Source organism: Gossypium hirsutum, chromosome D04 (assembly GCF_007990345.1).
Source record: "Gossypium hirsutum isolate 1008001.06 chromosome D04, Gossypium_hirsutum_v2.1, whole genome shotgun sequence".
NCBI lineage: Eukaryota > Viridiplantae > Streptophyta > Magnoliopsida > Malvales > Malvaceae > Gossypium > Gossypium hirsutum.
Genome location: NC_053440.1, coordinates 76,353 through 148,441, shown reverse-complemented (window position 1 = coordinate 148,441; position 72,089 = coordinate 76,353). Strand labels below are relative to the sequence as shown.

General features: G+C 34.5%; 3 protein-coding genes and 1 non-coding gene across 6 annotated transcripts; 1 reads left to right on the top strand and 3 right to left on the bottom strand.

Moving 5' to 3' along the window:
* Positions 1-15,810: 15,810 nt before the first annotated feature.
* On the bottom strand, positions 15,811-22,164 carry LOC107904224 (subtilisin-like protease SBT3.10). Of its 2 annotated transcripts, none has more exons than XM_041091548.1 (10): positions 21,986-22,164; positions 21,796-21,887; positions 21,587-21,693; positions 18,323-18,478; positions 17,568-18,241; positions 17,410-17,489; positions 17,086-17,328; positions 16,900-17,014; positions 16,622-16,814; positions 15,811-16,534 (listed from the first exon to the last, which is right to left on the bottom strand). In XM_041091548.1, the coding sequence occupies exons 1-10, from the start codon at positions 22,106-22,108 to the stop codon at positions 15,972-15,974; spliced, it is 2,346 nt and encodes a 781-aa protein (XP_040947482.1). In that variant the 5' UTR covers positions 22,109-22,164; the 3' UTR covers positions 15,811-15,971. The 2 variants fall into 2 exon arrangements, with proteins under 2 accessions (XP_040947482.1, XP_040947483.1); XM_041091549.1 differs by having other exon boundaries at positions 21,587-21,684.
* Positions 22,165-23,849: 1,685 nt separating this feature from the next.
* On the bottom strand, positions 23,850-26,186 carry LOC107938065 (transcription termination factor MTERF8, chloroplastic). Its single transcript, XM_016871101.2, has 2 exons — positions 25,566-26,186; positions 23,850-25,466 (listed from the first exon to the last, which is right to left on the bottom strand). The coding sequence occupies exons 1-2, from the start codon at positions 25,843-25,845 to the stop codon at positions 24,196-24,198; spliced, it is 1,551 nt and encodes a 516-aa protein (XP_016726590.2). The 5' UTR covers positions 25,846-26,186; the 3' UTR covers positions 23,850-24,195.
* Positions 26,187-35,357: 9,171 nt separating this feature from the next.
* LOC121216591 (small nucleolar RNA R71) lies at positions 35,358-35,464 on the top strand. Its single transcript, XR_005912772.1, has one exon. It is a non-coding gene; the product is annotated as a small nucleolar RNA R71 (small nucleolar RNA).
* A 7,177-nt stretch (positions 35,465-42,641) lies between these two features.
* On the bottom strand, positions 42,642-45,790 carry LOC121203214 (uncharacterized). Of its 2 annotated transcripts, none has more exons than XM_041091547.1 (3): positions 44,725-45,790; positions 43,148-43,227; positions 42,642-43,032 (listed from the first exon to the last, which is right to left on the bottom strand). In XM_041091547.1, the coding sequence occupies exons 1-3, from the start codon at positions 45,541-45,543 to the stop codon at positions 42,906-42,908; spliced, it is 1,026 nt and encodes a 341-aa protein (XP_040947481.1). In that variant the 5' UTR covers positions 45,544-45,790; the 3' UTR covers positions 42,642-42,905. The 2 variants fall into 2 exon arrangements, with proteins under 2 accessions (XP_040947481.1, XP_040947480.1); XM_041091546.1 differs by having other exon boundaries at positions 42,642-43,047; positions 44,725-45,782.
* Positions 45,791-72,089: the final 26,299 nt, after the last annotated feature.

Sequence of the window (72,089 nt, the reverse complement as noted above, 5' to 3'; positions counted from 1 at the left end):
GTGTTACAGTGAGTCCCGGGTGCTGGGTGATCTAGCATGTGTTGCAGACACCTGACAGCTTGTGTGAGCAGACCCGTGGACATTTCCAGTGTTATTGATCAGTGGTAGCTTCGGCTACATTTCAGTGGTAGCTTTGGCTACATCCAGTGGTAGCTTCGGCTACATATCAGTGGTAGCTTCGGCTACATATCAGTGTGGCACTTATGTGCTAAATCTCTACGTATCCGTGTATATTCCAAGTGTTCAACGGGATTAATAATGAATTAAAGTGAATATGAAATGTTAAGTGTGAAAATGTATATGCAAGTGAATTGGTAAGATTGTGTATGTGTAAGTGATTGAAATTGCTAAGAAATATTTTGATTAGTTATATGTTAAAAGTGTTAATTATTAATTGAGTAATTATTGTTTACATGTAACTTACTAAGCTATTTATAGCTTACACATCTCTTTCTTTCCTTTGTTTTATAGTGATTTGAACTTGATCGAATAGTGGACCGTCGGAGCTCGTATCACACTATCATAACCATCTCGGTATTATGTGCTTTTCAAAATGTTTAAACTATGGCATGTATAGAGTCTTAATCATTTTGAGCATGTCCAAATGATATGGCTAATGTTAGCTATTGAAGTAGTTATTAAAGAATATGTTTTGGAGTTATGTATGTTTAAATGGTAACTAATTCAAAGAAGCAGTTTCTTTGACAGCAGCAGTGACGTGAATGTGAAAAATCACCATAAATAGTAGAAATGGAATTAGAGGGTGAATGATATATAGAATTAAAGCTTATCAAGTCTATTTTTACATGAAAGAAACGGTGTAGGCAAAGGAATTTTATATTTTGAGATATTTAAATTTTAGTGAGACAGGGTCAGAATGGTTTTTGAAGTCCCCTGTTCTAACTTTAGAAAATCATTATAAATTGTACAGAAATAATTATAGGTCATAATTTATATGTTTAGATTCCTTAGTGAGTCTATTTTCAAAATAAATTAATGGTAACCTTATATGAATTCTGTACAATTAGATATTTGATTTTTAGCGCCAAGAGGTCAGATCTGTCGAGCTGTGAAACAGGGGATACTTTAATGAATAAACTGTACTAATGTGCTAAGTCAAAAATTCTGAAACTTTTATGGTAAGTAGGAATATGAGTCTAGTTTCACGGAAAATTTACGGATTTAAATTTTGAGTTTCGTAACTCAAGTTATAATTAAATTAGTGACAGTTGCGCAGGTGGACAGTGTTGTTATGAACAGTGAATTTAATTTTAAAAGCAAATTTTTATGCTCCGAATCGGTAAGTTAAATTGGATGACATCTCGTACTCGATTCCGGAGACGGTCTCGGGTAAGGGGTGTTACATTTAGTGGTATCAGAGCTACGGTTTAATCGATTCTCGGACTAACGTAGCGAGTGTAATAGACTATCTATACATGCCATAATTGAATAATGATAGTGTGACGACTCCTGACATCTTAAAATGTTTTTTTTATAGTAATGGATTCTAACCGAGATACAGCTGATGATGCTCAAAGTAATGTGCCTGTTGAAAGTCGATTCGAGACTCAGGGTCAAGGAGATGAGGCTCGAGAAGCTTTTCTCCAAATGATGAACAATTGGTACACTGAGTTTGTTAGAACTAATCCTAATGCTCAACCTCCTCCACCCCCTCCTATTCCTCAAGCTGTTCCCATAGCTCCTCAACAAACTGAAGTGTTAAAATTGTCAAAGCCTCCAGTGGACAAAATTCGAAAGTATGGAGCCGAAGAGTTCCGAGCTAATGTAAATGATGATCCTGAAAGAGTAGAGTTCTGGCTTGATAATACTATCAGAGTGTTGGATGAATTATCTTGTACTCCAGAAGAAAGTCTCAAATGTGCTATCTCATTGCTGAGGGATTCGGCTTATAATTGGTGGAAAACTTTAGTGTCAGTGGTGCCTAAAGAGAAAGTTACATGGGACTTCTTTCAAGAAGAATTCCGGAAGAAGTATGTGAGTCAGCGTTTCATTGATCAAAAAGAAAAGAGTTTCTTGAATTGAAACAAGGGCGCATGACGGTAGCCGAATATGAGCAAGAATTTGTCAAATTAAGCAAGTATGCCCAAGAGTGTGTATCTAATGAAGCTACATTGTGTAAAAGGTTTGAAGATGGATTAAACGAGGATATCCGATTGCTAGTGGGAATTCTTGAAATTAAAGAGTTAGTGGTACTAGTTGAAAGAGCTATCAAGGCTGAAGAATTGAGCAAAGAGAAAAGAAAGGTGGAAAGTGAAGCAAGAGATGAAAGAAAAAGATCAATGGGCAAGCCATTTCAGTCTCAAGCGAAGAAGTTTAAAGAAATGAATACTCGATCGAATGTTTCTAGTGTGAATTTTCAAAGAGATCGAGGAAGACAATATTCAGGTTCTAAAGCTCAGGCAACTTCTATGGCAAGTACAGGTAGTGTTAAACCTACTAGACCGGAATGTCAACATTGTGGAAAACGACATTTGGGGGAATGTTATTTAATCAGCCGAGCTTGTTTTAAATGTGGATCTCAAGATCATTTTGTGAAAGATTGTCCGGAAAGAGAAGAGATAGAAAAGTTTCAGAATGTGAGATCGAGCAGTGTGACTACTAGAGGAAGACCACAGAGAAATGTGGGGATTGGAACTAGTGGTAGAGGCGTAACAAAAGACACGACTGTAAGATCTGAAGTGGGAGCTCCAGCAAGACCTTATGCCATCCGAGCTAGAGAGGAAGCATCTTCTCCTGATGTGATCACTGGTATATTTTCTCTTTACGACACTAATGTTCTTGCATTGATTGATCCTGGTTCTACTCACTCGTATGTATGCATGAATTTAGTGTCTGATAAGAATTTGTGTGTTGAATTGACTGAGTATGTGGTTAAAGTGTCGAATCCTTTAGGCAAGCATATGATAGTTGATAAAATATGCAAAAATTGTCCTTTGATTATACAAGGTCAGTATTTCCCTGCCAACTTAATGTTGTTGCCATTTGATGAATTTGATGTTATTTTGGGAATGGATTGGTTGACATTACATAAGGCCAAGATAGATTGCAGTCAGAAAATTCTTGAGTTGAAGTGTGGTAGTGGTACAGTTCTTCGGGTTGAAACAGATAAGTCAAATGTGATGCCAATTGTGATTTCTGCCATGTCTGCTCAAAAATGTTTGAAAAATGGTTGTGAAGCATATCTTGCTTATGTGTTGAACACAAAAGTGTCTGAAATAAAGATCGAATCAGTGCCAGTGGTATGTGAATATGTAGATGTGTTCCCAGAAGAGTTGCCAGGTTTGCCTCCGATTAGAGAAGTAGAGTTTGGTATTGAAGTAATGCCAGGTACTGCTCCAATATCGATTGCTCCCTACAGAATGGCACCAACTGAATTAAAAGAATTAAAAGTGCAATTACAAGAGCTGACAGATAAAGGATTTGTTAGACCAAGTTACTCTCCGTGGGGTGCTCCCGTGCTATTTGTGAAGAAAAAGGATGGGACATTGAGATTGTGTATTGATTATCGTCAACTTAACAAAGTGACAGTGAAGAATAAGTATCCATTAGCCCGAATAGATGACTTGTTTGATCAGTTAAAGGATGCCACAGTGTTTTCCAAAATTGATTTGAGATCCGGATATTATCAATTGAGGGTTAAAGAGTCAGATGTGCCAAAGACTGCTTTCAGAACCCGATATGGCCACTATGAATTTCTTGTAATGCCTTTTGGTCTGACTAATGCTCCAGCTATTTTTATGGATTTGATGAATCGAATTTTCCGGCCCTATTTGGATAAATTTGTTGTGGTGTTTATAGATGATATTCTTATTTATTCCCGAAGTGAAGCCGAGCATGCTGAACATTTAAGAATTGTGCTACAAACGCTGCGAGAAAAGAAATTGTTTGCTAAATTTAGCAAAAGTGAATTTTGGCTTAGTGAAGTTGGATTTTTGGGGCATATTGTCTCGGGAGATGGCATTCGAGTGGATCCGAATAAAATATCGGCAATAATTGAGTGGAAGCCTCCAAGAAATGTATCTGAAGTTAGGAGTTTTCTGGGCTTAGCCGGATATTATCGTCGATTTGTAGAAGGTTTTTCGATGATAGCTTCACCGATGACAAAATTGTTGCAAAAAGATGTTAAGTTCGAATGGACCGAGGAGTGTCAACAAAGTTTTGAGAAATTAAAGAAGTGTTTAACTGAGGCACCAGTGTTAGTGCAACCTGAGTCAGGAAAGGAATTTGTTGTTTATAGTGACGCGTCACTAAATGGGCTTGGATGTGTATTGATGCAAGAAGGAAAGGTGATAGCGTATGCTTCTCGACAATTGAAACCGCATGAACGAAATTATCCTACCCATGATTTAGAGTTGGCTGCTATTGTCTTTGCTTTGAAGATTTGGCGTCATTATTTATATGGTGAGAAATGTCGTGTTTTTACAGATCATAAAAGTTTGAAATATGTTATGACACAAAAAGATCTGAATTTGCGGCAAAGAAGATGGTTGGAATTGTTGAAAGATTATGAACTTGTGATAGATTATCATCCGGGAAAAGCTAATATAGTTGCTGATGCTTTGAGCAGAAAGTCTCTCTTTGCTTTGAGAGCTTTGAATACGAGATTAACATTGACTGAAGATGGATCATTGTTTGCAGAGTTAAAAGCTAGACCATTGTTTCTTCAAGAAATTTGTGAGGCTCAGAAAGTGGATAATGAATTGCAAAGAAGAAAGACTCAGTGTGCAGTGGACAATAATTCTGATTTTCAGATTGATTCAGATGGATGTTTAATGTTTCGTGATAGAATATGTGTTCCGAAAAATGTTGATTTAATTCAGAAAATTTTGCAAGAAGCACATGATAGTCATTTGGCAGTTCACCCCGGTAGTGTAAAAATGTACAATGATTTGAAGAAATTTTATTGGTGGTCGGGTATGAAACGGGATATCTCCGAGTATGTGACAAAGTGTTTAGTGTGCCAACAAGTAAAAGCTGAACACCAAGTACCTTCAGGATTACTTCAACCTATTTGGTGCCCGAGTGGAAATGGGATAGAATTACTATGGATTTTGTTTCTGGATTGCCATTGTCACCGAAAAAGAAAGACTCAATTTGGGTTATAGTTGATCGATTGACTAAGTCGGCTCATTTCATTCCTGTGCGAATGAGTTTTTCACTTGATAAGTTAGCTGAATTGTATATTGCTGAGATAGTCCGATTACATGGTGTACCTATGTCTATTATATCTGATAGAGATCCACGATTTACTTCAAGGTTTTGGAAGAAATTACAAGAGGCATTGGGTACTAAATTGAATTTTAGTACAGCATTCCATCCCCAAACCGATGGACAGTCTGAAAGAGTAATTCAAATACTCGAAGACATGTGGAGATGTTGTGTTTTGGAATTTGAAGGTAATTGGGAAAGATATTTACCTTTGGTGGAATTTGCTTATAATAATAGTTATCAGTCAAGCATAAAAATGGCACCTTATGAAGCGTTGTATGGACGAAAGTGTCGGACTCCATTATATTGGACTGAACTTAATGAAAATCAGTTACATGGAGTCGATTTTGTAAAAGAAACCGAAGACAAAGTGAAGATAATCCGTGATTGTTTGAAAGCTGCATCGGATCGACAGAAGTCGTATGCGGACTTGAAAAGAAAAGAGATTGAGTTTCAAGTGGGAGATAAAGTATTTTTGAAAGTGTCTCCATGGAAGAAAATTTTGAGATTTGGCCGTAAAGGCAAATTAAGTCCACGATTTATTGGTCCGTATGAAGTGATAGAAAGAATTGGTCCAGTGGCTTATCGATTGTCTTTACCACCGGAATTGGAAAGAATTCATAATGTGTTTCATGTTTCTATGTTGAGGCGATATCGATCAGACCCATCACATGTGATTTCACCGACTGAAGTGGAAATTCGATCGGATATGACATACAAAGAAGAACCGATTCGAATCTTGGCACGAGAAGTGAAACAGTTGAGAAACAAAGAAATTGCTTTAGTGAAAGTGTTATGGCAACGACATGGGGTGGAAGAGGCAACATGGGAAACCGAGGAGGCTATGAGGAAACAGTATCCCAACTTATTCACTAGTAAGATTTTCGGGGACGAAAATCCCTAAGGGGGAGAATTGTGATAGCCCGAAATAGGGCCTAATCGGAATAGTGGTTTCGTAACCACAAATCCGAAGTGAAATAGTTTAATTTTATAAATTTTTATTAGTTACTGATTGATTGAAATATTGTGTGAAAATATGGATAGGAAATTTTAATACTTTAGTGCTTAATTGAAATTTTAGGACTAAATTGAGAAAAATGCAAAGTGTGTCTAATTAGTGATTAAATGACTTAATTGAATTATTGCATGAAATTGGAAGTGTTTATGTGGCAATTAGACCATAAATTAGTGTTATGGACACAAAAGGGTATTTCTAGAAAATATCTAAGTAATGGGTCAAGGGCATTTTTGTCCAAATTGGGTAAAAGACAAAATAAAGAGAAAATAAGTGTCCATCTTCTTCAAAAAAATCAGAAGCTTGCTGCCGAAAGTTTCAGGTTACCATAGTTAAGGGTTTTGATTTTCCTAAGCTCAATTGTAAGTGATTTCTTGCCCCGTTTTTAATTATTTTCGTATTTTTATGCTTATTGAAGCTTGAATTTCATGTTTCTACCATTTAATTTAAATGAAATTAAAGTTTAAAAATTGACCCATTCATGATATAATTGTAAATTGATTAGTGATGTTAGATAATGAATGTTTGAAGTGTTAATTACAAGTTTTACTAGATGAATTTCAATGAAAAATGTTGAAAAAGGGCTAAATTGTGAAAGATGGTAAAGTGTGCATAAAGTTGTGATTTTGTGAAATTGAGGCCCGTTATGAGCATGAAATATGATTTAGTGAAGTTTGAAATTTAAGAATTTAGAGAATTTTATTTTTACGAGCTTAGGGACAAAAGTGGAATTTTTGAAAAGTTATGGGGAAAAATGTAAATGTGTCAAAATGTTGTGTATGAATTGTATTTGAATGGAATATTGATAAAATGTATTAAATTGTGTTAATATAGATCAAGAAAGAAGAAATAGTGCAAGTGATCGGGGAAAAGAGAAAGTTATCGACTAAATTACAAAAATAGTCGTTTTGCATCCGAGGTAAGTTATATGTAAATAATAGTTATATTTGTATAAATTGTGAATTATATTTGATATGTGAATTAATATTGAATGTGGAAGGAAAGTTGTTCATGAATTATTCAAGTGATAAAGTGTTGAAAATAAAGTGTTAAGTGTAAATTCCCGGTTGAACTTAGGAATAGAATTGGATACAAGTGACATGTCACTAGAGACCAGTGTTACAGTGTTACAGTGAGTCCCGGGTGCTGGGTGATCTAGCATGTGTTGCAGACACCTGACAGCTTGTGTGAGCAGACCCGTGGACATTTCCAGTGTTATTGATCAGTGGTAGCTTCGGCTACATTTCAGTGGTAGCTTTGGCTACATCCAGTGGTAGCTTCGGCTACATATCAGTGGTAGCTTCGGCTACATATCAGTGTGGCACTTATGTGCTAAATCTCTACGTATCCGTGTATATTCCAAGTGTTCAACGGGATTAATAATGAATTAAAGTGAATATGAAATGTTAAGTGTGAAAATGTATATGCAAGTGAATTGGTAAGATTGTGTATGTGTAAGTGATTGAAATTGCTAAGAAATATTTTGATTAGTTATATGTTAAAAGTGTTAATTATTAATTGAGTAATTATTGTTTACATGTAACTTACTAAGCTATTTATAGCTTACACATCTCTTTCTTTCCTTTGTTTTATAGTGATTTGAACTTGATCGAATAGTGGACCGTCGGAGCTCGTATCACACTATCATAACCATCTCGGTATTATGTGCTTTTCAAAATGTTTAAACTATGGCATGTATAGAGTCTTAATCATTTTGAGCATGTCCAAATGATATGGCTAATGTTAGCTATTGAAGTAGTTATTAAAGAATATGTTTTGGAGTTATGTATGTTTAAATGGTAACTAATTCAAAGAAGCAGTTTCTTTGACAGCAGCAGTGACGTGAATGTGAAAAATCACCATAAATAGTAGAAATGGAATTAGAGGGTGAATGATATATAGAATTAAAGCTTATCAAGTCTATTTTTACATGAAAGAAACGGTGTAGGCAAAGGAATTTTATATTTTGAGATATTTAAATTTTAGTGAGACAGGGTCAGAATGGTTTTTGAAGTCCCCTGTTCTAACTTTAGAAAATCATTATAAATTGTACAGAAATAATTATAGGTCATAATTTATATGTTTAGATTCCTTAGTGAGTCTATTTTCAAAATAAATTAATGGTAACCTTATATGAATTCTGTACAATTAGATATTTGATTTTTAGCGCCAAGAGGTCAGATCTGTCGAGCTGTGAAACAGGGGATATTTTAATGAATAAACTGTACTAATGTGCTAAGTCAAAAATTCTGAAACTTTTATGGTAAGTAGGAATATGAGTCTAGTTTCACGGAAAATTTACGGATTTAAATTTTGAGTTTCGTAACTCAAGTTATAATTAAATTAGTGACAGTTGCGCAGGTGGACAGTGTTGTTATGAACAGTGAATTTAATTTTAAAAGCAAATTTTTATGCTCCGAATCGGTAAGTTAAATTGGATGACATCTCGTACTCGATTCCGGAGACGGTCTCGGGTAAGGGGTGTTACATTTAGAGCAAATTTTCTCAACAAGTTTTCGCATGTTAGGCCAATAAAAATGCTCATGTAAAACATCATAAGTCTTAGTGACTCCAAAATGACCCATAAGACCACCACTATGAGCCTCTCGAACCAACAATTCTCGCATTGAACACTTTGGTAAGCGTAGTCTATTATTTCGAAAAAGATAGCCATCATGCTTATAAAATTTGTGAAATGCACCATGTTCACATGCGTCATAAATGCTTGCAAAATCAGAATCAGTGGCATATAAATCTCAAAACCTAATAACTCAGTATGCAAAGTACTAAGTAAAGTGTACCTCCTTGATAGAGCATCAGCCACAATATTATCTTTACCTTTCTTATACCTTATAACATAAAGAAAAGATTCAATGAATTCAACCCACCTCGCATGTCCCTTGTTCAACTTACCTTGTCCCTTTAACTGCTTAAGTGATTCATGGTTTGTGTGAATCACAAACTCCTTTAGTAAAAGGTAATGTTGCCAAACTTCTAATGCCCTTACCAAGGCATACAACTCTTTATCATAGGTCGAATAGTTCAAATGTGCTCCACCAAGTTTCTCACTAAAGTAGGCTAGTGGTTTATTATCTTGCATGAGGACGGCACCTATACCTACACCAGAAGCATCACATTCAATCTCAAAGGTCTTTTCAAAATTAGGTAAAACAAGAATAGGAGCAGTACACAATTTATCTTTAAGTTCATTAAATGCTAATTCTTGCTTATCTGTCCAATGAAAAGATACATCCTTTTTAATAAGTGCAGTCAAAGGCGAAGCAATTGTGGAAAAGTTACGAACAAACCTGCGATAGAAACCGACTAACCCAAGGAAAGACCTTACCTCAAAAACAGTTATAGGGATAGGCCATTCTTTAATTGCCTTTACCTTCTCCTCATCCACATGGATTCATGTAGAACTTATCACAAAACCCCAAAAAAAAGCTTATCCATACAAAAGGTGCATTTTTCAAGATTAGCAAAGAGTTGTTCATGCCTTAACACATCCAATACTAATTTAACATGCCCAACATGATCATTCAAAGTTTTGCTATAAATCAGTATGTCATTAAAATACACAACGACAAATTTTCCTAAAAAAGCTCTAAGTATGTGGTTCATTAATCTCATGAATGTGCTAGGAGCATTAGTTAAGCCAAATGGCATGACTAACCACTCATACAGGCCATACTTAGTCTTAAAAGCAGTTTTCCATTCATCACTTTGTTTCATTCTTATTTGATGGTAACCACTTTTTAAGTCAATTTTAGAGAAAATGCATGCACCATTAAGCTCATCCAACATATCATCTAATCGAGGAATTGGATATCGATACTTTACCGTAATCTTGTTGACAGCACGACAATCAACACACATTCTCCAAGAACCATCTTTTTTTGGGGACGAGAAGTACAAGAACCGCACAAAGACTTAGACTCTCACGAATCAACCCTTTCTCTAAGAGATCTTCAACTTGCCTTTGCAACTCCTTAGTTTCTTCATGATTGCTTCGATAGATTGGTCTATTCGGAATACTCGACCCAGGCACAAAGTCAATTTGATGTTCAATCCCTCGTAAAGGAGGTAATCCCTTAGGCATTTCAGAAAGAAATACATCCTCAAAATCCTGCAAAAGATCAACAAAACAACTAGGCAAATGTGTATTAGGGTTAGTCAAAACAAAGTTTTCCCTAAACCTAATAATTACAAATTTTTGTTTTGTACAAAGAGCAAATTTGATATCTCGAAACCTAGCGAATAAACTCACTCTCTCATCTCGTGACTTGTGTGTGCAATCACTCACCAATGTTGGGCCTTTAAGTTGGCTTTTAACACTAAGGGTCTCTTTACTCTTAGCCTTTTTCAATGATTTGACCTCACTTCCCTTACCCATCTCACTAGCAAGTTTGAGTTGATCATTGTAGACTTCTTGATGAGGAAGTGGAGCCAAAGTAAACTTCTTTCCAAGGAACAAAAAGGTATATTGGTTAAGGAAACCATCATGATTTACTTGTCGATCAAACTGCCATGGCCATCCAAGTAATATGTGCCCAGCTTGCATTGGAATAACATCATACAAAACTTTATCAGAGTATCTACCAATGGAAAATGAAACTAAGCATTGTTTAGATACTTTTATCTCCCCACTATCATTCAGCCATTGCAAGCGGTATGGCCTTGGATGCTTCACACAAGATAGGCCAAGTTTCTCAACAAGGGAAGAACTTACCACATTGGTGCAACTTCCACTATCGATGATCAATGAACTAGGTTGTCCACCAATCAAACATCTCGTGTGGAAAATGTTATCTCTTTGTTCGCGCCCTTCCTCTTTAAACTGGACATTTAAAGCCCTTCGAGCAACAAATGCTTTCTCACCATACTCCAAGTATTCTTCATACTCATCATGAGTATGCACATCATCAGCATATTCCAAAGGAGGCATCTCATCTTCGTTATCAGACTCAAAATCAACCTCGCCATCTTCTCAAATCACCAATGACTTTTTATTAGGGCATTCTCGAGCATAGTGACCCCTTCATTGGCATTTGAAGCAGGTAATATCTTTTGGCTGCTTAATGGCACTAGGAGAAGTAGAAGAAGAAGATGGAGCTCGATTAGTAGAAGTAGAACCTTTAAATGAATTAGGCATACCTCTATCTTTGGAGTAAGTTCTAGGCTCATTTGGCTTGAACCGTGCATCTCTCCCATTCCACAATCTATCATCTTGTTTTTGCCAATTTCCTCTCCAAGCAGGATTAGAAACTGAACTAGCACCCCTCGGTGTCCCTTTCTTTTGTAATTGTTTTTCAATGGTGAGTGCGGTTTGAAGCATCTCTTCAACATCCATGTAGTGTTGTAACTCAACTTGATTTGCAATCTCAGGCTTTAGGCCGGCAAGGAATCTAGCCATAGTCACCTCAGCCTCTTCAACAAGATTAGCTCTAATCTGAATAGTCTCCATCTCTTTGTAGTAGTCATCCACAGATCTATCTCATTGAACAAGATGTTGGAGTCTTTGATGGAGTTCTCGATAATAGTATGGTGGAACAAACCATTTTCGCAAGATGCGCTTCATTTCAACCCAAGTAGTAACAAGTTGATCTCTATAAAGAATCCTGCTTTTACATAATTGATTCCACCATGTTAGTGCATAATTAATGAACTCAGCGACAGCGTATGTTACCTTTTTCTCATCAGAGTAATTGTAACAAGCAAAGACTGCTTCCATCTTTTCCTCCCAATCAAGGTAAGCATCAGGATCATTCTTCTCTGAAAAAGAAGCAAATTTTGGTTTGGGGTGTCATTGTTTCACTCCAATCTTTCTCTAGGTACATACTCGGACTCAAAGTCATCATCAAAAACATGGTCCCCCTTCGTTTAAAAGTTCGATCTCGCGAATTTGATCGGCTTATAAAGGCTTCGTTCAACTTCTTGTAATTATCGGCAATGTATCTCTCTTGAGTTGTAAGTTTTATATCAAGATACTCCCTTTGCTCTTGTAACATCTGGGTCATGCGATGTTCAAATTGAGTTTGCAACTTTTTCATCTCTTTTTGTAACAACTTGACCAAAGGATCGTTCTCTCTTTTTTGCTCATCCTCTTCATTTTTACTAGTTTGGGATCTAGTGATCGGCATGGTATCTGTGAAAAAATCACACAAACAGGAACAAGAAAGAAAAAATAATAATAACCTCACTCGTTAGCTCTCAAAAGAATAACTCTCTGAATGATTCAAAACTTGTAAATATGTTTGGAGAGGGTTACTAATCAAGATCAAATAACGGAGGTGCAAACTTCAAAGAAACAATGAAGATCCTAATTGCTTTAAGAGGCCAATAAACTTGACGAGGCTATTTGTAATGGAGGCTACACGGATGAAGGAATTGTGGGTGCCTTTAATATCTGCTAACACAAGAAGAAACAAAGTGTTACAAAGCGTAAGAGAAACAAAAAACATAGACCTGCAACGATCCCTAACTCTAGATTCAAAGAAAAGCTTTAATAAGAAGAAAACTTAAGAAAACTCTACCCCATTTAAAAAAAACAAAAATCAGAAACGTTCGGTGTCTTAAGATTTTCAAAAAAAAAATTGAAGCTTTAATTATACTTGAGTCAAGAAAAGATGAAGGAAAAAAAATTCAATTTTGGGAAAAATAAAAAATAATAACAATAATAGGAAAAGAAGAAACCTACATATGAAAGGTAGGCAACTTTTTGTTTTTTTTTTCGGGTTTTTTTTGCGTTTTTTTGCACTTTTTGCTTCTTCTTTTTTCTTTTTCTTTTTCTTTTTGCTGTTTTTTTAAAGAATAAGAGGAGAATAAACACAAAATTCAAAAAAAAAAGAATCGACGAAACCGATGAAAAGTGTTTTTGGTATTTTGACTCGTTTCGGATTTGATTTTAGCTTCAAAAATAACACCGAATGGCCTGAAACTGATACCAACTGATGCGGAACCCCCGGATCTAGACACAAGAGAAACACAAATTAGGAATAAAAACGAGAATAAATAAAATTAGTTAAATAATAATAAAAAAGGATAGATTTGCCCTATGAAACCCTTGGTTAACTTGTACCAAAAAACGCCAATGATTGAACGGCTCCCTACGAAACCCCTAGAAGAAGAACCTCTAGAAACACCGATGAAGGGGAAAGAAATTTGAATAATTGTAACTCCGAAATACCCTCGAAAGTAACAAACTCCAAACTAATAGCAAGAGAAGAATCACTCTACTCTCAAAAATTTGCCTCACACAAATTTGGAAGAAAACAAATGCTCCTTTTTTTATATATTTTCCCAATGTGTAGAAAACAAGCCTATTTATAGGCAAATTACAACAGTAATTGAATCCTAATAAAAACTCTTTAAAGAGTAATTGAATCCTAATAAAACTTTTTAAAATTATCTAAGAAAATAAATAAATAATAACCTAACCAATAAAATTACTTAACTCATAAATGATGTGTCCCAACCAATGAGAATTAAGTAAATAATAATAATAAGATACATAAAAGATTAATCCACCAATTTATGGGCTTTCACTATTCCAAGATTGATCCAGTGAATTGCATTCCCGTATTTGTCAATGTCACGAACATGATGAATTAAATTTGTAGCAACAAAGTCTTGGACAAAAGCATTCATCTTTGATTTTAATTGTCGTGCCTTGCTTCGAGTGATTGGACCACTAGGAAAAACAACCCCTTGAGTGTCACCTCCTTGGCTCGTATCAGCTTGCGTAACTAATTTTGATGTTTTGAGTTTGATAGCTTGTGAATATGTTGGTGACCATGTATTTGAATGTGTTTGATAGCATGTGGTGTGCCAATTAGTGATAAGTTTATTTGATGAAAGCAATAATATAAAATTGAACTTACCACATGCTATTAAACTTATTATATCAGTGTGAGGTACACTTGGCACACCACATGCTAGTATTTGGTTCATCAGTCACATTAACACTTAACAATAGAAATAGATGGAAATTGTAAAAGGACTAATTTTCTCTTTTATCTAACAGAATGACTAATTTGCTCGTTTTTTGTGTAGAAGGGGCAAAATGCAATTTAATTCCTAATATTGAGGCATTAATGGTACTTTTACCTATTAAATGTTTACAAAATTGGTCATTTTAGTTCTAATTCTAGAAAATTTAGATTTCAACATTTACAAATTTTAATTTTTTTAAAAGAAAACCATTTTAAAAAATTCTTTTTCTTTTATATTCCTTAATGTATCTCCAAAACCTACTGAACAAGAAGAGTATTTAACATCATTAGTATTGTGCTCATTTTAAAATAATATGACATGTCATGTTTTAAATTAATATCATATTTTTTAATTAAATTCCTGCAAAAATTAATAACTTTTTAAACTATTACAAAAAATTATTTTGATTTTTTCTTATATTAAAAATATACAAAGATCTAATCTTCAAGTAGAGAAAATAATGGAATGTGAACGTCTTTCATGAAATGAAAAATCTATATATTTTTTTCTCCTTATTTTTTCCAACTTGGACATGTCATTGTTAACTAATTCCAAACTTTAGTAGTCGAAGTGTGTTGATCAAACGATCAAAGTTCCAGAAAATCTAATTTAAGGGAGATAACTTTGTCAATTCCATATCCCATGGGGATGTCCAACTTCATCTCTCTAATATTCATCAATCTATTTCGTGTTCATTTCATTTTAAATCATCTGATATATGTATTCTTTTTCTTTTCTTTTTTGTATTTTTTTTATTTTTAATACATATTTTTTGTTTTTTTATTTATACCTTTTTTAAATCATTTTTATAATTTTTATCCAAAACTGAAATTTTTAACAATTTTTTTCTTTTTTTTTGTAACTTTTAGAAATAGAGCTAAATTGATATTTTTATAATTATTGAGGGCTATATTTGAATTTTTTTTAAAAAAATTAGAATTAGAATGACAAATTTTGTAAACATTGGTGACTAAATTTGTTGAATATTTTAAATTTAATTAAGATCAAATGAGTAGAATACATAAACATTGAATGCCTAATTTTGTTATTAAAACAATAAATGAATAAATAAATCCAAGGTATTCTTTGCACGACGTCCATTTTTCGTTCATGTTTACTATAATGAACTCTCCTTTTATGGCACACAAAGCATATCGAGGAGAAGGTGGGTAAGGCAGTACAGAAACATAGCCATCTTGTTAGGGAAATTGATGTCAGGTTGTGAGTTCGAGGCGGAGAATTTCGGAAAGACCCAAAGATTAGAAGACGTGAGGTGCATCCTAAATTCGAAAATTTGATCGATTGAGACTATGTTTGTGTTTACACATTTTTCTCACTTCTCCATGATTTTTTCTTTCGAAGGTGACTGTTTACAAAGAAGCATGGAGTGGTTCATTGTTAAAGCGGATTTTAACATGCTTTATTCTACCATCCTTCTTTAGCTTCTATGTCATTTCTTTTTGTATATATGGGTCATTTCATTTAAGGATGATGCTCAGTTATTTGACTAATGCAGGTTCAGGGTACCATATATTTTGTTACAATACCATTTCAAGTAGAAAATGAACTGATGAAAGCATAAAGCACAATAGTTTACAATTGCAAGCTTATGGTTGATTATAAGGTTTTATTTTGTTCCATGATATAGATTCTTAGGGAGTACCACATACTATTCTATTATTTTTGTTCATTTCTGTAAATTGCTGTCAACTGCTGGACTGGAGTGTTTTCATCAGAAAAAGCTTTCTCCAACCTCAGTTCTCACAGATATCGGACTTCGAACCACATGCACACCATCTGTCCATTTCAAGCTTCCAAAATAGTACCCTGCATTTACGTTGTGGGCAGATGAAATCATCACAGAGAAGGAGATGGCCTTCGTCCTAGAGCTGAAGATCAATGTTTCAGGTCTCACTGCTACGTTTATGCCAGATGCAAACTCAACGCTAGCCTTGTATTTGGAGTTGACAGGTCCCACATTTGTGACTGTTCTGGTAAGAATTGTTGGCTTTTTGAGGTTCGGGATAGTTATGGATGGGAGGTTTACGTCCAGAATAGAAGGTTGTTTGGAGGGGCAAACTACTGGATGTTCAGTGAGCTGGAAGATATCAGAGTTATTGTAACCCATGGCACAAAGATAATGCACATAATTCTCTGTATTCATGTCATAAACCAGGCCAGGATCGGCCGCGCTGTTTGGGTTCACAATTCCACCTCCAAAATCGAAGGGGTCGGCAAGCTTTGGTGGTTCTCCCTCTGCAAAAATTGGTCCTCCAGATTGATGGGAAGTCAATCCTGTGTAGTTAAGAGATGAAAACAGTTCAAGAAGGTAGCCTAGGTGAATGGTATTTGCAAATATTGTGATTCAATGAATATACATACCAGTGGTGATAATTGCTGATTTAATAGCAGCAGGGGACCAATCCGGGTACAATGATTTCAGTAAAGCAACAATTCCGGACACGTGGGGAGTTGCCATTGATGTTCCTGAGAGAAAAGCAAATGCACCAGTTGTTGTTTCATCAAAAGGAGGAATTGCAGCTAGTATCTGGACGCCAGGAGCCGCTATATCTGGCTGTGTCACACAGTGATCATAGCAAGCTTTGATGAGTTTTTAACAGATTGATATCGCAAAATGGATAAGAAGTGAGGTGAGTAACCTTAAGTATAGCAGGGACATTGGAACTAGGCCCTCGAGATGAGAAGTATGCCACATTGGTTGACACTGGCTTACCGATATGCGTTCTTGATGGACTCAGTCTTACTTGGGGATTACTGCGAAGTTCGAGAGCAACAGTTAACAATGATTTGATGACAAAGAAACTGGATAGTCTCAACGATTTTACCTTGTAGATCGAATGTAATACAGGATCTGAGTTCCAGTTTCATAGGTTACTTGAAGACATGGGAAGTTCATAGCATATGGATAATAATTACTTGAACTCCTAGAAACAATCACTCCCAACCCACCCGCCGCTTTGACAGACAATATAGCATCATTTAACAAGCTCTGATTGTAGTCTGAAGCAAAGCAAAGCACTATTTTTCCGGCCATCCAATCATCATTTGACGAGAGGGATTCACAGTTACTGTAGGACCACTCAGTTAGCTTAAGTACTGAGAACAACAAGGCTGAAGAGATGGACCAGGATTGTTTTGTAAGTAATTACCGTGGAGGCATGAGGTCCGAGACTTCAGGGTACACCAACGCTGCAGACACTGTATCCTCTCCTGTGAACATTGCTTGACCCTGAAATTGATACTTATAGCTGTTAGTTCGAATACGATCAAGCCATTTTCGTTGTCCAGTTAGTGTCTTGTTGCTTACAATGATGGTTTGGTTGTTTCCTAGTGTTATAGGTGTGGGGAAGGACCGATCCACAGTGCTTGCTGCAACAGTCAAAATCCAGGGTGCTGTGTTCTGTACAGTTTCAGCTCTCGGACCTGCGTTCCCTGCTGCACAAACAACGGTAATCCCTTTTGCTACAGCATGAAATGAACCGATAGGAATTGAACCACGATGGTCAACTTCAGAATACAAGGGAATATCAGCAGCAAGAGACACTGACAACACATCCACACCATCATTTATCGCTTCATCAAAGGCTTTCAACACATCGGCATCGGCACAAACACCTCCATACAAGCGCCAACATACTTTGTAAATAGCTAGATGAGCTCCCGGTGCACCACCTCTCACCGTGCCAAGACCTAGCCCATCATAGCTGGCATTGGCAACAAACGAGCCACCAGCAATTGAAGATGTGTGGGTTCCATGCCCACTGGAATCCCTTGGGGACATGTAATCATCGTTTTCACTAGTGTTGTATGGCTGTCCATACTCAGCTTCAAGTCCACTTATGAAATAACGAGCTCCTATCAATTTTCTGTTGCAGGCTTTTGCACCATCAAAGTGTTGTCCAGATTCACAAACTCCCCTCCATCGAGAGGGGATTGGCCCCAGATTTTCATCATTGAAAACTTCTAATTCTGGCCATATCCCTGCTTATTACTTAAAAGAGATTTAATCAGTAGCTGTTTCACAGTACAAACAGGGATGAGTGGTAGAGACGAGAAGCAGACCTGTATCAAGGAGACCGATGATAACACCATTTCCCATTTTGCTTTTATTCAGAAGATTGGACAAGGAGGTGGAAGAGAGTCCAAGGTAATCCCAGCTTCTGGTTGTTTGAACCTTATAAAATCGATTGCGTGTGACATGAATCACACCTGGTAACTCTATGACCACAACACAAAATCTAGGATTAAAAGCTTTCCACTCCATCAAAGATTCAACAATCTCACCTTTTTTAGTTAAAGATGGTGTTATCTATATATGCTAAGTTATGACTTTGTGTGATCACTCATCATATATTCAAACATAAACTTCTGTTCTGTTCTTCACGTTCATGCATGTTATTTCTGAGTTTATCATGTGGTATGATTCTTTATCTTTAGCTAAACGATTGGCTTGTTAAAATAGAGTCTTTTTAATAACTTGTTAATATTTCTTTTGTTTACATTATTTTGCTATAACATTAATCTAACTTTGTTATAATAACTTGACCATTTGTATACCATTGCATGAGGATGTTTCAAATATAGATATTGTTGGTACGTGGGAATTGATGTTGACACATCTCATATAGGAATATGGTGCAATAATTGTTTGGTGGTTTTTTTACTACCAATATACTCGACATCAATTCACAACAAATTTTATTGATGGTCCTTAAATCAAATAAGTGAATATTTGAGATTAATACAAGTATTTTGGTGATCAATTCCAACTCATAATCAGTAATTTTATATACATTCATTTCCTTTGCTACCATTATTTATATTATTAAATTTTAAATAACATTTATTTTAATATTTATAATATTTTTATATGACAGAAAACAAAACAAAAGCACATTATAATTTTTAAACCTTCTCAAATATATTCCTCACAACTTCAATCTTAAACAAATTTGGTGATCACGTGAAAAAATAATTTGTCAACTTTTGAAAAAATATCCATGGAATATGAACAAGGAACTCATCCCTTCTTGACAAAATTAGAAATTCTTCCCTTTTTTTTTTACCCAAACCAATTGATTTACCTTTTAAAAAAAGTTTAACTTGTAAATTGGTATCTAAATTATATCATTTTTTTCATTTTGGTACCTAATTTTTTTGTCATAAGTGGTACTTAAACTATTTCACTTTCCAAGTTGATACCTCAGTCAAACCATTAAGTCTATTTTTTAAAAAAAAAAATAAAGGCTTAACTCACAAATTGATACCTAAACTATGCATTTTTCTCATTTTGATACCTAAACTATGACTGCGTGATGATTAGCTAAAAAGGAGGATGGTGTCGTCGATGTGTCAGACTAACAAACGACTAATTCTTGCAATTAATTCCCCCCATCCCATTTTTGTAATTAATTATTTTTTATATTATTTTTTTAAAAAAAGGCCTTTAAATGTATATCATTTAAAATTAGGCACTTTCACAAAGCACTTTTTTAAAGTAATGAGAAACTAAGCCTAAATTTATTTTTTTAAAAGATAACCAATTAAAAATTGACACATGGCAAAAAAATAGACAAAAAAATCATTTTCTATTTTATATATATATATATATATATTCTTTTTTCTTTAATTTTTTTCTTCAGAACCAAACCGATGGTCAAACCAATTAGGCCACCAATAATCAATTCTATCAATTCGTCTAATTTCATCAAATAAATGATTAAAATTCATAAAAAAATAGAGGAATCAGTTCAATAGTTGTTTTTAGCTTGATACAATCAGTCCATATCGATTTACGAGTCAACCAGTATCCCAACCGCCGTCCAATTCTGAAAATACTAGTTTTGATCGATGACATAACTTTTTTGATCCCATTAGGTCGAGCAAATAGGCAATGAAGTTCAAAAACAAAATTAATCGCCAGCATCTTAACCTCAAGAGGGAAATTTTCAAGCGTTGCTGGTATTGTCAAACATTATAAAGGAAGAAGAAACAAAAGGGGGATAAAGAGAGAAATAGTGTAAAAAGAAAAAAAGGGAAATAAAAGAGTTAATTTCAAATATAACATTTTGGTGTAAAATGAGTACTAAAAGAATAGCTTAGGTACCACTTGTGACAAAAAAAATAAAGGTTTAGGTACCAATTTGAGAAAAATGATATAGTTTAGGTACTAATTTGTGGCTTTAGCCTTTTTTAAAATAGATTTAATGATTTGACTAACTGTTGGATTAACAAATGTACCAACTTAGGAGAAAAACTAGTTTAAGTACAACATGTGACCAAAAAAAAAATCTAGATACCAAGATAGAAAAATAGTATTATTAAGTGCCAATTTGTGGATTAAACCTATAAAAAATACGTATTCAAATCCCTAGTTCAAACACAACTCTAATTTTTTTTATTGTTCAAGCTTTTTTTTTTACTTGTATATTAAATTTTTTTATTATTTCTGATAATAGGTGTAGGGAAAACTTATTCCCCAATATATAATTTTTTAGGGAGCACGTCGACACTAATAAGAGTCAAGTTTAGTATAGGATTTTTTCCTATTGAATTTTCTCGAGATTAAGAATGAGACAAGAAAAGAGAATGTCAACTAACTAGGGATCTTGACATGCATAAATGTTGAGCTTCACCTTATTTAGTCGACTCTGTATCTTGTTACCAATTCATGCCGAGTTTGGCTTAACATTTTGACTACTCTTTATATCTTCTTTCTTTCTTATTATGTATTAAGCCAACTACATAAATTGATAATGAGGTTTGGAGTCAACTAAATATAGTGGAACATGACACCCATCAATTGACATTCTTTTCTTTTCTTTTTGTTTCTTCCTATTCTCGAAAAAGTTCAATAGTTAAAAATCTTATACTAAACTCAACACCCATGAGTGCCGAAATACTCCTTCGAAAAACATATTTTAATAAATAAGTTTTCCATTGTCAGAAATTAAAAAAATTCTAATATTCCTATTCTCGAAAAAGTTCAATAGTTAAAAACTCTATATTAAACTCGACACCCATGAGTGTCGAGATACTCCTTAAAAAATATATATTTAATAAATAAGTTTTTCATTTTCAGAAATTAAAAAAAATCTAATGTTTCTGTAAAAAAAAAACCAACAAGTTCGTGGAATTTGATTTATTTAACTAAACACTTAACCTTTAATTTGTGATGCAAAACTTTAGAATAAAATTTTATTTCGATATAAATTTAAAATTATTTAAATGAAAAAAAAACATGAAAGTAGGAAACTTAAGAGCTGATAATATTTTAGTTTAGACCAAAATAAAAAGGAAAAAGGAAATGAGTTGCGGTACGCATACTTGAGAGCTTTAGAGCTTGAGCCTTTGTCATCTTTGCGGCAAAGCCAGAGAAACCATGTTTATAGCTGTATACAATGGAATCTTCGGATGTTTCTTCGCTGCCATAGCTTTAAGCTTTTAGTGAGAAAAACCCATGTATGTGTTGGCAGTACGTTTCAATATAAGAAAATATTAGTTAATTGTAAGTTTAAGTAATTTTGGTTTTGAACCTCCCAAGAACAGTTACAAGCATATCATGATGGGTTTTTGTAAGAAGCTCAACATCAAGGTGCTGCCTTTTTCCCATGTAAATAATGTAAACCTGTCCAGTTTAATTTAATCAGCGTAATCAAAAGAAAATTAAAAAAGGAAAATGAATGAGAGATCCATCATGGTATTCTCATGGCAGGATTTACTAACATTTCGCTTGGAATCTGCAAGAGCTGGTAACATATAGTAATGCATGTTTAGAATCAGCAGTAAAGGAACTAAAACAAACGACATAATCATAGTGTTCTTCTGATCATGCAAAAGAAACCCCATTTTTTTTTTTTTGGTAATGACAGAGAAACTAAGAAGAGATGGATGGGTTCTCGTGCTTGGAACCAATCGTTCTTTAAATAGAGAAAAAAGAAAAGGTGGACCTGTTCCTTGCCACAAAAGCTACTTTCTATAAAAAAAATTAAAAAAAAAGTTAGTGAATTAAAGACAAATATAGTTTAGCCCTATGCATGCCTTGTTCCACAAACAAATGTGTTTATTTGGTATGAAGGATGAGTAGTTTAGTTTAGTGGTAGGTAAATAATTGCATTAACCCTCAAATAATGGAGAATTATCCATATTAAAATATATGTTTCTATGTATATAGTCTGGAATTGTCATGCAGGTATGACTGTGTAAATGAATGCTTCCACTATTGGAAGCAAATTACTGCCTTGTTTTCTTTCAGCAGGGGGGAGGGGGGTGCTATCAGTGCACCATTCCTACTGTTATTTTCAGATAGGAACAAGTCCCTGTTGAAGATAAAAGCATCCCACTTTCAATCCCATTTTACTGATTAATTTCCATAAAAAAAATGAGGTGTGGTTCATCTTTAATTTGTCTTTGCTGCTATCATTGGCTGCTGCAATTATTGATATACTCTTAAAAGAGTGTAATATTCCCCCACCCCCTCTCTTCCTTTCAAATCCTGAATCGATTATCGTTCCAAATTGAGCGGCTATGATATTTTGCCATGAACCAGTCAACTGCAAACTTTTTTTTTTTATTTTAGTGCAGCCACGATGGGAAGCACGCTGCCCCGACAAAAGGAACCTTCCTTCAGGTCTCTCATAGATGTTGGTGTCGTATGTTTTGTTTGTAGTGATCATTTTGCAGAAAACCAAGTAGCACTTTCTTTTCCATTATTCAGCTACCACTTCCATCATGCACTCGCGATCGCTTCGAGAAACTAGACCCTTAATATACATAAATAAATATGTCTTTATTTTGTCAATCAGCACTGTAATTTTCTTTCTTCACTATTGTTGAGGGCAAGTATTTGCTTTGGAGTGTCTCGCTCCCTCAACAGAAGATATTGTCCCGATGTTGGGGTTGTCTCCCGTACTCTGACGAAAGCTCAAAGGGGTTCACAGAGCTTAGGGAGTGCCTCAGTTGAAGTAGATACAACCTACAAGCTCACAGGAGAGGTGTTAGTATTTAAGCCTTGGTTGATAATTCGATCCCCCGCAGGTGCAACATGCATAATTAATATTTCGCACAATACTAACACCTCTCCCATGAGCTTGCAAGTCGTATTTACATCAACCGAGACACTCTTTAAACTCCGTGAACCCCTTTGGGCTCTCCTCAAAGTACGAGAGACAAGACCCCGACACAGGAACAATACCTTCAGTTGAGGGAGTCAAACACTCCAAAGTAGATACTTGCCCTCAACAAGATTGAAATTGGAGGAAATATACAAAACTTTAGTTTCCAATGATCATTTTAGTTAGTTCAGGAGCAAACACACACAGAGCAGCTTATGGACAATTGGTATGTAGAAGCATAAGTGAGGGGATGGTTCAGTTGGGTGAGTCTCTCTGGAACTCTTTATCACACCAGAAAGGAATGTCATATTTCCACTTTCAACCAAAAAAACAAAAGGGTGCGTGAAAAGCACATGTATAGTGAGATTAAGAAACACATGGTTCCCACCAAAAAAACAGTTCTTATGTTAGGCAGAGAAGCAAGAAAATGAACATGACATTTGTCAAATGAGTTGGTAATTTACTAGGAATATTCATAATACGCAACTTTGTAATGCTTAATAAAATAAAAGCACTTAAAACGACAGAAATGTGTTCTTTGCCACTATAATATAATTGTCTAAGGACAAATCAAATCAGTTCACTAGGTTTACCACTATAAAAATTTCTTAAGTAGAAGCTTCTAACTTCTGTGATTGGCCAACTTGGTGTGAGATCACTTTTCCTCTAGTTGCCATATTTCAGTTCTCATCATCAAGGTGCAATCACAATGGCTCATTAAGATTAACAATAATTGATATTACTAACAGAAGCAAGTTTTTGATTGGGTACTATGAACAACTTACAGAAACCACTCTCAAGCATCAGTCTTGGTTCCAGTTGTTAATCATTAACCAGACTTTTTGGTTGCTCTGTTGTTGAGAACCTGTCAGCAGACTCTGATAAGAGCTTGTTGAGGGACATTCCAGTCCCTGCTGTTTTCTTCTTCACTTCATACCTGTGCTTTATCCTGTCATCAAGCTTGTAACCAAGAAAAGCAGGAAAAGTTAGTAGCTCACTAACATCTCGGCCCATCTCCTCTGTCAAATATTCCATCTTCTCTTCCAAAGAACCAGGATTGTACTGCAATATCTGAGGGTGTTTCTTGCTCATGTAAAAAATATCTTCACAAGAAAGACCATAACTCAAGAACAGCCCGATTACCTTTTGCATATTTTCACAACTTGTTCTGGTAACAGCCCCTAATGCCACTGCCAACTCTTTTGTTCTATATTCGTATCCAATCTTTACCAAAAATCCAAGTTTATGAGCAAGGTTATCTTCAAAGGAAAGGGCTACAAACAAGGGGGCTCTTGTTAAGAACTTGAAAATGTCATTAGAATTAAGTCCACATTGCTTGAGAAACTCTATTCTAGGACGCAACTTCCTCTCTTTGCTGGCACTTACCACATTCGGAAACACGAGAATAATCTTGAATATTTCCCGGTCATCAAGACCAACATATGATTTCATGAAATCCACATGACTCTCCATATGCTCCAAACTATAACTCAAAATGGCAGGCAGTTTGCGCAACACTGTCCCGGTGGCATTTGCATCACCTCCGCTAAGCTCTTCAAGAAACCGAATTTTTGGAATCAACTGAGAATCCAAATCGTAGTTGAGAATTGCAGGACGCCTAACTATTATTTCAATGCCATGATAAGGTTTCAAGAAAGCTATGGTTCTTTCAAGTTCTTCAACAGACTTGCAACAAATGGCTTTGTTCAAGTTGGCATTGTTGAGAACATGAGCTATCTTCTCTTGGGGAACTTCATGATGGAGCAGCAGTTTAACCTTTTGAGCAAAACCAAGCAAAAATCTCGCTTCTGTTGTAATAAAAAGGCGTTCCAGTTGTGCTGCTTCAACCTTTCCTTCTAAATCATCACGCACAAAACTAATCACAGGATCAATTTCCTCAGCAATGAGTACACTTGGACATTTAATGACCAAACGATAAAGAGCAAAGCCATTGATTCCAACCGACTGTAAAGCAAGAACCCGGGCACGTATTCTGTCCAAAGAAGTTGATCTTAAAGTTGGGTTTTTGCCCAAAAGTAAATTGGTTTCCTTTTCATTTAGTCCAATTTCTCTGAACACCGAAAACAGCATACCTGCCACAAACAACACAGTTTAGTCTTGACAAAAAGAGAGAATAGTTGCAAATACGAGAAGTGTTTGACAAAATGCCTCGAAGAGAGCGAATTACAAACCTGCTTCCCACCAAAGAGAGATAGCTGTGTCGACAGAGTTACATTGGATGAGCAAACGGCTAGCCGGTTGGGGACACTTGAATGGCCTGAAATAGATAAGATTATGTGATGTCTTAGTAGCATTTATCATAGGGAACCATTCGCGTGGGCGGGCAGTTGGATTTGCATACAAAGAAACCGGGGATAATAATTTTGTTGTGGTAACAGCGTGTGAGTTTAAGAAAGTAGAAGAGGAGGAAAGACAAAAGGAATTTGTAAACATGGTAATTGCAGCAACCATATTTGGATAAGCCTCAATTCTAGCGAAGGCGGGCTTTGGTCACAATAAGGAAGTCAAAATGGTATTGCTTCCTGAAGGTGACATCATTGCAATTCTAGTCTAGTTGGCTCACAAGATAAGCTGAACGGTAGAAATTCGAGAGCACCCTGTTATCATTTTGTGGGAAGCATTCGGCGTCTATGAATTGGAGCATATGAATCAAAACATTTTATCTGGGGTTAATCCTTTTTTTTTCTTGCCTGAATGGAGAGAGCACCCTTTTATCATTTTGTGGGAAGCATTCGGCGTCTATGAATTGGAGCATATGAATCAAAACATTTTATCTGGGGTTAATCCTTTTTTTTTCTTGCCTGAATGGATTTCGGATATATTATAGTTTTAACTTTCTTATTAAAAGTTAATTCTTTCCATTTACACGATTGTTCACCCATTAGAACTCTAATTTTACAATTGTTTTTATATTAGGTTTTGAATTTATTTTTCTAAATTAATTCTTAAACTTAACAATTATTTTTATACTAAAGTCTAAATTTTATTTTTTAGCTTTTCCTTCAAGAAAATAGTAAAGATTAACGTGGACAAAAAAATGTTAAGTTCTAATGTGCGGATTTTTCTTGGCTTCGACGCAACTCAAGATCAAATCAAGTTTCATCAATGCCTTTTTATAGCTTATAATCTCCCTTGATGGTAGAAATATGTATCGTTTGGGGCAGTCCCTCATCATGTGTGGACCGTCGCAAAGTAAGCATTTCACTCACTCCTTATCCTTTTTCTATTTCCACATCTTGTTGGGCTTAACTTTCATTGTCTGGAGCTTACTATCTTTAGTCTTGGTCGAGTTGTCTTTTATCTCCCCCACCATTACCCTTTGGTTTGAGTTTAAGCTTGGAAGGCTCAAACTTTTTTGACTTTTTACCACCTAGCTCAACAAGCAACTCTACTACAGCCATGACTTTAATAAGTTCCTTAATCCCTTAATGTTTCAATTCTTTCTTGACCTGAGGCTTCAACCCATCGATGAAAAAGAAGAAAGCCTCTTCCTCATCCAAATTGGAAATCTGAAACGTTAGTTCATTAAACTTCTTCACATACTCTCTAACCGTGCCTTGTTGCGAAAGCTGACGTAACTTATCCCGAACTTTTTTCTCAGCATATTGTAGGTAAAAATGTCCCTTGAACTCTTTTTGTGGACCTAAGACGTCACCATAAAATAGAGACATCAATAAAATACATGGATGCAATATTTACCTTAGTAGCATCACTCTTGATTCCTAAAGCATGAAAGTATTGCTCCATTTGTCATAAGAAGTTCTCCACATCCCTCGCGGACTTTTCTCTTTTGAAACATCTATCTGATGGTTCAGTGTTGTAACCAAAACCCATTTTTCCCACGGCAGCTCTACAAACAATGAGCTCTCCCTTAAGCTCCTCAATTTGTTCCTTCAAAGCCATCAATACTGATTCGAGAGCATCATCCCACTCTGTCAGCTTACCTAAAGTGGAATTGAAAGCCACTCGCATATCTTCTATGTTGCTATTGAGAGTATCCAACACTTGTCCCTTGAGTTGATACTTCCCTAAGTCCAACCCTGTAGTGCGTCCCTCAACTACCTCGAGGCTTTCCTTCATCTCACCTACAAAACCCTCGAGTTTGGCAATCCTGCCTTCTAAAGTCAATAACATATCCCTCGATTTGTTAGCTTTCTTAGACCTCTCAGGGTTTCCATTGGGACATTCTACTCTCTAACTTCTTTCGTCATCTCAACTCAGCACCTTACAAACCTTGGCTCCTGATATCAACTGTTTCGGATTAGAACTTTAGTTTGGAAAACCGTACGGCCTTAGGCCATAACTTTGCTTCAAATCCGCCAAAGTCAGCTTAACTTTCAAAAGTTGAGAATTCTCTGAGGCACCAAAAATTAGCAGAAGCAAACTCAAAAACAAAGAAGCAACAAACGAACGGAAAATGACACAAGAGATTAATGCACACAAAGTGTTTAATTATTCAATAATGAAGTGATTGCAAATGAGGAGGGAACCTCTATTTATAGTTGAGCTCCCCACAATCCAATGATACATTTTAAATTACATCAACAGTTGAGATTAAAATCTATCTACAATATAAAAGCCATAAGGGATTTAAACAATAGACATTCTTATCCTTTAGGATTATAATATTTACCGAAGTAAAATACGAGTTACAAGAATGTTTACATTTTTACTAGGCTTCAAGTATATGGGCCTTATGTAACATCCATTGGCCTGTCAATAAGACTTGGCGTACATCATTCAACCAGACATACCGCCCAACGGACTAGGGTGTTATTGACGAATTCAAAAATTCTTTGGTTTTACTTAAATCTTTGAGAAAACAATTATTAAGGTTCCCTTTTTAGTTACAAACCATTTTTTTTTCTAAATTGGCAATGCATCTTTAAAGGACAAAACAATAGGGGTTATAAGAGTTAGCCTATTAATCATTCACTCATAATTAATAGCGATTATATATAAAAGAGGTCATAAGCTGCAAATCGAGAAAGCTTGGCTTACACTTCTATAATAAAGGTAAATTCTCTTTCAAAAATGGAATAATATAGACGGCAAGGTGAATTACAAAATTTGTTTACAAACAGATTTATGCACGTAGCTCTGTCGCGTGTGAATATGATATGTGAATTGTGCAAGTATACATGTCGGATCAAGTACTAAAGTGATAAGTGAAATCGTCTCCACAGGGATCAGATTAGGTATACAAATGGTCAAGTTATTATAACAAAGTTAGATTAATGTTATAGCAAAATAATGATAAGAATGCAATGGTAAACAAAAGAAATATTAATGTGAACAAAATGTGTAACTGATGAATAATTGAGAATGCCATGACAATGGAAGAGTAGAAATGCAATGGCAATTTCGAAAATGATTATATGAATAATATGTAACTAAACAAATAAACAACTAAGGATGCGATGGAAAAGATACTATGGCAAGGGATAAGGGATATATGATATTGATATGAAAGGTTGGAATTACTAAGAATCTACCCTTACTGTCAGAAATGCCTTGGCAAAATCGTAATCAATCTACTGCTCAGAAGAGTTCTAAAGTGATATGTTTCTTTCGAGAGTAAAAACCTTAAGTTACCTTGCTTATGTCTATAGGCCTTTAATATGGTACATTGCACTATTTCCTTCTGTATGAGCGTTGCACTATGTCTAGAGTCTACTATAAGTATCTTTCGAGTACTTGCTCATATCATTCAATTTCGGTCCAACTAATCCAACCTTTTCAAAATTAAATTAGTTTATGAGCATGCTGCATAGTCATCTATGTTTAGGGATTGCACGTATACAATTTAGAAATAAAACAATTGATTGAAACAATAAATTAATTCAAATCTATGCTTCAACCATTAAAGAAAATAAAGGTTTCAACAAGTAATCCCAACCCTATGAGATTTAGCTCATGGGCTGGCAAAAAAATTCAAAACCAAAATATCATTCAACATCATTTTCATCAAATCAATTCACGCAGAAATAGTTAAGAAATAATAGAAGAATGATGGGAAGACAGCTTTTGCGTGTCCAAATTACACTCCAGCGGTACAGTGTCCTGTGGTGGCTGAGAAGGACTGTCTTCGCTTTATTTTTTCTGTCTCTACTCAACCACTACCCTCTAGTTTTGCCTATGGATCTTTACCCTTGTTCGCCATTAAGGGTTTCCTCCTTTGGATTTTTATAAGATTTTTTCGTAGGATAAATCCAACAACCCAAGATATATTCTCCTCTTTTTTTAGATTTTCTTTTTGGTTTAAATCCTTTCCTTTAGGGTAAGTGGTTATCAACTCATGATCTCATGATCATTTTTCCTCTTTTTTACGCAAATTTTTTGGTACAAGTAGAGTTGGGCTAAAACTGTTATGCATTGAGTGTTGACTCGGTCATCTTCCTAGAATTGCCACGGCATACAAGTTGGCAAACTGTCTAACCTTTTGCCCCGACAAACCTTCATTCTTTTATTTCTTTCTCCATATCTTGCACCTGTCAAACCACTAAACACAACCCTTCCACATGCAATTAAAAGTAACAAACAATAATGGCCTTTCAGGTTGTTGTTTTTTTTTTAAATGGAAGGTTGTGGGTAAGGATGTTATTAAGTGATGTCATGATGTTTTAAATGGCAAAAAAAAACGTGGCTAGCCTTAATGATACAATGATTATTCTTATCTCTAATACTAAGGATCCTCAAGGCATGACTAACTTTCGTCCTATTAGTTTATACAGGGTTCTGTACAAAATTATTTCCGAAGTCCTTGCAAACCGACTCAAGACTACTTTCCCGATGTGTATTAGTCAGAACCAAAGTGCATTTGTTCCTAGTCATATGATCCATGACAACAACCTTATAGCTCATGAGTTGATGCATTATCTTCAAAGTTTTAAGAATGGTCCAAATAAAGGTTTTGTCATCAAGCTCGATATGAGCAAAGCTTATGACCGCATTGAGTGGAATTTTCTTGAAGAAGTTATGAAATGATTGGGTTATGCGAAGGCTAGGGTGGTAAAAATCATGAGTTGCATTCGGTTGGTTTGTTATGTGGTAAAATGCAGTATGGTTCTTTTAGAGATCATTGTTCTAGAGTGGGGTCTTAGACAAGGGGACCCCTTCTCCCCTTACCTTTTTTTTTTTTGCATGGAGGCCTTATCGAGAATGTTGATTAATCTTAGGAGTAATAAAATTATTAGGGGCATTCGGATTAGCATTAACGACCCTTGTATTAATCACTTTTTTTGTTGATGATGCCCTCCTTTTTGTTAGAAACAAAAAGAAAAACGTCGAGGCTGTCTTGAAAATCCTTATGAATTTTACCAAAGCATCTGGCCAGAACATTAACACTGATAAACCCATATTTTTTTAGCCTGAATACACCCATTGTTCAACGGCAATAATATAGTGTTTTACTTGGGATGTGTGTAGTGAATAATCTTGGCAATTATCTTGGCTTACCTCTATCGATCGAAAAGAAGAAAACTATCGTTTTTCATATCATTATTAATCGTTTTTCATGTAGGATTAATAGTTGGTCGAAGATCCTTTCATATGGCAGTAAAGAGATATTCATAAAAGCTATCCTCTAATCACTTTCTACTTACTCATTTTCTGTCTTTCTCACGCCCAAGGGCATCCTCGAGGATATGCAATCAAGGATGAGCCAAGTATGGTGGGCTAACAATGAAAGAAGTAGAAAATATTCCATGTTGGCTTGGGATAGAGTATGCTATCCAAAAAGTATGAGAGGGCTTGGTTTCCGTGACTTGCGCCTCTTCAATTTGGCCTTTCTCAGCAGACAAGTATAGAGGCTTACCCATTTAAAAAATACATTGTGCTATAAGGTGTTGAGCTATAAGTTCTTTCTGAGTGGGGATATCTTTCACCCCAAAGTGGTTGACAAGCCATTGTATACTTGGTCAAGTATAGCTACGGCTGCCAAAGCTCTTGAGAACGATTTTGTTTGGCTTGTGGGGAACGATAACAACGTTGACATTTGTAATGATAATTAGGGTTTTGAAGGTTTAAAGGGTGGCTCTCTGTGCCATTCTTTGTTGACCAACAATGAAAGAAAGGTTAGAGATTTATGGAATCAAAACCATATGGAACGGAACAAGAATACAGTTAATGAGCTATATGGGAGTTCGTTAGGGGACCAGATTTGTAATTTGCCCATTTTGAATGATGGTATTAATGACAGGAGGGTTTGGCTTCATAACCTACATGGTTTTTATACGTTGAAATTTGCTTACTCCTGGCTCCTTCTTAAATAGATTGGCTTCGGTCCGCATAGATTTTATTGGAGAATAATTTGGAAGTTGAAAACGCTTTTTAAAATTTGGGTCTTCTGTTGGCGGGTGGATCATGATATTCTCCCAACTTATGTCAACATTTCTTCCATCTGGCAGAACTTTGAGAAGAAATGCCCTGGGTGTGGTGCAAAGGAGGAAACCCTTTATCCACACTCCCAATGAGTGCCCTACGGCTCGCACCATTCTAACTCTCAGGGGCTTCGATAATCGGCTGCTCATTGGTGACTACTCATGTTGCATTGACTGGTTAGAAGATTTGTTATGAGTTTTGGACTTGAAGGTAGCTGCTAAATTATTCACGACCCCTTGGAATAATTGGAACAACAAGAATAATTTTATTTAAGGGGAAAGAGGACGATGCAAGAGTTGTGTAGGAGAAGGCAAAAACACTCTGCCATGACTTTAGAATCCATAACTTGGCTAATAAACTGGTGATCCCTATTGCCCCAACGTGTAAGAAATGGATTAAACCTCCAAATTGTTACGTTAAAATCAACTTCAATGCATTTGTCTCTTATGGTAAGGTGGGTTTTGGTGTAATTATTAAGGATTTAGATGGTTTCGTGATTAAGGGAAGCGGTGGCTTTAAAGAGAAGGCAGTGCTTGCTGAATGGGTGGGGTTGAAAGCTTTTGAAGAAAGTTTGAATGTGGCAAGTACTTTCAACATCTCAAAAATCGTGTTTGAGTCTGATTGTGCAAGTTTGGTCAACATGGTCAATAATCGTGACAAAGATATCACCATTTTGGGAAGCCGAATTAATGAGGCTTGTAAGCAATTGGATAAACTTGATTCGGCCAAAGTTGTGTGGGCCAATCGAAGTTGCCACCAAGTGGCTGATTTTATTTGTGACTTTACTATTAAAAATAGGTGTAATTGGAATTTTAATATGGATTACCTTATGTATATTCATGACCTTGTAAAGATTGATGCAATTAATTGAAGTTTGACATTTTAGGTCTTTTTATAATAAAAAAGTAACAAATAATAAAATTTAAGCACCATCCAAGCTTCTTATGCAATGTTCTAAAAATGCTAAAATAATATCCTAAAATGCAACTAAGTTCACTTAAGTACAGACAATTGATCCAGTCTAAAGGCATGAATTATAACTCTTTAGAATTACACAACTTGAGTTATTGCTTTTCCTCAAGCAAGATGTGCATGAATGCATGAACGTAAGAATTTCTATAGTAACATAATCACCTTTGCATTGTGAGACCCTTAAGAGAGCATTTTTGTACTTCAGCTTCCAGCAATCTTCAATGTTTAAAATTTTGATCAAGTTTCGTAAGCTTATTTAGCAAAGACAATACAGAAAATATTGCCCTAAAAGAAAGAAAAATCCTAAGTATTCATGAAATTTTCACTATCGCAAGTACCTCCTAATTTACTTAGTTCATCTTTTAACTAACTTAGTTTTCCTTCTGTTTTATTCTGGCTTTATACATACTCAAATACATACATATCCATTTATTATGCCTATTTTTTTTACTAAGGAATTCAGCTCGTCACATGATTCTTTAACATGAAAATTATAATGAAGCATACACTAAATTGCCAATACTCAATCATGTCACGATTTGAACACTCATTCATAAAGCTAAGGCACTTGAATAAAAAGATGGATGGAACAAACAACTACCTCCTTAGCTACTTAGCCCATTAGTACAATGGAGTGCCCCTATACTACTACTTATTATTATTTTACACACTCTTACTCAAACTTGTTTTTTCTAATCAACAACATAATGAAGCAACAAAATGTTGCTGGCCTACTCAGCAGTTCTAAAAATTAGAGTATTTATGACATTTTTTAGATTTTTTTTTCTTGAATTTTCTTAAACATTGCCACTTTATTCATTATTAAGTATTGCCATGTTACCGAATATAGCTTCAAGAGTCTCTAAGTTTATCAAAAGAAACTTACTATGGATCAATTGTAATCGGAATGAAGACATCCTAATTTTAAGGATCAATTTGCAAGCAAACTATCCTAAGCTAACGTCACCTAATCCACTGTCACAACTTTCTAAGTTTATAGAAGAATTAAGTTCCTTATTGAACATCATAGGCAAAAATACACTCATCACAGTCTAAATAATTTTTTTGGCAGTCACTTGTGCTATGGCAAAATGAATGCAAATGAACAAAAATACTAAAACAAATATGCTCAAATAAATATCTAATGCAGTATAGATGCAAAATACATCCTCAAACCTAAGGGATGTATTGTCCTCAATTCATTTACAAATATGTAATATGAAACAAAAAGATAGATATGCATAGAAAATGTCAAGGCAAAAGAAATAAAATACATAACATAGGGAAAGAAAACTTCCCTGGCTTAGACTGGAATGTAGGTACTTTAATTGCGGCTAGTGGTCTTTTATGCACTCATCTTATAACGCATTGGCCTTTTAAGTAAATTGGGTGGTACATCCTCCTCTTCATTATCAAATCTGGTGAATTCGTCAATAATCTAATCGATCTCACGATCCTGTTCAATTATCGGTTCAGTAGAAGAAGGTGAAACAGCCGCAGTGCTATCCACTGGTGGTGCAATTGAGGGATTTGCTTCCTCTTCGTCCTCACGGTCAATCTCAATACTAACAGACTCTGTTTTCTCTGGTTCTTCCTTTAGTGCTTTGGGTGCAATCTCTTCGTTGGTAGGATTTGTCTCAATGGGCTCTACGTCACTGACCCATTTCCCTCCTGCAGTTTATTAAACAAAGGAAATGAAATAACTAAGAGAAATTAAAATCGAAAAAATAAAATAAAAATAAAAAGAATTTTCAAGATATTGATGTTAAACATCTTGAAGATCAATGGACTGTTTGTCTCACTCTACATGAACACCCCAGTAGTGCTTCAAACATTATCCATTAACTTTAAATGTGTCTCATATTTTCATGTCATTGACATCAATAGCTCCATGTAAATTTTGCTCCAACAAAGTGCACAAGGGTCTCCGCTCAAATAAATTTTCATCACTATCAGAATTGCTATGGTAAAATCTCATGAACTCTTCCTCCACTGTTATTTTTATCAAGTCAAAGCTTCAATAGATGATGATGAAATAGATGCCTGACCTTGCTTGGCATTTTGCCTCGGCATAGGTTGATTATAACCTGGTGGTGCATTATTAGCATTTCTGTCTAGCCGTATTATTAAAATTCTCTACTTCTTGATTATTCCAACTAAAGTTTAGATGCTGCTTCCACTCATAATTATAGGTGTTGGAATAAGGATTATTATTCTGATTAAAATTACCCATGTAGCACACAGATGCTAGATTTGATGGGCATTCATCAAACACATGGTTTTCACTACAATAAACACATACTAGTTCAACTGATTTCATCTCCTGAACTGCAGTTGGCCTCTTCGTTGTCTTAATCAGATTAGTTAAATATGATGCATGGGTAGTCAATAAAGTGATTGCATCAAGTTTCATAGTGCCAGTCGCCCTCCTGCCAGTCCCAACTCGCGTGGTAGGATATTGGTAATCATTGTTGGCAATTCGTTTCGAAATCTCATATGTTTCATTGTAAGATTTATCCAACAAGGTACCATTAGCAGATGCATCAAATACTATCAACATATATGCATTCAACCTATTATCAAACATCTCTATCTGAGTTCAGTGCTGAAATCCATGCATCGGATATTTTTGAATTAATTCTTTAAATAGTTCCTAAGTTTCATATAGTGTTTCATCCTCTAATTGCCGAAAATATGTGATGTCATTTCTAAGCTTGGCATTCATATTTGGTAGATTATACTGTAGCAAAAATATCTAGCAAAGATCATTCCATAATGCCACTGTTCTTGACAGCAGCATTCAGCCATGTTCTCGCACGATCTCTTATAGAATATGGAAACAGTTTAAGTCACAGGGCATCTTCAAGAATACCCAGTTGTCTGAACGAGTCACAAACTTCTACGAAAAGTCTTAAATGCAATCTTGGATCTTCAATTGGTAATCCACTGATCTATCCTACTATTTACAACATCTGAAACATTACCAATTTCAACTTAAATTGTTAAGCTTGTATTTGTGGCCTGGCTATACCGAGATTCAAATCATCCAAAATTGGAAAAATATGATCTAAAATGGGTCTATTTCGGTTATATATCACCTGACAAATAGAAGGATTAACATCCTAACCATTTGGATTTCTATTGAGGCCAGGATCATTTGGATTATCATCGAGAGACCTGGATCATTCCCATTTCTAGTCATTTTTCTCAGTTCTTTTCACCTTCTTCGTAGAGTTCTCTCGATCTCTAGGTCAAAAGGATACTCTTTGTTAGTAGGAATGCCTCTTCTCATGCACTGTTGATAAACCTGTAGAAATTAAATTATACTAAGTTAAATTAAATTAATGGAATTAACTAAAATAACCAAACCAAAATACACCAAATTTTCGATCCCTAGCAACTGCACTAAAAACTTGTCGCATGTGAATATAATATGTGAATTGTGCAAGTATACACTTCGGATCAAGTAATAAAGTGATAAGTGATATTGTCTCCACATGGATCAGATTAGGTATACAAATGGTCAAGTTATTATAACAAAGTTAGATTAATGTCATAGAAAAATAATGATAAGAATGCAATGGTAAACAAAAGAAATATTAATGTGAACAAAATGTGTAACTGATAAATAATTGAGAATGATATGGCAACGCAATAGTAAAAATGCAATGGCAATTACAAAAATGATTATATGAATCATATGTAACTGAACAAATAAACAACTAAGGATGCGACCGCAAAGATATTATGGCAAGGGATAAGGGATATACGATGTTGAAATGGAAGGTTGGAATGACTACGAATCTACCCTTACTGTCAGAAATACCTCGGCAAAATCATAATCAATCTACTGCTCAGAAGAGTTCTAAAGTGTATGCTTCTTTTAAGAAGCAAAAACCTCAAGTTACATTGCCCGTGTCTATAGGCCTTTAATACGGTACCCTATAGTGCTTCCTTCTGTATTAGCGTTGCTCTATGTCTAAAGTCTACTACAAGCATTTTTCGAGTACTTACTCATATCATTCAATTTTAGTCCAACTAATTCAACTTTTTCAAAATTAAATTAGTTTATGGGCATGTTGTACAATCGTCTATGTCTAGGGATTGCACGCAAACAATTTAGAAATAAAACAATTGAATGAGACCGTAAACTAATTCAAATCTATGCTTTAACCATTAAAGAATATAAAGGTTTTGTCAAGTTATCCCAACCCTATGAGATTTGCCACAGCATACAAGTTGGCAGACTGTCCAACCTTTTGCCTTAACAAACCTTTATTCATTTATTCCTTTCTCCACATCTTGCACTTTTCAAACCACCAAACACAATCCTTCTACATGCAATTAAAAGTAACAAATAATAATATTAAGTACCATCCAAGCTTATTATGCAATATTCTAAAAATGCTAAAATAATATTCTAAAATGCAACTAAGTTCACTTAAGTACAGACAAGTGACCCAGTATAAAAGCATCAATTATAACTCTTTTCAAGAGTTATCTGCAGCTCTGGTGTAATCCCCTTCTACAAATCTTCTACTACCACCCAAATGCCTGAGAAAGAAAAATAACAGAATAAGTTCATTTGAATTTAATGAGTTCCAAATAGACACATAACGATTTTCAGGTTATCAAAAATAAACCCAAAGAAAAAGACAATTTCAAGACTCAGTCTTATAGACACTCTAACACCCTTTACCCGTATTCGACACCAGAATAGGGTACGAGGCATTACCAGAACACATACACTTGTAAACGTATTTAACCGAGTTATAAAACTTCATCTAAATTAAAACTTTCAAATTATTAACATGATTTTATAATTCTTCATAATATATCCTCGAAATATTATATTCATAATAAATAGGACCTACGAGACCCGATACATATTCATGCAATTCACAAGTCTTAATAATTCAGTGCTTCATTTCTATTTCATTCAATTCACAAATTTCTCATGTTCACAATTCAAATCATTAAGTTCAATACTAATACGTATTTATCATTTAACTCAACGTTTATTGATTATACCATTCATTAACACATTTATGAAATTCTCAAGTTTGCAATGAAAATATCACTTTAGCTTAAACAACAACATCAACTCAACTCATCATCCTGGTATAAATTCACTACCACTTATCCATTTACTATAATTCTTTTGGGCCCATTTGTCACTTACCATCCTTAATCAAATTAGGGAACAGTTATGGAAAATTGAGTACTTCACTTCCACTTTGCCATAGTATAACTATGGTCTTGCGTATGATCACTTAGCATTTTCCGAAGCCATAGCCCTGCCATAGTCTTACACGGATCACATTTATCACTTGTCACTTGTCACTGATCAGATAAGTGTAGCTAAAGCTACACCTCATCACTTGTCACTTGTCACTGATCAGATAAGTGTAGCTAAAGCTACCACTCATCACTTGTCACTTGTCACTGATCAGATAAGTGTAGCTAAAGCTATCACTTATCACTTGTCACTGATCAGATAAGTGTAGCTAAAGCTACCACTTATCACTTGTCACTGATCAGAAGTACTCAAATCCGACGTTCCGCTCAATTTGATCATTTATTCAGTTTTCGCATTGTTATTTTATTCTCAAATCATCAACAAATATATCTCATCATACATTATATAATTCATGAAATTAACATTTAATCATTAAATTTCCGCCATATGAACTTATTATTTCATTATCTTTCCACACTCGTTTCCTATGCACATCACACAAGATATAAACATATCATTCAACCATAGTCGCAAGCTAGTGTATTTAAACATAACTCTTTTTGGAACTAACCACGTGATAAACCATTTCACTAGAGATTACATAATTTAAACCTTACCACCCTTTTCATGATCACAAGCATATTTCCAATTAGGCACTTACCATTTCAATGCATAACTTATAAATTTAACGTGGCATAATCCAACCACTACTTGGCCAAAGCCTAAGCATGTACACCAAATATGTTATCCAAATACACATATAGCATAAGCATTATAAGCATGGATGAGCACAACATTTATTCATGTATCACGTTTACCAACATGTGTTAATTCATGAACCATTCATGATATTATTTCATGCCAAACCATATACCGAATATACCATACACAAACTATGAAAATTTATTTTCACACATGAGCTTAAACCATGACCAATAATGCACAAATCATTCATATATTTCCTAATTTTCCTCCTCCTCCTCTCCATTTCACATCTTTAATGTGTATAACACATTTAAACAACATTATCCATACTATCACCATTTTCCTGTATGTAAATTCAAGCTATCTGTCTGAGTTAGAGTCACTAATTTATTTATATCTCGAGCTACAGAGCTCCAAATTGAGATCTGTTAATTTTCCCTGAAACTAGAATCACATATATTCTTACCATAAAATTTTCAGAATTTTTGGTTTATCCAATAAGTATGGTTTATTCTTTAAATTTTCCCTATTTCACTATTTGATAGTTTCGACCCCTCTTCACTAAAAATTAATTATCTCTTTGTATAGAATTCAGATGATGTCTCCATTTGTTTCTATTGAAAATAGACTCATCAAGGATTTTAAATATATAAATTATAACCCATAATTATTTTTATACAATTTTTAATGATTTTTCCAAGTCAGAATAGGGGAGCCCGAATTCATTATGACCTTATCTAACAAAATTCATTATATCTCATGATTTACAATTTCATTACTTACACCGTTTCTTCTATGAGAAACTAGACTAAATAAGATTTAATTCTATATTTTTTTCATCCTCTAATTAAATTTTCACTATTTATGGTGATTTTTCAAAGTTAACCTACTGCTACTGTCCAAAACTATTTTAGTGCAAGATGCTGATAATCAAATTTATAACACCCTCCTTTCCTTTCTCTACAATATTTTCTATCAATTCCTCTTATTTCCCTTCACTAACATATCAAGAACATAGAACCTTATATAATAAAACCCTACATTAACATCAATTTCATACTTTTTCAATAATATCAAACTTAAAAATATATTGAAATCTTGATGTTCTTACCTTGCTCTATTGATTTCAATCTTTAACTTGATTTTCTCTCTCCTCCAGCTTTATTTCTTGAATCTAACTTGATATTCTAGCTCCCCATAGTCTCCTTAACATTTTTCTGTCTTGGTAGCTATGGAAATTCTTTTTATTTCTAGGTGAAAATGGTAAATTTTTTGTGGAAGGACCAAATTGTAAAGAAAGCAAAACTTTCTTTCTTCTCTTCTCTTCTAACGTGAAATGCATGGAAAGGAAGATGATTCTTCATCTTTTTTTCCACATATATATATACTAAATAAAATAATAATAAAATGATAATATGTCATTTAAAAATCAAATTAAAATATTAATAAACTAATATTTATTTATTTATTTGATCTAAAATATCTACAACATCATCATTATTTTTTAGATTTCTCTTTCTTCTAATTGACCATTTTGCCCTTTAGATCTTTTAAAATTCCATCCTTGAGTCATCACTTAATTTGGTAAAATTACGATTTAGTCCCTCATAATTCTTCATCTATTCAATTTGGTCCCAATTCATCCATTTTCCTTAGTTTCTAGATTATTCAACCCTTAAAATATTTACACTATTGGTCCTTTAACTTTTTCATATTTACACTTTAACCCCTCAAATTTTGAGTATTTACTCTTAGATAACAAAACTTTTCTCACTTTTGCAATTTAATCATTTCTTTAATTAATATGTCATAATATACTTCTCAATGTTGTCATAACTCAAAATTCTCCTTTTTATCACTTTATTTCCTTACTATATCAAAGATAATATCTTAGTGTAAAAATTTTCGGGGTATTACATTTCTCTCCCCCTTAAAATAAATTTAGTCCTCGAAATTTTCCTCATCGGATTTGTGGTCCCAAAACCATTGTTCCAACTAGACCCAAAAATCGGGCTATTACAGACACATTACACGAAGTTGCTAGTACAGTTCTCTGGTGACAACACTTCGCCAATATAACACACATAATACCCCTAGCGGATACATACTGCCAACTTATACATTTTTCCCTCAATAATGTAGATTTACCTATGACCCAATCTTGTGCCAACCTTGGACCCATATTTTAGAAATTAGAAATGCATATCAGCCATAATCATATTTTTGTTCATATTCCTTGTTAAATTAAACATGTGTTCTCCCGCATGGTCGGACCGTGATCTGTCAGTTCAGTTTGCAATAAATCTGTCCTACCTTTAGCATAACAAATAATGCTTCTTTCCACATTTTCACATGTCACAGATAGTCTGGTACTGGGCTCGCACATAAGGTGGGCATTTTCACCTTAACCATGGCCATGCTTACACATACAACATTGGTTTATTACTCACACATCAATTCAGCACGCATTGACTTATCTTCAGTAAAGACAACTTACCTTACACAACCCACAGATCATAAAATTTTCATAACTCAAAAGAAGTAAGAAAGAACTCACCAGAAACTTCAAGACAAAATCTACTCCACTAGTCCTTTGCCTCGATTGCTCGAACCTTCACTAGCTTCTTGAGCAGTCAGCTGGTACTTATCAGTGGCATTTTGACAAGCTTCTCGAAACCTTCCTCGTCTCCTCTAACAAAGATAACTGAAAAATTCTTAGGGACGTAGGGAAGAACACAAGGATAAAACAAAGGTGAGGCATGTTGGCTATAGGCATCCTTTTATAGAACAGACAACAGAAAATAAGCTTAGTGGGAAGGTCAGACATCCCACTATCACCCTTGGAATCTGAGACTAAACTTGCCTAACAAATTTTTGAAGTCTAATCTTTTACCAAACGCAACTATTACCACTAATCAGAGTGGTAAAACATTGCTTGTACACTTAAACAACCAACTAAACAAGCCATTCGACTACCTAAACATATCAAGCTATCATCTATAATATTTTAGTTCAATTCCAACTACTTCTCAACTAAACTCTAATGATACTCATCGAGTTATCGTTTCCTTTTAAAATAATTCTATCACTATGTGAATTAACTGGTGCGCCCAGAACATCTAAGGTTGGCGGATCGTCTCATAAAAGAGTCCGCCAAACCCTAGAGTTCGCCAAATGACGAATTCCAACAAGGATACCCCTACAATGACATACTGTCAAGTTCATACAATACGCCATCCAAACACTTAACAGATAATTCACCCCTTTTCTACCCTAGCTTACACGTTTATACGCCAATGACATATCGATTGATCTACCCCAGGCGGGCTGTTACACCTTCAGTCTCTTCAAGCAATGAGTCAATCCTGATGACTCGAATGACTCAAGTGAACAAGATGGATCATCAATGTGCACATTGGTCACGGGCTTTTATGTGCGACCTATGACACAAGGACTAACTTCAATAAAAAAAGTTTAGGCTTCAATATAGTAATGATTGCTAAATTCACGGATTAACTTAGATAAAAAAATTTCAAAGTCTAATGTGAAAACACTTGCCAAATTTAAACCCCAAATAGTAAATAACCCATTTTTTTTTCAAATTTGAAAACATTTTTTACTATTTAAAAGTATTAATATAAATAATATATATTATTTATATATTTAATTAAATTTAAACAAAAAACCATATTTAAATGAAAAACAATGATTTGAAACCAAATAAATGATTCAACAGTAAAATCATATCCATCCAAGTACCAATTGGACCTGACTGACCAGTTTGGTCTGGTTTTAAAAAACTGCCTATCGACAAGTTCACCCAACCAGATCAACCTCATATTGTGCATTAGATAATTTCCAAACCTGATTTTTCTTTTTCTATAAGATAACAAAGAATATAACTTTAAACTTCCAACTTCTGATTGAAACATACAACATGGCCATCTCGTGAAATCTAAATTTAAATTTCATATTACTTTATCAAACAAAAAATAAATGTTATAGGAACGGTTGATGAAATAATACACTATTACAACATATGGACACCTTACCCACAGGGTTGAAGTTTAGAGCAACTTTAGCCCCAAAATCTCAGCCATGTAGGCCTTTGAATTCCACCTATAGATAAAATGAAAATAGAAGTAATTGCTGGTTCAAATGCAGAACTGGCATGCAAATTGGCTATACCAGACAAACTTTAAGGTTTGCCTTATCAGGTTTTATATTGCCTCTGACTGTCCTTCAGGCCATTCTTAGCTAGCTTTGCTCCATTTTTCTTGCCTGTTGGAATAGCCTTCATAAGGATAACAGAACTTCCCTTTCCTGATTTCCGAGGTAATCTGGAGAAAGGAAACCTGGATGATATTAAATTTAAGCACAAAGCAAAATCAAGTAAATTAAAATGATTAGAAGAAAAAGAAGAATAAACGGCTGTAATTTTGCTAGTCTGCTTGCCTCTTTCTAAGAACTTGGGTAAGATCAGCAGGTCCCTCATCACGAACTTCTTCGTCTTTGTCATCTGGACCATTCCACCCCTTGCATAGAAGATGAATATATATATATACATACAAGTTAGAATCACTTGACATCAGCCTGTTAATGCTGAATGTAAATGATCAAAAAACCATCAACATGCAGCCAGGAGCTGCCAATTTCACATAGGTAAAAATATCATGAAGGCCCTTGTACTAGGAGTTGGATTGCATTTTGTCCCCTCTACTCAAAAAATGGATAAATTAACCTCTATATGTTAGATCAAAGAGCAAACCGGTCCTTCTGTTAACAATTCCACCCATTTTTACTCTTAAAAACTGGTCCATGTATATCAGCATAAAACTGTATAGTTATTTCGTCAGTTATGCCAGTTTCTAACTGTAGAATTGGATGAAATATTTAACAGAAATGACCAATTTACTCTTTGATCTAACGTATAGGGACTAATTTGCCCATTTTTTGAGAAAAAGGGGCAAAATGCAATTTGATTCCTAGTACAAGGGGTTTTATGGTACTTTTTCCATTTCACATACACATACAAATGACAGACCAACAAAACCATATTCGATTGATAGTCAACGAATACATATATAACCAAGAATCCTATTCTTTTTTTTCTAAAAAAATAGTTCACTTCCACTTCCAGTAAGGCAGAAACTGAACATCAAACCAAATATTTCAAAGAACACAAAAAATAACTCAACAAGAAGTAACTCAAATTCACTATAGTTGAGTTCAGATAATATGATTTACTAGATCTACATGTCAAAACCACACATTATAGCAACAGGTATAAATAGCTGATGATTTATGATTTATCCAAAAGCATCTCCATATCATATAAGCTATATATAAGAAGTAGCTCAGTAACCAAACTGCTATTATTGGCTTTGAGAGGACAGAAAACAATAAAAACAAACAATTATTATCTCAGTTGTTATTTCACAACACCAAAATTAAATCATTTGGACCTTAGAAAATCTGAATCTTCCAAACCACTATGCACCATAAGTTTTATTAGTACTAATAGGGAGCTGTGTTTTGATTATAGTCACCAAACATTAAAATCTAACAAAAATGCTTGAAGAGCACTAAACAATTAAAATTATCAGATTCAAGACCAGGAGCTGAAAGTACAGAAGAACTGAATTCCATTCTCTTCAGCAGTAAGGATTACATCAAAAACAGCATGAAGAATAGCCTACCACTCTGGAAAAAACAGCTTAAATCAAACCCAGAAGGGTATACCAGAATTGTGTTTACTTGTGTGTCATCATTCGTAAACGTAAATGATGAGTTTTCCAGTCATTAGTTTGCATAAGCAACACCCTTTCACACTTCCAAAGCCATCAAAAAGTGCAAAAAACAACGAAGAGCATTTATTTATACACGCAATACTGAACCCATCAATGAAAAACTAAAAACAGAATGGGACTCCATTAATAATGACTAAACTCTCGAAAAGCTCACACACAGTATGCATATACTACCATATAATAGTCATTGATTTAAAAGAGACATGTAACCTTAAAACTTACATGATTTGCAGGCGACCCGCATTCTCTTCCACTAGTTTCTTTGAGTGACCGAAGCTCCAAACTCGAAATCTTTGGTTTCTTATTAGAAATACCAACATTGTTGAGGTCAGATGGAGGGGTTTTCCTCTTCTTTCTACCAATGGTGCGTGACTTTCCTTTCTTGTCCTTAACTTTCCAGATATTTTTCCTTCTAAAGATAAGCTTGTCAACTTTCCACACGGGGCAGCTGGTGTCTATTACCGTCACTTCACTTCTCGAGTACCCTTTCAGTTCTCTCTGTCCTTCTCCTTCGCCTTCTTCTTTATCTTCTTCCACGTTGTTATTCTCGCCTTCCTCTTTCGATTCTTCCCTTGAATTCGACGACCTCGTTGAAACGAGGGTATCCTTGTCATTTCTCACGTTATCCGAACTGCTTTTCTGTTCCTCAGGAGTCTTGAAAGTGCAAATTCTAGGGTTTGTTTGTTTCCTAGAAGCTTTTTTCCTGGAAAATCTGGAGGTTTGGGCTTGTTCGCCCATGTTGAAGAGCTCCGAGAGGACATTTCTCATTATACCAAACCATTCTTTATCTCCTTCGGGATCGCTGGATATCGCCTCCGGAGGTGGTGGCTTCAGATTCTGGAGTTGTCCATCGTTGGAGTGAGTTGACTCGGAGTTGGAATTCGGAGAATCGGAGGCATTGGTGATTGGAGAATCAGAAGGGTTAGGATTTGCAAGGAAATGGTCGAGGTCAAGGTTGTCGCCGGTCGGAAACCCCTTGCTAGAACGAAGCCGGTCCAGCCAGTTCGAACCGGACTTAGCGGTTGGGATTGAGCAGAGCATTCGGTACCGTCAGATTGAGCTGATTCGACGTAATATCTGAGAAAACGATAACACAGCAAACAAAATGGAACCAGAAAAGTAAAGAAAAATAAAATAAAATTTGGGTCTTCAGCAACTCTCACTGAAATGGAGCGGCCAACGTTTCGTAGTTGAAGAAGGGGGAAGTTCTAGTGCTAGAATATACAAGGGTGCGCGATGCGCACAGTATGCTCTTTACCACGTGTCTCTTCATCAAACCCTCTCTAGTCTCTCTCCTTTACTGAAAGGCGAGTTAACTTGGAGACCCGTGATTCACGTTCACCATAACAAAGGCCTGGACCTACGTACTGGATTTTTGTTCCATCTCATAAGCCCAATTTAACTTTTTTTTCCTTTGGTGGATTCTTTGTTCCATCTAACCCAATTTAACTCTCTATTCTACGCCCGTAAAATTTTTTTTTATCAACTAGATATATTAATTTAAAGCAAATATATATAACTCCTGAGGATCATCCTAAAAAAAAGATACAATACAACAAAGGGGATTAGGATAAATAAAATGCAAGTCAACAATCAAGAGATACATGTGCCAAAAACTACTCTCTATTCGAGCTAAAGCATCCTAATGACAAATCCAAAAATCAATATCTCCACAATTCAAACTCAAGATCAGACCTAAAACATTAACCAACTTTAGCCAAATCCATACTTCGTAACCTATTACTATGACCCTTACAATTACTATACTCAGCCTTATCCATATCAACAAACAAATTATAAACCTCACTCAAATTATCAAAGCCAAGCCTATGCTACCCAAAGCTTAAGTGCCAACTCCCAACAACTTCTAATGATATAGAAATAGTTTAAAGCCCTTTAAGAGAAATTCTGATAGTATTAAGAATCTCAACAACACCAACAACAAAATCCTAACCTGAATTGTGAGGTGCCAAGGCAAGACGGTGCAAATGTTTATGCAAAGGCCAATAGACATGCACCACCTTAAAGGGACCTATAATATGTGTATGACCCCAAATTTCTCCGCATTCCTTAATGCCTTAAAATTTTATGGTATTTTATACAAGACCATTCTGATAATTTTATTTGTAAATATGATAAGAAAAATTAGTTTTTATGGATATTGTTAATTTTGGGGTTATTGGGAAGTCATCAAAATATATTTTAAGCTATTCTAGAATTTCAAGCTTAACTGAATAAAAATAAAGTTGAGAGGTAAAATGGTAATTTTATCTCCGAGTGCATTTTGTCAATTAGAAACCAATTATGATTAAATATTAGTGTAGAGTTATGCCTCACATTTTGGACTAAACAGTGTGTGACGTCACAACGAGGAAGTATTCTTCGTCCCAATGAACAACCAACATCATAATAAGAAGAACGCCCTCCTCTCGACGACACGATGCCATGTCATGATGTGGCAACATACAGATCAATTTTTTCGGCTTTTCTTCTCCCAATTACGCTCTATTTTTAGTTTCCCACTTAAACTTTGATTAACCTAGGGTGGTTGTAGTCAAATATGCTACGAATTTTAGCCTATAAATAGGCATTAACTACTCTATGTTTAATAAAAAAGAAATAATTAGATTGAGAGAATTATTTTCTTTGTTTTGAAGGGTTTTTTTCTTGTAAGGCTTCATGTAACAGCTCGTTTTCAATGAAATCGGAATAGTGGTTTTGGGACCACAAATTCGAGGTCAGAAGAAAATTTATTTTAATATTATTTTATGGTCTACATTATGATAGAAATATCTTGTAAAAATTTCGTTAATAAATTTTACCGATTACATGTCTAATTTGATGAAAAGAACCAAATTGCACAAAGTGCAAAAGTTGAATTCTAGTAGCTTAAGGTATCAAATAGCTATAGAATTTAAAATTAGAGGTCCTTATATGGCAAATAGACCATTTTGAGGAGTTAGTAGATAAGGATGATTCTTCATCATTGGAAATTAAGAAATTATTAAGGTTAATTTTAGAAAGATGATAAAATAATGATGATAAATGAAATAAATAATTAAAATATAATCATTTTCATCATCTCTCCTAAGACAAAATACATGGAAACCTGGCCATGGATGTTGAGTTCAAGTAAGCTATTTTTGCTTAATTAGGTATGTATTCTTGTTCCGTTTTTAATAATTTTTATGTTTCCAAGATCGTAATAGCTTAATCTAGCTATCTCGGGGATTAATTTGCAAAACTATTAAAGTGTTAGGGTTTTTTCATGGATGAGTAAAATTGAATTGAAACACCCTTACCCGAGACCGTTGTCGGAGTCGAGCATGATGCGTTACTTGACTTAACTTAAAAGTTCGGGGTATAAAAATTTACTTTTAAAAGTTATTTCACTATCATAATAAGGTTGTCCACCTACGCAGCAGTAACTAAATTAATTAATACTCGAGCTACGAAACTTGAAATTTAGATCCGTAAATTTTCCCTGAAATTATACTCATATATCTTTTTACCATAAATTTTTTAGAATTTTTGGTTCATCCAATTAGTACATTTTATTAGTTAAAATCTCCCTCGTTTCACTGATTGACTGTCCTGACCTCTTGTCACTAAAATTCAATTATCTCATTGTACAAATTCCATATAGTTTTCTAACCTGTTTCTACAAAAAAAAATAGACTCAATAAGAAATCTAGACATATAAATTACAACTCATAAATATTTTTTTACAGCTTTTAATGATTTTCCAAAGTCAGAACAGGGGATTCCGAAAACCACTTTGACCTTGTCTAACTAAAATGCAAATATCTCAGAATACATAATTCCTTTGTCTACACCGTTATTTTTCTATGAAAATAGACTCAATAAGATTTACTTCTATATCTCATCCATCTTCTAATTCATTTTCTAATATACTTGGTGATTTTTCAAATTCACGTCACTACTGCTATCTCAAACTGATTTACTACCAATTTTTACTTTTTCATGATTTCTATGCATAATTTAGCACCTAGACATTTATAACAACAAACACCTTCATACTTAGCCATTTTAATAACTATTCATCATCAAATATTTACATATCATCTTTTGGTCATATCTTAAGAATATACAATCGAAATGACCAAGTCCCTATACATGTCGTAGCTCAAAACATTTATCGTCTTAAAATACCGAGTTGTGGTGGTTGATAGTGTGAACACTCTCCGACGTCTTCAAGATCTCGACTATGCTTGATAATACTATATGAAAGAAAAAGAAATAAAAGAAGTAAGTATAAAGCTTAGTAAGTTTACAAGTAAATAAATAACAACATTTCTCATAAACAATTATATTCATAAATTTTCATTAAGCATTAAGATCTTTACTTTCTTCTTTACTTTCTTCTTTACTCGTTTACTTACTTGCTTGCTTAACTTACTCCTTCGTTGCTAAAATTTATTTTCTCAACTGATAACTGAAGTACTCTTAATCTTATTAACTCACCTGAACTTGTCTATTAGGCTTTTACCTGAACTTTCATGTAACATCGTCTATTTACTAGCCTGTTGAATCACTTGGAATACTAAGGATACTCGGGTCTTCTGTCTGAATATAACATGCCAAAGCTATGTCCCAGACATAGTCTTACATGGGATGTTTCTTGTACTGCCAATGTCATATCCCAGATATGGTATTACATGGGAGTTCACATATAGGTGCCCATGCCATCTCCCAGACATGGTCTTACGGGGGACCTCTCATCTCGGTGCCAACGCCATGTCCCAGACATGGTCTTACATGGGACCTCTCATCTCGGTGCCAACGCCATGTCTCAGACATGGTCTTACATGGGACCTCTCATAATCTCAATGATGCCAATGCCATGTCCCAGACATGGTTTTACATGGGATCTCATCCTCTTAATGTCATGACATTTGTATCCGATACATTCCTCATGTTTCAACGGGACCTTTTAACACTGATTCTCTGTCATCTCATATTTGAGTTAACATTAGATATTTTCATGAAATGATACATAATTGCTAAAAAATAACAGCATTAATAATAATTATCAAAATATTGCATTTATTAACCATAAACTTACATCAGTACAAAAATGTGATCAAATCTAACACTTTAGTCCTCAATCTTTTTCTTTCCCCAGTCTAGCTCCGAATTTCGTTCTTCGTGATCTATAATTACAAATTTAGCTTATTTAATACACACATTCATCAAAACAGTCCTGGACTCTAACTTTGACAAAATTATTATTTTGCCCCTAAACTTTTACATAATTACACTTTTACCCCAAAGCTCAAAAATTAAACTTCATCTCTTTTTCTTATGTTTAACATGCTAAACATTTTTCTCTTCTATGACAACATCAAATTCTCACTCTAACATCTACTTATGAACATTAGGTATTTTACCGATTACGGAGTTTTACTCGTTTTCGCTTAAAATCGACTAGCAAAAGTTGTTTAACATAATTTCTAGTTTCATATTATACCTTAAAACATCAAAATAAACACTTTTCACCTATGGGTATTTTTCCAAATATAAACCCTAGGTTAAATTATTGCTAGAATAAGCTAAATTAAGCGACCGGGATCTAAAAAACGTAAAGAATATTAAAAACGAGGCTTGGAATCACTTACTATGAGCTTGAGAAAGTGTGAAAACCCTAGCTATGGTGTCCTTCAAATTTTGGCAGCAAGCTTTTTGGAGAAGATGATATTTTTGCCATCTTTTTCCCTTTTTATTCTTTTTATTATTTAATGACTAAAGTACCCTTCATTAAAACTTTAGTTATTTTTATCTATGCATGCCTATTTTTGTCCATGGAAATTTTATGGTCTAATTACTATTTAAGGACTTCTACTTTGATTATGTACTTCAAATAAATCCTTTATCATCTAAAACTCATATTTACCCACTTTTGCAATTAAGTCCTAATAGGCAATATAGGCATGCAATTAATAAAATTTCTTATCAATACTCTAATACTTATATCTAATCACTCGATAAATCATAAAAAAATTAATAATAATTTCTCTTTAAATCAGATTTGTGGTTATGAAACCACTATTCTGATAACCTTAAATTTGGGCCATTACATCAATTATGAAGTTTTATGGTAGAAAATGAAATTTTGTTGATAGATAAACAATTTTTGTAAAGAGAATTTTGATGAAATTATGGTTTAGGGACTAAATTGAAAAGATGGAAAATTCATGAAAAATTTCTAAATTTTATGAAATACATGGGCTGCTATTATTATATATGAAAATCGGTTAGGCTTGGAATAATGATTAAATTGTATTAATTTCATTTTTTGAACCTAGGGACAAAATTGTAATTAATTAAAAGTATAGGGGCAAAATAGTAATTTTGCCAAAGATGTGTATTGGACTGAATTGAATGTGAATTTTATTAAATTGAGCTAAATTCATTCATATAAATCCAGATAGACCTAGTACGGAACTGGATCAAAGAAAAGAAAAAGTATCGGATTAGTAGCTTACAAATCTACGTATACTTGTCGAGCTAAGTTCGTGTAACCAAATTGTATATTTATAAGTTTAAATTAAAAGATATGTATGCAAAATATATAATTTCCATGTATAAGTATTGATTACATATCCGACAATTACTAAGTCCCGTTTGAACCTTGAAAATTTGATGGATATAAATGACTTATCATTAAGGGTTCTCGAATTGGTTGTGGTCCTGTATGTGTTGCGGACACACCACAGCTCGTAAGAGCGTCCCGCTATTTAGCTCTTATGAGCACCCCGTTATATGACTCTTTTGAGCTTCCCGATATTTGGCTCTTATGAGCTTCCTGATTAATGGCTCTCTTGAGCTTCCCATTTATGGCTCGTATGAGCTTTTCGATATTTGGCTTGCAAGAGCTTCCCGTTATACAGCTCACATGAGCTTCCCGTTACATAGCTTGGAAAAGTTTCCTGATTACATACTCGTATGGGCATACTTGCATATGAATTGACGGATTACAGATTTGTACACTTCGTGTGTACTACCCGTGTATCCAACGATATTTTAAATGGTTCAACGGGCAAAGTTCTGATATGAGACAATATGAATTCGAGACGAATTATTACAGGTATATACTTGAAATACATGGATATGATTTGTACATGTTATATGGAAACATGATGTGGGAAGTATATGTATATGGAAATTTGATTATTTTTGAGCTCATACATGTTTCTTGATATTCATATGAAATACATGACTAACATGGTTGATGAGGATAAGTGTTTAGGCTATTGGACAAATTGCTTTGGATATATCTTGTTTGCTTACCTTAAATGTGAATAAATGGTAAGTTAAATTTCATGTTATACGAACTTACTAAGCTTAAATGCTTACTCTATTTTATTTCCCTTGTTTTATAGTAACTCGGAAGCTCGTTAAGGTTAGAGGCTGGTCGGAGCTACATCACACTATCCATCGACCCATTTCGGTATATATATAGTAAATTCATTTAGGTTTATTTGGCCAATGATGGCATATAATTATTTTGTTGTGATTAGCCATTTGAATGACTTGAATTTGATGTATATATATGTGGCATTATCATGTTTAATGTGTGCTTAGTATGGTTAAATGATTGATAATTCATAAGCTTATTGATAGTTGGATTGGATTGGTATATTAGGTAGTATGGATTCTTGGATATATGTGATGATATGTTATGTTTAAGACTTGAGTTTGGCTTGTTTTAAGTAGTTTTATATGGCTTGATGATGTGCAAAAGTGTTGATGCAGGTTGAAGACAAATTGGGTGAGGAATGTGGATAGAAAAATGGTTTATTTCGTTCACACTGGTAGAGACACGGGCATGTGTCTTAGCCGTGTGTGACACATAGCAAGTTGATACAGTTGTGTGTCTCTTGTATCTTTTAATTAGTGCAAAAGAGAATGCTCAACCAGTCTAGCGCACAGTCACATGGCTTGGCTGTGTAACCCAAGTCAGAGAGCTCATAAGTTTAGACACGGGCTGGGACAAGACCGTGTGTCCCTATTTCGTGTGTCCACACGGCCTGAGACACGGGCGTGTCTCTTGACCGTGTGAGACACACGGCCTGGCCACACGGGTGTATGTCCCTTGCACCTTTGAAAAATTTTAATGTTTTCTAAAAAATTCTCTTAGTACTCGGTTTAGTCTCGACTTATTTCTAACATGTATTTTGGGCCTCGAGAGCTCATATAAGGGACAATATGATGGATTTGGATTAGTTTCTGATATGAGTGCTAGATGATATAAAATATCTTTTATTTAATCTGTAAATTTTGGTAATGCTTTGTAACCCTATTTTGGCTGCAGATTCGGGTTAGGGTTGTTACATTTTTGGTATCAGAGCTATGATTTAGTTTATTCTTAGACTAACGTAGTATGTACGAGTCTAGCTACACATGCCATTATATAACCTGTGATAGTGTGATACCTCCTGACCATTTTAAAACATTTTTTCATATAACAATGTCATCCAACTGAGCTGTTTCTGAAGAAGCTGAAAGTAATGCTCAAGCCTCTGTGAACAGAGCAGCCTCGAGTAGTAGAAGGCCAGTATCTGAGGGCCGAGGAGGAGAGGCTAAAGAAACTTTCTTTCAAATGATGAATGAATGGTTTGCTGAATTTGTAAGAACAAATCCGACTATGCAAAAACCTCCACCCCTCCTATTTCTCAATCAATTCCTGATATGCCTCAAAATATAAAACTTGTTAGAGCCGATAAGCCTCCTGATGATAAAATTCGTAAGTACGGAGCAGAAGAATTCTTGATAAATTATCTTGTACACCAGTTGAATGTCTTAAATGTGCAATATCTCTGTTAAAAGATTCAGCTTACCAGTGGTGGAATACATTGATTTTTGTTGTGCTGAAAGAAAAGGTCACTTGGGAATTTTTTAAAACCGAGTTCCGAAAGATATACATCAGTCAGAGGTTTCTTGACCACAAACGTAAAGAATTTTTAGAACTTAAACAAGGTCATATGATAGTATCTGAATATGAACAGTAATTTGTTCAACTGAGTAAATATGCTAGATAATGTATTTCTACTAAAATCGCAATGTGTAAGTTGTTTGAAGATAGCTTAAATGAAGATATAAAATTGTTAGTCGGGATCCTTGAGTTGAAAAAATTTGTTGTATTGGTTGATCGGGCATATAAAGCTGAAAAAACTGATCAAAGAGAAAAGAAAAGCTTAAATTGAAGTCCGAACTTCGAGTAAAAGATTGAAAGGAAAATCATACCAGTCAGCATCAAAGAAATCAAAGAAATATCATGACATTCTACTATTTCTTTGGGATATTCCGGTAGAGATAGTGGTGCTCGACGCTCCAATCCTAGATCTCAGGTTACATCTGTAGCCAGTGTGGGTAGTGTTAAAAACACCAAACCCAAGTGCAAGCACTGTAATAAGTTACATTTTGGTGAGTGTCAAATGAAGAGTAGAGCTTATTTTAGATGTGGTTCCTTTGACAACTATCTTAGAAATTGCCTTGAGAAAGTTGAAAAAGATACTATTCAGACTTCGAGGCCGAGCAACATAGCTACGAGAGGTAGATCACCACGTAATTCCAAAAATTTTAGTGGCAACCATGGTGCAACAAAAGACTCCACTGTAAGATCTGAAGCACGAGCACTAGTTGGAACTTATGTTGTTTGTGCATGTGAAGATGCTTCTGTTCCAAATGTTATTACCGGTATTTTCTTTCTTATCGATACTGATGTTACTTCTTTAATTGATCTTGATTTGAATCATTCATATATTTTCACAAATTTAGTATCTAGTAAAAATTTACATGTTGAGTCCACTGAATTCGTGGTTAAAGTATCAAACCTTCTAGGCCAATATGTTTTGGTTGATAAAATTTGCAAGAACTATATATTAATAATAAGGGGTTATTGTTTCCTGACTGATTTGATGTTATTACCGTTTGATGAATTTGATGTGATTTTGGGTATGGATTGGTTAACCTTGCATGATGCCGTGGTGAATTGTAAACAAAAACATATTATATTGAAATGTCAGAATGGTGAAATGCTCTGTATTAAATTAGATAAATTGGACGGGTTGTCTAATGTGATATCAGCTATGTCAACACAGAAATATGTGAGGAAATGTTGTAATGCTTACCTTGCTTATGTGTTGGATACTAAAGTGTCTGAATCAAAGATTAAATTAGTGCCAATGGTTTGTGAGTATCTTGATGTGTTCTAGAGGAGTTACCTGGATTACAGCCGGTCAGAGAAGTTAAATTTTCTATAGATTTTGTATTGAGAACAACACTAATATCGATAGACTATATAGAATGGCTCCTATATAATTAAAAGAGTTGAAAGCACAGTTGCAAGAACTGACTAGCAGGGGTTTTGCTCGACCTAGTTTTTCACCTTGGGGTGAACCAATTCAATTTGTTAAGAAAAATGATGAATCATTGAGATTGTGTATTAATTACCGACAGCTCAACAAAGTTACAATCAAGAATAAGTATCCACTGCCCCCCATTGATAATTTGTTTGATTAGTTCAGAGGTGCCACAGTGTTCACGAAGATTGATCTTCGTTTTGGTTATTATCAGTTACGGGTGAAAGATTCAGATGTGCTGAAAATAGCATTCAGAACTAGGTACGGACATTATGAATTTCTTGTGATGCTGTTTGGTTTAACAAATGCACCTACAGTATTTATGAATTTGATTAATAGAATTTTTAAACTGTATTTGGATATACTTGTTGTGGTGTTTATTGATGATATTTTGGTATATTCTCGAGATGAGACTGAACATGCTGAGCATTTAAGAATTGTTCTATAAATTCTCATGATAAACAATTGTATGTTAAATTTAGCAAATGTGAATTTTGGCTTTGGGAAGCTGGTTTTATGGGACACATAGTGTCGGCTGAAGGTATCAGAGTTGATCCGAATAAAATTTCAACAATTGTTAATTGGAAACCACCGAAAAATGTATCTAAAGTTAGAAGTTTTCTGGGATTAGCTGGTTATTATCGGAGATTTGTAAAAGGGTTTTCGATGATAGATACACCGATGACACAGTTATTACAGAAAGATGTAAAATTTGAATGGTCTGATAAATGTCAGTAAAGTTTTTAACAGTTGAAAGCCCTACTAAATGAAGCCTAAATTGGGTAAATAATTTGTGATTTATAGTGACGCATCATTGAACAGTTTAGGTTGTGTTTTGATGCAGAAAGGTAAAGTAATAGCCTATGCTTCCAGAAAGCTAAAACCACATGAAAAGAATTACCGATACATGACTTTGAATTAGCGACACTATTTGTTAGCTGAAAGGTGTCGCATATTTACTGATCATAAGAGCCTAAAATATCTGATGTTGCAGAAAGATTTGAATCTGAGACAACGTAGATGGCTTGAACTGTTGAAAGATTATGATTTGGTTATTGATTATCATCTGGGAAAAGCAAACGTTGTTGCAGATGCTCGGAGTAGAAAGTCTTTGTTTACTCTATGAGTAATGAATGCCCGATTGACATTGTCTGATGATGGTTCAACTTTAGCTGAGCTAAAAGCTAAACTGATATTTTTACAACAGATCTGCAAAGTTCAGAAAAGTTATAATGAGTTGTAAGCTAAACGGGTACAATGTGAGTTGACTTCTAATTCAGAATTTCAGATAGGACCCGATGATTACCTGTTATTTAGAGGTAGAGTTTGTGTACCGAAAAATCCAGAGCTTATACAAAAAATTTTACACGAAGCTCATAATGATACCATGTCTATTCATCTGGGAAGTAATAAAATGTAAAATGATTTGAAATAGATGTACTGGTGGCCGGGAATGAAATGTGATATTTTTTAATTTGTATCTAAATGTTTGATATGTCAGAAAGTTAAAGCTGAATATCAGGTACCTTTAGGATTATTACAGCGAGTGACGATACTGAAATGGAAATGGGATAGAGTTACTATAGATTTTGTATCGGGGTTACCCCTATCTCCAAAAAAAGAAAGATGTCATTTGGGTAATCATTGATCGTTTGACAAAGTCTGCACATTGTATTCTGGTACGTATTGATTTCTCCCTAGGCAGATTAGCAGAGTTACATGTTTTCGAGACTGTCAGGTTGCATGGAGTGTCAGTCTCCACTATTTTAGATAGAGATCCGTGATTTACATCGCAATTCTGGAAAAAAGTTACAAGAAGCTCTGGTTAAGCAATTACATTTTAGTATTGCATTTCACCCTCAGACTGATGGTCAGTTCGAGCGTGTGATTCGGATTCTTGAAGATATGCTTTGGTGCTGTGTATTAGAATTCGAAGGCCATTGAGAGAAATATTTATCGTTAGTCAAATTCGTATATAATAACAGTTTTCAGTCAAGCATTAAAATGGCACTGTATGAGCCTCTATATGGCTGCAAATGTCGAACTCCATTGTATTGGACTGAGCTCGGTGAGAAAAAGATACATGGAGTTGATTTGATTCGTGAGACTGAAGAAAAAGTGAAAGTGATCCGAGATAGCTTGAAAGTAGCTTCTGATCGTCAGAAATCTTGTGCAGATCTTAAACGTGGTTGTAGAATCATTTTTTTGTCAAATGGCTTAAAATTTTCTCATGGGGCTCTACATGTTTTGTAATGGTCAACGGTAACTAGTGCGGCTACAATTACCAAAGAAAATCCAAAATCATCTCCACGTCAATAGGAGGAAAACCCCAGTGTCATGATGATGCAACATCTCGACGATGATATTCTCCACGTCATAATGAGGCGATGTGATTCTTTCTCTGCGGATTATAATTTAACCAAAATTTGGCACATGTGACTGGGTCAAACGAGTGAGAAAGGTCTGCTCAAAGACACAAGAGTTGGTTAGTTAGGTTTCTGTGAGCACTGCGTTTTATGGAAGCAAACCCGATTTAGCTTTTTCTCAATAGTGCATAAAAAAAGGATTGTCGTAATTCGATGTAGAATTTTAAACTAATTTTTGCACTTTAGGAGCTTGAAAATAAGCATTATCATTAGGTCTTAATTATGTTTTATTAAATTTAACTAAATTCAATAAAATGTGCAAAATGAGTCGTTTATTGACCTTAGAAGCTGATTGAGGCCTAAGGGTGAGCTAATGAACTTTGTAAGTGTGCAGGAGACCGTTAGAAGGCGTGCTAAACCGGTACTGGTCAATATGTCACAACACGGAGGGTTCGATGTTACAACATAGGGAGCAAAATAGAGAAATTCTAAGAATGCCTTCGATGTCGAGACACAGTCTAAGGGTGTTGCGACATACCCCTGAAGACATCCTTAAGTAGAGTACACTGACTTCTATGTCGCAACACATGTCTTGATGTGTCACGACATCGAATCTGGACGGGAACTAATACGAGATAGGGGGCGTTTTGGTTCACACAATCCAATTTAAAACTTGGGAATGTCAACTAGCCTAGGGTTAAGGATAGCAACCACCTTAAATCTATAAATAGGCTCATTTTTCACAAGTGATGGACGCCAATTACTGAGCTTAGAATCTCTCTTTTAATTTTAGTTTAATTTATTCTTTCCTTAGGTTTTAGATTTATTTTCAATTTTTTTCTTTGTTTTATTTCGAAAGATCTAGTTTGTGGATATGATCAAACCTTATGGGTTCACTTTCATTTATAATACAAATCTGACTTTTTTTAAACCATGGGAAACTAATCTCTCTGTGGGGGATTAGCGAGTGGAGGTATGATCTATTAACTGTTATGTATGGTTACTCAATGGATCAACTATTTGGGAAAGGAATAAGCTAAAAACCCTAAGCATGATGACCCTAGGAAGCTATCTATGTGGAAAGTAACCCAAAATTGGTATGGCCTATCTGTGAACATCTTAACCCCAAACCATTCTGGACTGTGAAGTTTGGAGAAAAGTAGTCATTGCTGACTTGTTATTGTAGTGGATGTATCGGAAGATCCTGCTAGGATATCAACCAGTTTATTGATGAGGAACCTAAAGCGGCAGTTGATAAAGATTACCGAAGCGAGCTAATCACCCATAATCAGAATTGATTAATTCCACTTTTCAATTTCTCAATACTTATTTATTTGTTATACTTTTATTACTGTAACAACTCGATAGTCAGGGGTGTCAAAAACTGCATTCTTAGGACTACATTCGCATAAACTAGACTCGTAAATATTTATTAAAAATATTTACAAAGTTAGTTGTATAGTTAATTAGGTTTCGGTTAAGTGAATTTGCATGAATTAAAAGTTATTAAGTATAAGGACTAAACCGCGTTTAGGGTGAAAGTTGAATTATAGATTAAAAATTAAATAAAGGATTTAAATAGCAAATGTACCTTTAATCTTAATAGTGGACGGCATTAATGGTTCATATTGTTTATTTTATATGTTATTCTAATATATATATATGTATTATAAATATGTTTTCATTAAGTTGATCTTTATATATGTATTAAAGTAACTTAATAATAATAGTTACTATAATAAAATAAAGTATAATAAAGCAAATAGTTAATAAAAGAAATAGAAAGCCATGCAAACTAAGAAAGGAAATGAAAGAAAAAGAAAGAAATGAGAGAACGCATGGCTAGGGACTTTTAAATTTCCAAACTTTAATTGGCTAGTCAATTTAGTCCATTTTCTTGTAATTTTTATATTTTTAGAATCCCGGTACCTAGGGTTACCCAACCCATGTTCTAATTTTAGCATTGATTAAGTTTTTAAATGTTTTTATTATTAAATAGTTTTAGTATTATGAATTAAATTGATAGATTTTTAAGCTAGAAATGAAAAAGGATTAAATTGTAGAACAAAATGTAAATTTTGAGTAATAGGGACTAAATTGTGAAAATTTTGAAATTTAGGAGTTTAATTGAAAATAAGGAGTTAAATTTGATTTTAAGTGAAATTTGTAAGAAAATAAAGAATTAAATGTGAAGAATAAAAATTAGTCTCGATTTAGAGACTAAATTGGAATTTAGGCAACTATTGAGTAAAAATTGAAATATTCAATATGAAATTAAATTGTGTTGTATTGTTAAACTTTAATTGTTTTAATTTCATAGCTAACATCGTACCGGAATCCTCGACTAAAAAGGGGAAGGATAAAATCGACGTCAAATAGCTCGGAATCCACAGTTTGATTTCTATAATCCGAACCTACTTGTTAATTGTTGTAATTCGATTTAAGGCATACAGTAAGTGTTTGAGGTGAGTATTTGACATTTTGATAGTTGATTGAAATGGATTGAATTGTATGAATCTATTGATTATTGAATTGAAATGAATATATGTGCAAATGTGAAAGTTGGATATTGATTATTATAGATTGAATTTAATTCATGTGTATATATGATTATATGAAAACTTGATTTTGGATATTGGTTGTATTTGAAATGTGAAATTAAACCCTATTAATCCAGTTAGTACTCAACAACCTAACGTTGAGCTAGGTAATACTGAGGAAAAAGGTAATTCACAGTTACTTCGAGCTATCATTGATGCTCTTCAGCGTGTGGCGGGAACCATTTTCGCTACGGCATCTGCACCTACTATTCGTCAAGCTCTGATTAAAGAGTTGCGTAGATATGGTGTGACTGAATTCTTAGGATTGAAAGGAGTTGATCCTTCTGCAGCTGAAGTTTGGATTAAATCCACTAAGCGCATCTTGTAACAACTTGAATGCAACCCGCATGAAAGTGTAATATGTGTTGTTTCTCTGCTGCAAGGGGAAGCATATATCTGGTGTCAGTCAGTGACACGCCATGTATCCGCAGATCAAGTTAACTAGGAATTCTTCCAAAAGGAATTCTAAAACAAATATGTTGGTAAATTGTATATCGAAAATAGAAGACAAGAGTTTTTTTATGTTGAAACAAGGTTGGATGTTTGTGGTTGGTTATGAACGAGAGTTTTCACGACTTATTATGTATGCCGTTGAGTTCATGCTGACTGAAATTGATAGTTTCAAGCAATTTCTGCGTGGTTTACACGATGAGTTACGGGTACAGTTAGTATCGCACAGAATTACTGAGTTTGTGGATTTAGTTGAACGAGCAAGAATGGTAGAACAAGTTCTGGGTTTTGATAAAAAGACTGAGGGTGGGTTTGGATGGGCGATTGGGCGCGATGCAGTGCGTTTAGCTTACTTTTTTTCGCACGCTATAGTATCGCTACAGTATCTAATCTCACCGCCACCGCTATTTTTACACTAACCGAAGGTAAACGCACCACCCATCCAAACTCACTCTGAGAATACTCGTACTGTTGGGAAGCATCATAGAGCTGCGGGATCAAATCTACAACTGAAAGGATCAAAAGAATATTGTAGTAGCTAGAGGTCAACTTTTAAGTCAGATAGAGCTGATAAAAATCATGATCGACCACCGACTGTGTCCACAGGTAGTGTGCGATGTCCAAACAAGGATATTGACATTTCAATTTGTGTGTGTTGCGAGAAAAAGTATCGTAATGAATGCTGAAAGTTAACTCGAGGTTGTTTCACTACGGATCTACAAAACATTTTGCTAGAGAGTGTCCAAAAAATGAAAATGCTACACCTATTATGTCTTAGAGATTTGTGCCTGCACCTAGAGGTCGTGGGTCAAGTCGAGGTGGTTCATTTTCAAGAGGTGGTGCTAGAAAGGAAAATGATGATGTTATTCATTAGTCAGAGGCCAGAGCATCTTTTTATTGTGCGGACACATGAGGAAGGTGATACTAATGACGTTGTGACATGCATCTTCTTATTACATTCAGAACATGTTTATGCTTTGATTGATCTAGGATCTTTGCATTCGTATGTTAATATTGAATTGGTTAAGTCGGGAAGTTTAAAATTAAAGACGTCTAGAGTCTTGATAGTGGTGTCTAGTGTATTTGGACAATTTGTGTTAGTGGATTAGGTGTGTTGGAGATGTTCGTTAGTGACACAGAATATAACCTTCCTTGTTGATTTGTTGATAATGTCGTTTGGTGATTTTTATATGATTTTGGGCATGGATTAGCTTACGAAGCACGGAGTGATTCTGGATTGTCGTAAAAAGAAGTTTGATTTTCAGAGTGAGGACGATGTTATGATTGAAGTAAATGGTGTTCGAATGAGTTGTTCAACTCGTATTATTTCAGCAATTCAAGTCAATAAACTTCTCAATCAAGGCGATGTAGATTTTCTAGCCTATGTTATCAATTTGAATTCTAGTGATAGTCAGTACAGTAAAATTTTAACTGTTTGCTAATTCCCTGATGTGTTTCCCGAAGAATTATCAGAATTACCACTAGATCGGGAGGTTGAGTTCACAATTGAAGTGTTTTTTGGTACGACTCTGATGTCAATGTCCCCTTATCATATGGCATCCACAGAGTTGAAAGAATTAAAAGTGTAATTGCAACACTTACTGGATCGCGACTTTATACGCCCTAGTATATCGCCTTGAGGAGCTCTACTACTTTTCATCAAAAAAGAAAGATGGCTCGATAGAGCTTTGTATTCACTATTGGCAATTGAATAAGTTGATGATTAAGAATTAATACCCTCTACCTCGTACTGATGACTTATTCGATCACATAAAATGAGCTTCTATCTTTTCAAAGATAGATTTGAGATCGGGTTACTATCAGTTGAAAATGAAAGATAGTGACGTACCGAAGACAACATTTCGTATGCGTTATGACCATTATGAATTTTTAGGGATGCCTTTTAGGTTGACGTACGCTCCGACAGTATTCATGGATCTCATGAACTGTATTTTTCAACCGTACTTGGATCAATTTGTGGTAGTTTTAATTGATGATATTTTGTTCTATTCGAAATTTGAAGCTGAGCATTAGCAACGCCTTAGAATTGTTTTGCAAGTGTTACAAGAGAAATGGTTATATGGAAAGCTTAGTAAGTATGAATTCTAGTTATCAGAGGTTGTATTTTTGGGTCATGTCATCTCGGCGGATGGAATTAGAGTTTATTTCGAAAAAGATCGAGGTAATTGTTCAGCAGAAAGCACTGAGGAATATGTTAAAGGTTCGTAGTTTTCTTGGACTAGCTAATTATTATCGAAGATTTGTAAATGGATTTTCGAAGATAGCTTTACCGAGGATAAAGTTTTTGCATAAGAATGTTCAATTCGTCTAGGACGATCAATGTCAAGAAAGTTTGAGAAATTGAAGTAGATGTTGACTGGCGCGCCGGTTTTGACTTTACCAAAATCGAGAAAGGATTTTGTAGTCTATAGTGATGCTTCTTTGAGCGATCTCGGTTGTGTTTTGATGCAAGATGAGAAAGTGATCGCTTATGCATCTCATCAGTTAAAGACGCATGAACGCAATTATCTGACGCACAATTTAGAGCTAGCTACTGTAGTTTTTGCTCTAAAGATCTGGAGACACTACATGTACGGTAAAATGTGTCATATCTATACCGATCATAAGAGTCTCAAATACCTCCTATCTCAAAAGGAGTTGAATTTGAGACAGCATGGTTAGGTCGAGCTTTTGAATGATTTTGAGTGCGTTATTGATTACCACCCTGGTAAAGATAATGTCATAGCTGATGTGTTGAGTAGAAAATCAACGGTTGAATTGCGAGCAATATTTGCTCAGTTCAGTATCAATGATGATAGAGGCTTGTTGGCTGAGCTAAAGATCAAATTAGTGATGTTTGATCAGATCAAGTTAGCGTAGTTAGATGATGACAAGTTCGCGAAGAAAAAATAAATGGTTCAGAATGGCATACTAGAAAATTTCAGCATTGATAATTGTGGTTGCTTGAGATTTCATAATCGAATCTGCATTTCGGATGTTTCTAAATTAAAAGAGTTAATACTTCGCGAAGCTCATGATAGTCCTTTTACTTTACATCTGAGAGGAATGAAACTGTATAGTGATCTGCGAGAATCTTATTGATGGCCAGGAATAAAAAGAAACGTTGTCGAGTATGTGGCTAAATGTTTAACTTGTCAGCGAGTTAAGGCAGAACATCAGGTTCCCACCAGATTACTTCAGCTTATTTCTATTCCTGAGTGGAAATTGGACCGTATCACGATGGATTTTGTAACGGGGTTACCTTTATCAGCAAGAAAGAAAAATGTTGTATGGGTGATTGTTGATCGACTCCCGAAATCGGTTCATTTCATTGCGGTCCGGATTGATTGGTCACTTCAAAAGCTTGCTGAAGTTTAAATTCAATAAGTTGTAAGATTGCATAGTGTCCTTAAGTTGATAATCTCTAATCGAAATCCGCGGCTCGTTTCAAGATTTTGGAAATAGTTGCACAAATCTCTTGGTACGCGACTTAATTCTAGCACAACTTTTCACTCGCAAACCGACGGACAATCTAAGCGTGTTATTCAGATTTTGGAAGACATGCATCGCACTTGTGTTATTGATTTTGAATCGGGTTGGGAGTGTTACTTACCTTTTATTGAATTTGTATACAATAACAGTTTTCAATTGAGTATTCAAATGGCTCCATATGATGCCTTATACGGTCATAGGTGTCGAACACCTGTTTGCTGGATGGAATTAGGTGAAAAGAGAATGACCGGGCTAGAATTAATTCAAGAAACGAAATATATTGTTAAGAAAATTCGAGATAGATTGAAGACAGCTTCCAATAGACAAAAATCATATGCAGATTTGAAACGTCGAGATATTGAATATTCGGTTGGCGATAAAGTATTTATTAAAGTTTCGCCTTGTAAGAAAATTTTGAGATTTGGTCGAAAAGGGAGACTAAGTCCTCGTTTTATCAAACTGTATGAGATCACGAAAAGAGTGAGACCAATTGTGTATCGTCTAGCTCTACCTACAGAATTATAGAAAATGCGTGACGTTTTTCACGTTTCTGTGCTTAGAAGATATCGATCGGATTCGTCTCACGTTATTTCAACGGAAGACATTGAGATTAAGCCTGATTTTTCGTATGAAGAAGAACCAGTTGAGATTTTAGCGCGTGAGGTGAAAGAGTTGCGTAATAAACGAGTTTCATTAGTGAAAGTGCTATGGCATAGTCATAGTGTCGATAAAGCAACTTGGGAACTGGAAGAGACGATGAGATCTCACTACCCCCATCTCTAGTATACGGGCATGCGAGGCCATTTCGAAGGGTACACGGTCTGGCACACGAGTGTGTGGCATGGCCGTTTGACCTAAGTAAGTGAGTTACACAGGCTTGGACACGGGCTGGGACATGGCCATGTGTCCCTACTTCGAATGCCCACACAGTCAGACACAAGGGCGTGTGACTGGGCCGTGTGAGTCACACGGCCTGACCACACAGCCGTGTGAACCCTGCAGTTAAAATTTTTCTAACTTTTTCCCAAAATTTTCAAATGGTCCCGATTTAATCTCAATTTTTTTCTAAAGTGATTTTAAGCCCTCAAAGGGTTTAATAAGGGACTCTCTACATGTTAATGATGAATTATGTTATGAATGTTTGAAAATGAATGATTTAGATTACGGTTACTTCGTAATATTATGAAACCTTATTCTAGCGATGGATACAGGTTAGGGGTGTTACATTTAATGGTATCAGAACTTGCAAGTTTAGCCGATTCTCGGACTAAATCGAGCTCAAAATTAAGTCTAGAGGTAGATGCCATAGTTGAGTCGAATTAAGTCGGGATTTGGATGTTGATATATTATTTTTAGTTTTATAGTTAAAAATGTCGGATGATTATAATAATGACGTTGATCAAGAGATGTTTACCAGAGATGATATATCCAATGAGTTAGATGGAATTGAACACTAACACTGAGTGTTAATCCAGTTAGTACTCAATAACCTAACGTTGAGTGAGGTAATACCGAGGGAGAAGGTGATTCACAGTTACTTCGAGCTATCGCTGATGCTCTTCAGCGTATGGCGGGAACCATATCCGCTACAGCACCTGTACCTACTACTCGTCAACCTCTGATTAAAGAGTTGCGTAAATACGGTGCGACTGAATTCTTAGGATTGAAAAGAGTTGATCTTTCTGCAGCTGAAGTTTGGATTAAATCCATAAGCGCACGTTGCAACAACTTGAATGCAACCCACGTGAAATTGTTAATGATGAAATTGTTAATGAATACATTTAATAGGGTTTAATCCTAAATCATTTCTAAAGTGATTTTAATCCCTCAAAGGCTTTAATAAGGGACTCTATGCATGTTAATGATGAATGATATTATGATCTTTGAAATGTTTGAAAATGAATGATTTATATTACAGTTACTTGATAATACTTTGAAACCCTATTCTGGCAACGGGTACGGGTTAGGGGTGTTACAATTATTATAAAAAAACCCTAAAAATCCCTTTTAATTATATTTGCATGATATAACATATTTCACATACTAATTAGATCTTTTGGTATTTAGGTTAAAACTGATCTAGTTTTAGCCTCCTTTGGGTATGATCATTGGAGTACTCACCTACTCTATTATAACTATATTATAAACTGACCTGTATACTTGTGGATATTACCTCACTTCTTTATATCTTTTGATGCAGTATTCACACTCTTGACATTAGTACGTCCGTAGGTGGTCAAGACTCTTGATTACATTCCTTACCTGGTCCAGTTGTCGAACCCAAGCTATAGGATGTTACAACAGTTAATAGAACATTTCACATATATTTTTTACTTTAATATTCAATAATTCAACAAAACATTTCATAATTCAAGTATAATATGAATTATAACTAAAATCGAGCCTCAATCGAGCTTCTGAAGCTCTTGAACCAACTCAAAAACAAAGTCAAGACTAATTTGAAACATAACATAAAACTGGGGTAAAAACATAAAACATGGGCCACACGACCGTGTCGCCAAGCCTTGTAACGGATTGAAGCCGTGTGGACCTAAATACAAAATTTCTACAAAATTCACATGATCGTGTCCTGGATCATGTAACAGATTGAGGTAAGCAAATACTATAAGAATCACCAAATATCAAACATGTACCAATGTGTATTCACCATTTCATTTTCCATCAAAATAACTATTATTATAACCTCCCAAACCTGACCTAAACGTTATGGCTAGATTAAGAAGGCTACATTAGCCACCAAAATGGCTAAGCTAACTTATATTACTTTTGAAGGCCTTCAATAAACTCATTTTAGAGAACAATTGTAGTTGTTCTTTTATGTTAGTTTAAAACATTAATTTATTAGGTCAACTGTACTTAATATTCATTTTATTGTTGATAGTGTTGTTTTAGGAAAACCGTTTGCTTGTTGCTATTCTTTGTAAAAACTTGATGTTAAACTAATGCAACGGAAAAAACCATTTTTCAATTCATTTTGGAAACCTAGTTGCTGTAACGCTCAGGTTTGTGCAAGTGTACACAGTCATTATCAAGTAATAAAGTAAGTAAAAGAGTTATCATTTCCACAGGGACTGTGTATGTTAATCAATTAATTGTAAAAGTAAAATTAGCAATTTGATGATAAAAACACAATATTTTAAGTGATGATCTTTAAGATAAATTAAATTATCTAAATGCAGGAGGATCCCTAATGCAATTTAATCTAAATGTTAAGTATGAAATGAAATGTATGAGATGAGTTTAGCAGTAAAAACACAAAATTCAACAATCGATAACATGAATATGCTAGGATAATTACACTATTCAACTTAGTTTATTTTTCTTATACTAAACAGTGTTTGAAAAATATGCCATGGCAACTCAATCTTTCATAAGTTTGGAAACCAAATTAAGTCCTTTCGGAATCTTTTACTTAGTGAAACATGCATTTTACTGACCGTATTAAACTAAGGGTTTCTTAGAATTCATGTGAAGTAACAGTGGAGGATCATGTTTGGAACAATTTAACCACATAAATCTAAAAACTATGCAAGATAATAGAGCTCGTAAAGTTATTATGAACCTTTAATTAGTTGGATTAGGATCTAAATTAAGCATGCACTTTTCAATTATTGTGTCCATTAGTCTTCGTCTGGTCAGGATCACTCACCTAATTCAAATGCATCCAATCACGTATGAATGAAATACACACTTGAATTTAATTGAAAACATGATCGACTAAGGCACAAACACTATAAACATGATTTAAAAAACTTCATTGAATAAATTCAATCATTTAAGCTCAACAAATTAAGCTGCCATTATTGATGACAAGATCATAAAACATATTGCAAACATATTTAGATCAAAATAACAAAGTAAATGAAGAATCAACTCTATTCAAATCTGTAGTCTCGTGAACTCTGAATGAAGATGATTTCCTCTGATCCTAATGTTACTCCTTTGCTAATGGCTCCTCAAGGTGGCCAACCAAGAGACAGCCTTATCACAGTTTTGTTGGCTAAAGTGCTAGGCGTGGAAAGAAGGAAGAAAATAAGAGAATGAAAAAATGAATGGATGAGTATTGAATGAAGGAATAATGGATGATTTTAAGGGATAAATAAAAAGGTAAAAGGAGTGTGGTATTTATACTTGAGGTTGGTGGCTGAATTTACTAAAAATGGCTTCAAAAACCCCTTGGTTCTCTCCCATTAATGGTCGGCCATAACAAGTGAAAATGAGGGTGAGTTGTTAGCTTGATTTAATAATAGAATCATGCTAAATTTAGCCATGGAGTGGACAATATCTTGAGCAATCTTCTTGTGTTGAATTTTAATGATTTTCAAAGTGTATTGGCCTCCAAATAATTGTCTCAAAGCTGATTTTTGAGTAGCCACAAGCTTGTGTTGAATTTGGGCTTGAATGGTTTCATAACCCAATAAATAACCATACATGTCCACTTTGTAACATCACTTTAACTAGGTCAAATTAAAATCTTTATGACCCAATTTTGCATGGTTTTGCCATCCAAGTAGGGTGGATTTGTTCATGTCCATGAAAGAATTGTACTGAACTCCATATTATATCACCTTATGGTCCTTGTTCATTATTAAAGCATAGCACATTAATAAATAACATGAAAATGATTTAATTTATGCGCAAAATTCATATAATAAAGCACAAATTTGCATATTTCATAAATTCATGTCCATGATTGAAATTTAAGAATAATTCACTAACTTCATTAACGAATGCTTGAAATTAGTGTTATTTTTAAGTAAAAAGGTGGTAAAAATGACTAGAAAAACCCTATACAACTTAGAGTTTACACACTCCCAAACTTAATCCATTGCTCATTTCGAGTAATGTTTTATGTAAAGAACAACTTTTGCTTAGGCAATTTTTGCAACAAGTTTAAGCAGTATCAATCTTTGCACATAATCATGCATAGACAAAATCGTGCTCACAAACTCTTTTTATTGATAAGTCACTCATATGCAAACGTTATTTCAAAATTTTATTCTAAGTGCGGAAAAATGCTAACATAAGTTATAGAGTGCATGCTTTTCAAGATCATATATAACATTCACCATTCAATCAAAGTTTCTTTATCAATCAAACAAAGCAATCACAAGGTCTAATTAATGGTCCTCATATGTTGAATTTAGCACCTCCTCTCCAAATGACTAAGTCTTTTATAAGGTTGTAATTCGGTTAGGCTTAAGGTAGGGATAAAGAGAAGTGAATTTTTGGTTCAGTAATCTTAACCCTATCTTTGCCTTGGATAAATTCAAGGTACATCCTTCCTACTAATGAGTTTTTTCACCCCCAAACTTAATTTTGAAACATATGCCCAATACTTCTAAATAATTTGAGTATTTATTTTTCTATTTTTGCTTGACATTTGAATAGAGCATTTTTTTTTACAAACCAAGAACATGTACATCTTTTCAAATTTTTCCTCAATTTTTGCTCACCAAGAAAAGTATAGTTAAGATAGGTGCAACAATAAGATAAAATTAAAAAATATGGTAGCATGCCTTATAATATAGGTAAATAACAATAAAATAGGCTTTAAGGCTCAAATTAAGGTTTCAAGGGTCAAATTTATATGGGGTAGGCTTGAAAGGCTCAAATGATCCAAATAAAATGTGCCTAAATCATGTTTAGGTTCTTATGCCTCCTAAGATTTCGCCTCAAGAAAGTTACTAAGTTAATTCTAAGAACTTAAATCTTCATGCATGTTTATAAAAAGAAGTTTAATTTTCATGGTAAAAGGCTAAATAAGCTTAGGGTAGGCTTGAAAGGCTCAAATGGTCCAAATAAAATGTGCCTAAATCATGTTTAGATTCTTATGCCTCCTAAGATTTCGCCTCAAAAAAGTTACTAAGTCAAATCTAAGAACTTAAACCTTCATGCATGTTTATAAAAAGAAGTTTAATTCTCACGATAAAAGGCTAAATAAGACCTAAGAATACACAAGCATTCCATAACTTAAGATAACATAAAAAAAACTCAGATAAAATTAGAAATCATGGTTGCATTTAGACTAACTTAAGAACAAAAATTCTTTCTAAACATTCATTTATTTCAGCATACTTATATGGAAAAGTTTGAAACATATTTGAAAATTTAAAAGTTTATGCAAATAAACCCTTACCCTCTTTTAAAAAGAAGCAATGTCCTTATTGTGAAAACAGAGTAACGAATGAAAACTAAACACCAGGTAGGATAGCAAGAAAGAGAGGTGAGTCATGAAGACTACTTAAGTATCAAGTCTTTATCAACAATCCAATCCTAGAAATGTTCATTCTCATTACCACATCACTTTGCTTTTTTCTAATGATGGGGCATTGAGTTTATTTTACTCATGCTTGCAATATCTTATTTATTATATGAAAGCAAAATACTAATTATAATAGCCCTTTTTCAGTGAAATTAAAACAGTGGTTTTGGAACCACAAATTTGATGTAGAAATCTTAATTTTATTATTATTTTGTCTACAGCATGTTAGTAGTGTTGTATAAAAATTTCGTTAAGAGATTTTATCGTTAGCATGCTTAATTTGATAAAAGGACTAATCTGCATAAGGCGCAAAATTTGAGTTCGATAAGTAAAAGGTGTCAAATTGCTATGAAATTGGAATATGAGTGGACTTAAATGGTAATTAGACTATTAATATTAATAGTGGACAAAGATTGACAACTTTTTTAATGGTTTTAAAGGTTGTTACTTAAGGTTAATTAGGTAAATTAATAAAACAACTTAAAAAAAAGGTAAAAGAAAGAGATCATCTTTCTTCTTCTTCATCAACTGAATTTAGCAACCAAGAAAAGCCATGGGAGAAGTTTAAGGTTCGGCCAACACTTCCTTGGTTGCATGTGAGTATTTTTCTCATCACATTTTTAATGACTTTTATGTTTTTAAAGTTGTTGTAGCTTAGTCTAACTAGCCTAAAGACTAATTTGCAAAACTATTAAAATATTTAAGTTTTCCCATGAATGAATCCACGTTGTTTTTGAAATTTTATGGTAGAAAATGAACTCTTGTTGTTAGATAAACAATTTTTGTTAACTGATTTTTGATGAATTTGTCAATTAGGGAATTAATTATAAAATGTGAAATATTCATGGTGTAATTTGTGAAATAATGAAATGCGTGGGCTGCTATGAGCTTGTATGAAATTCAACTAGACTTGGGTGGGGGTGAAATTGCATGAATTTCATTTTACGAGCCTAATGACTAATTTGTAAAGAAATCAAGACATTAGGGGCAAAAGTGTAATTTTTCAATAATATGAATTTGGATTGAATTGAGTAGAATAGTTATTAAATTGATTAAATTTATTCATTTAGATCAAGATAGACCACGTACGGCTCTAGATCGAGGCAAAAAAAAAGCTTCAGATTAATCGACTACATTTCTACGTTTAAATAGCGTTTTAAATTCTATTTTAAATTTTATTATTGTATAATATCATATTGTGTCTTGAAGGAAAAATTCCACGGCATATAGACAGTCATCGACCAATGGAAAGGGATAGCTTCGGCTATCAAATTATGAAAAAGGATAGCTTCGGCTATCAAATTATAAAAAGGGATAGCTTCAGCTGTCAACTTGTGAAAAGAGATAGCTTGGGATATCAAATTATGAAAATGGATGGTGACGACCATCGAACTATGAAAAGGGATAGTTTCGGCTATCAAATCATGAAAAGGGATGGTGACGACTATCAACTATGAAAAGGGATGTGACAACCATTAAAATATGAAAAGGGATAGCTTCGGCTATCGAATTATGAGAAGGAATGGTGACAACCATCGTGATTTTACTTCGTGTGAGCTTCAGTAAGAGTTTTTGATGCAATTTACCTTGTTACTATGAAAGGTAGGAAGTATGTGTATTCATGATAGTGGAAAGTATGAATTCATATGATTTAAAATTATGGAAGTTATTTTATCATGTGTTGATATTGAATTTATGAAATTACATACTAATTTGAGTTGTTGATGATGCATAGTCTTGTGCCAAGTTTGTACCGGATTGATCCATATTTATTTTAAGCTTATGCATTGTATTGATAAGCATATTTTATGATTTACGAACTTACTAAGCATTATATGCTTAACATGTGTTCATTTTTCTATGTTTTCTAGCTAATCGGGAGCTCGTTCGGGTTGGAAGCTTGTCAGACTTATATCACACTATCCATCGGCTAAATTGGTAGATTTTAGTGTTTCTAAGTTTTGGTTATAATGGCATGTATAGGTGTTTTTGTTTGATATTTTAGCCA

Coding starts and splice junctions, on each gene's coding strand:
- LOC107904224 (XM_041091548.1), bottom strand. CDS start 22,108: ATGGGGTTTCTTTTGCATGATCAGAAGAACACTATGATTATGTCGTTT. Junction 21,888..21,985: donor TTGCAGATTCCAAGCGAAAT/GTTAGTAAATCC, acceptor TAAACTGGACAG/GTTTACATTATTTACATGGG. Junction 21,694..21,795: donor CTTGTAACTGTTCTTGGGAG/GTTCAAAACCAA, acceptor AAAAGCTTAAAG/CTATGGCAGCGAAGAAACAT.
- LOC107938065 (XM_016871101.2), bottom strand. CDS start 25,845: ATGGTTGCTGCAATTACCATGTTTACAAATTCCTTTTGTCTTTCCTCC. Junction 25,467..25,565: donor CTCTCTTTGGTGGGAAGCAG/GTTTGTAATTCG, acceptor TGTTTGTGGCAG/GTATGCTGTTTTCGGTGTTC.
- LOC121203214 (XM_041091546.1), bottom strand. CDS start 45,543: ATGCTCTGCTCAATCCCAACCGCTAAGTCCGGTTCGAACTGGCTGGAC. Junction 43,228..44,724: donor GCGGGTCGCCTGCAAATCAT/GTAAGTTTTAAG, acceptor CTTCTATGCAAG/GGGTGGAATGGTCCAGATGA. Junction 43,048..43,147: donor ACCCAAGTTCTTAGAAAGAG/GCAAGCAGACTA, acceptor AATATCATCCAG/GTTTCCTTTCTCCAGATTAC.